Genomic DNA, 72,089 nt, shown 5'->3' on the forward strand with positions numbered 1-72,089 from the left:
CTTACTTGCTATCCAGATACGTGTGAGTTGTGCATTATACGCTGTGCCGAATATTTCCAATTTGTTGGCAGATCAATAATTTTCATGATATGTCATTTTCCTTTAGCGCAGGTGATCACAGAAAAGAATGTAACTTCACACAACTTCTTGCATATGATGAAGTGTGTTAGTGCCATAAAACACTACTGACATGGTTCCCCCGGTGGTTGAATCTCATGGAAAACCAGCAGATGTCCTATATGATATGTCTGTGTTGTACACGTCAACCTGGTATCGGCTGTCTCATGCGCACCGTAGTAAAGTAATTTTCAAAACTAACTAACACGTGACAGAAAGATCAAATTAAGATGGCAGCTTATGCTGGAGCTCTTATACACCCTCAGGGCGTATACCAGTAACTTAATTTGATGCAGGAGGGTCCATTATAGTACCTACCTCACATGACATAAAGGAAGCAGGCTAGGGCCTCATTTATCATGCACACTGCAGGAAGTAACTAAATAAATACACACATTTACTGAAAATAGCTTGCAACTCTTTTACTGCAATTTGTTTGTTTAGAAGGACATGTCTATCAATCCTCTGGATAATAAAAACACAATGAGTAGTTGAAGAATAACCTATACTTACAATGCAGCTATTAAGTAATATGTCACTAACTGAAAGACGTTTCCTCCTATGACACCACCCGTACACTGCACAATTAGAAGGAGATACGCCCTAGCAAAGATCATACGAAGTGCTTCACTTATGAAATTGTACAAGTATCACGAGATAAGTGACCGCAGCACTAATAATGGCTGTGAAGACACGAAGGTCGATGTCACAGAACCCCATGGCAGAAATTCGTAGTCTCTCCACTGGCAGTTGCAGAACATCAACTGCTGGCCCAGGGCGAAGGAGCGGCTGCAGCCTCGACAGCAACAGAGCTGCTCTGTCGGCGCGGTCAGCCGCAGAGGAACACACCCAGCACAGCGCCAGCTGGCGACACAATATGTTAGTAAGTCCAAATAGACTCACGAGTATTTCCGTACTCTTGTCTCTTTCTTGTGCCAAGACTATTAACCAATAGGCAGTGCAAGTCATAATGATGAAATCTGCCAAGACGGACAGCAACAGTGCGGGTCCGAAGTGGAGACTGCAAAGGCGGGAGCAGCGGTGGAGGGCCATCCTGGCGCGCTGCAGCCGCCGCACCTCCGCCTCCACCGCCCCCGCCGCCCCCGGCTGTCCTGCACGCGTCGCCAGCTCCTCCAGCTCAGCCTCGCTGCCCGCCGGCGGCCGGGTGCTCCTCAGCAGTTGCCCACAGACGACGCCCATCCTGTGTCGGAGTACCAGCACAACGGCGAAGAACTGAACTCTCCAGATCATGATCAAGACTTGTAGGCATATACAGATGAGGTTTATTGGATCATGTCTGAAGAAACAGGTTGCTAGAATGCTCTGTGGTATGACAATGCACACAAGCACTGTAATGAAAAGTAAAATTGCTCTTTGGCGCGTTTTGCGATATATTTCCATTTTGTAAGTGTGATCTCGCACAGCGAGCAACACATCTACCTGCTGCAACAGATCCATTATGCTACTAACGATATGATGTCCGGTAGACAGAGATCTGCATAGAATTGTAGCTGGTTCCGAAACAGTTAGTGAAACAAATGAGACAAATACAAAGCGCACTGTCATAGGGGACAGTGGATTCATTATGATTTGATGCATTACTAAATAACTGCAGTAAAGACCAGAGCCACTGATACAGATGAGCCACATCAAACATATGACGTAGCCTTTGACTCTCTTTACCGACATTCTGTAGAGAGAAGATGGAGAATGTTTGTTGGCACTGATGATGGGAACCAAACCAAAGATTTGAAATAAAAGATATAATGGTCTTACGGCACTTTCGAAGCTATGACCACTCATTTGAGAAACAGAGGTGTGTGGACTGTTCATTATTCTGCGAGCTACCTTCGTATAAGCGAACAGCTGTCACTACTGAGTTATGACCTAGTGCTCTGGCACAACGTGACAATTCCAATTTTGCTGATGGTATAACGATCGAAATGTAATTTCATGATCGCCAGTAATGAGTCATTAACGCTAATGGATCATTAACTTGAGAGGTTGAAGCCTGTATGAATCCTGTGCGAGTTGTTTATAGAACTATGTTTCAACCAATAATAATTTGAGAGCAAGTGTTAACGTGGTATACATATACCATAAGCGATATCAGAACCAAATTAAATAGAGCTTTATAAATTTCCAGTCTGATGAATCAATGTAACCCTTCAGATGTGGTTTGAACTAACAGCGAGAAAGGTTCACGAGAAAGAGATTTTTGTACTGTCTATTACCGCTTTGCCTGATAAGTTTTCTGGCTGTAGACACAAAGAGCTACCTGCGCAAAGCCAGGGCAGATCACTCGTGCTGTATAATAGGAGACAAGAAGTCTTTACAGACATCTGCAACTACGATACACTTATACGGAAAGTTTTTATACCTAGACACACTTTATTTCTTAGAATTGAAATTTATACGTTTATCTTGATGTCAGCTGGTATTTCGTCTGGGGAAGTACACCTCTCTGAGATATCTTGTGCAGTAGCTGGAATAGTCTGTCATGCCTGGTTCCCAAAGGATCTAAATAATTCTGAAAGCACGTCGTTTACTTACAGGGCTCGTTTCGACTGCGTCTATCACTTTTCTTTCTTCCTGCAGTATCAATTCTGTCGTCTTCACTCACTTGCACTTCTTTTTCTATAACATGGTTTTCAAGCTTGTTTTCCTCATGCTGGACCTCTATATATTTCTTCCGCCTTTCAGCTTTCGTGCATAAGGCATTCTAGTAGTATCCGTTAGAGAAAAGCTCATGCAATCTTCAAAGAAAGTAAAAAAAATTATGATGAAAACTGCTAAATGTACGAAGCTATATAAAACTACATTTTGGTACTTCATTTCCCAGTTCGCAGGCTGGTTCGACACAACTCTCGCTCTCCATCTTAACTTGCGCAACCCTTTTCATTACTGAATAACTACTACAACTCGCATTAATTTTAACCAACTTACTACGCTCATACACTGGTCCGTCTCTACGATTGTTACCCCCCACTTACCTACTTTACCAAACCGCCTGTTTCCTCAGGCCTTAGGATGTGTCGTATTAACCAATCCCTTCATCTAGCCAAGTTGTGCCACATATTTCTTTTCAGTCCGTTTCGATTGAATAACTCGTCATTTGTTTTCTGATCTATGCACCTAATCTGCAATATTCTTCTGTAGCACCACTTTTCAAAAGCTTCTATTTACTTTCAGTATGAACTACTGACACTTCACGTTTCATTTCCGTACAAGGCTACACCCCAAACAAATGCTTTCTAAAAAGCCATCCTACCGCTTAAATTTATATTACGTATTAATAAATTCCGCTTCAGCCCCACTTTCCCTGCTATTGCCTGTCTGCCTATTTATCCTTACTACTTTGGCCATCATTCTTGTCCCTCAACTTCAATTCCTTTTTCAAATTTATCCTCAGTTTTCTTTATTGCTTGGTCGTTGTACATACTGATTGACATCGCTTATAGTAAATAAACCTATCACACTCCCTTCTCATCCACTGACCCCCCTCTTCGACTCTTATAACTATAGTCTTAAATAACTTCCAGTTTTATAATCCTGCTGCCCTCAAAACTTCTGTGATAACAGTCCAGACCACACTGTTAAAAGATTTCAAAGGTGTGCTTGTATGTCTCTTGAAACGCTGTGCATCGACAGCTCGCGCCACATCTGTTGGAACAGAATCTTTGGCGTGATGTAGGCGTGGCACGTTTGCCGCCAGTGACGTTCTGGCCGTTTTTCGGGAGAGGCAGTCCGTGAACCAGAGTGGACAGGACAGTTCTGTGGGGCAGTATACTGGATGTTTGGTCCACCAGGCTAGCAGTGGGTGGTCGTCATCACCACATCTCCCAGCGACTCCATGGCCTTCCATTGTTTGCCATCACATAGTGGCTTTGTACGCCCAGTGAGCTAGTTTTAGTTCGTTCCTTCGGTGCCGAGATCACGTGGCGTTCTTATAAACTGATGGGTTTGTACCCAACTGCTTCTATAACGGACTCGGTTCAGCCTCCTGTTGTTGTTATTCCCTGTCCTGTGTCTGGTCAGGCGATTTGGGCAGCATGTCACTCTAGTGAAAACATGCTATAATAATTTCAACTGTGTAACTGCCCTAGAGTTATAACGTGATTCTGCGTTTTGAATTACAGGGGTTTTGCAAATTTCTTTATGTTCAGTGTCATTAATTATGACGTTCAAAATATTTTTCTTGTCTGGTACTTTGTGTACTAAATCGACAAATTGATTTATAGCTGTTTGTATTCCGCATGCATATGTGCCTCACCAGGGCAATTCTTGTTGGTTGTATTTTGATAGGTTATAATCCTAAGCCGAGCTTGTCTTTAGATAGGTGAGGTGCATCAGACAACCGTTTATGTTTTCCTTCCAGCTAATTTTTCCTTCCCGTGACACGGTTAAGTATTTACCGTTTACGGCTCGTGGTGTGCTTTGAAGCTGTATCTCAGTTGGCCACTCATCATCCTTACTATAAAGTGTAAGTATAGGTGGTTACCTTGGCCAGTTACCTAATTATCTTTAGCGACTTTGCACAAATGTGTAGTGTGTGCTGCCACTGTGTAATCTGATGACTTAAGTTTTACTTGTTTTACTTAATGATTACTTCTCTGTGCATCAGGCTATCATTCTATGTTCGTGCCTTGGGGCGTGTTAGAAAAGGAGGAGTGTGGTAAGCAGCTGATCATGCCTGCCCAAAGTAATTTTCGTCCATTCCTCCAGACCACATTGCCTGACAAGTGGTAGTTTCATATCAAGCATCACTCATTGTATTTTGTTTACTCTTAATGAATTTCGTTTAGGTAGACCCGAATTATTTGTTGTATTTTAGTGAAACACATTCTAGATATGGTTGTGGCCTAGCTATTGAATGACTTTTACTTGGATCCTTAAAAGAGATTGTTATGTATTGCTGTAGATATGCCAACAATAACGATTGGAACACAAGATTTGTATATTTTTGGAAAGAGAATAATGTTTTTCTAAATTATATTTTCGTACTTGTTGTCCTCATGAATGACTTTTGGAGATTTGAGAGCAAGTATTTGAATTTATACTACAAATTTCTGTTATTTGATCTCACTTATATATTTGGTAACATTGTTGATGTATTATAAGTAATTGTTCTTAAATAATTCTATGTAATATGTCAAGGTTCTTTTGGCATAATCCATAAAAGTCTTTTTCTGACGTTTGTTAATATAACCCTTGTTACGAATGATATCCATCCCTTATTTGGCCCTCGGTCATGGATGTGAGTGATGTCTTTAGCTTAGTTAGGTTTAAGTAGTTCTACGTTCTAGGGGACTGATGACCTCAGAAGTTAAGTCCCATAGTGCTCAGAGCCATTATTTGGCACAGTCCTTTCACTCCCAGGCAGCCATACGCCAGTAGTGTTTAAAGTTTCAAACATTATCATAATTCGTGATACGCAAAGTGAAATATGTTACATTTGTGAACAATTTTCTAACGCTCTCTCAGACTTCAATATATAGCTCTAAAGTAGCCATATAGCAGTTAAATATGTATAAATTAGCGAAAAGAGATGACAAGCGTCTGTATTCTTCTAAAGAACACAGAATACATGTGTGAATAGCTTTGTGAAACAACAAGTTGTGCTAACATGTGTTAACTTCTCACTTATAGAAACGAGCTGTGCTATGGGACACTTCCCCCTACCATGTATTCATCAGTTAAAAGAGACTACAGTAGTTATTTACATGACAAATCAATTAGTAGTGTTCTAAATGCCTCGAACATGACATGATGCTATTACAAATAACACAAGCGCAAAGCAGCATACAACATCCTACCTTATTCACTTCCTGAAAAATTAGCTAGCATGTAAAGACGTTGTATTTAATTCTCTAGTCAGCCTTCAATCATGGCTCAATGTGTACAAACTTAATCATCAGAATTAATCAGCCTTCACTTGTATCATGACCACAATAAGGTGGCTCGCTATCTGTAGCACTTTTAAGTAGAGCAGGAATGATCTTTCCGGTGAATCACTGTGCAATTCTTTCGGTTGATAATATGTGTATTATACCTTTTATGCATGGGCGCAAATTACAATCTCATAATTAAAATTCTCCCTACATCACTCTTTACAAAACAATGCTTCTATTAATGGAAATATAATCCATTTCATCCATACAAAACAAACCTTGTGCTTTTTGTATCCTTAACATGGTAGAACTGGAAATGTAACAGAAAGAAATGAAGTTGCAATAATGTAGCAACCAGTCTCCAAATACCTGGTGGTTCACAAGGTCTTCAAGGCTCCTCCACTGCATATGAATACGGCAAAGTATGTAGGTGTGCACACTGATAGTGATGAATACCCAGACTAATCTCAAACTGTAGAGCGTATTTCAGCACTGTGTATAAATTGGAATGATCTTACCAGTCGTTTTGCATGTCATGAGGACTGTTCAAGATGATGGCTCCGCATTAAACAAAAGTAATACCGTGAGAACAGCATTATTCCTGAACTATAACTATAGAAACACACATGTCTTACACTAAAAGGACCTGTACAATGAATCTAATGGTTGAATTCCTTCTAACAAGGAAGCACATCAGGGGGACCAGTCGTACTCTATTGGCTGGAGCCCCTGACATCAAGGTATGGCAGCAAATCGCAGAACGGCAGTGTGATTATACGGCTAACGTGTCGCACCATAGACGGCGTGACGTGATACTCATTCATTTATGTTCGGTTTCGTTCAGTACACAGCTGGACAAATCAAATCAAGTGGCATGACACATGTATTATACGTTAGGACTAAGTAAATGATAATTAAGATGAAAAATTGCCGAAGAAACTGGTTTAAGTGTAGCCTGTTCCGGATATCTATTATTGTTCACCAGCTGAAGATGCAATTCATAGCTGCTTCCTCCTTATGGCACATTTCTTCGTAGCTTACAACTTTACTTCTTCACTCAGATACCTAATCCTTATACACGTTCTTTTTGTTCCATAAAACGCAATAACTGTGTAATGAATTTCAGGAAACGTTTGTTTCCAAATAGAGGACAGAGCTATTACATTGCACAATCCATTTCCACCAAAAGCAACAAACTCTTCAATTCTTCTGCAAATACCTCCTTTCTTGCTGCTGGAAAATCCTACGATTAATCAATGTTTTAGTAGTTAAAGGCACTATAACATGCAATGTATTTCACCGCATCTGGAAGAACTTGGCACGTTGTTACAACAACCGTTAATAAATTTTCTTCGAGATTCACAGCTCCTGCGATTACTTTTACTGTACTGGCGATTAATCAACAACACAGAGCTCACTGGTAATGAAACTTAGGGGTGCAGCATCTGAGTCGACGTCACACTAAGATGATTCGGCATTTCATTCTTCTGTAACGGGGGTACTTCCAGAGAAAGAAATATCACTTGCGTTTTCCGTCAGTTTAAGGAGCCGCAACCTATTCCTTAGTTCAAATGGAGTAGGTTTATTATAAATTGTTCATAATCTTTCTAACGTAGAAAAATAAGTTCACCAAGCAATCTGGATTTTGAAGTTAATGGGCTGCTTACTTTCATAGTTTTCAGGCTTTCGAAAAGGTCAGAGACTGGATTTATTGACGTCATGAAAACTCTGAAAAGGTGAAAATTTGTCAGTATCACCATCTCGCACTGTCAAACAAATGTCTAGAAACCCCTTTAGCGTATTTTCCTTAATTATGAGATTCATTCCAAATTGGCACCAACATTCATCTTTTGGAACTCTAGAGTTGGATACATCAAAGACGTCGTTAACGAGTTCGCAAAACTTTACTTCAATGTCTTTGTGAAGACCTTACGCCAAATACTATGGTGTTCGTCGTGAAAATAGGCGTGTGCTGGTCCAGAAACATATAAATGTTCTTCTGTAATGCGGTGCGTTACCGTTAGATCACTTTTCTATTTTTTTCAAAATCGTATGTAGCTTCCTCAGTTATTTAGGACCCATTAGATAACGTAATGAAATTGTTCCTCAGTAACTTAACAGATGTGATACACTAAAGGAAACCCATGCATTTCTGGCATCGTCCGCTGGATTTACAATATATATTTTATTTGCATCGACACACAATTCCTTGCAAACTTTTATATTTTTCCATTCGTATCATATGCTACATTTACAATATTTATTCCGGATTTATCAAGTCCCTTAATGATACTATGAAGCAAAATACTGGTAACAATTGTACTGAAGTTATAATAAACTGTTTGCTTCCACAGTTACACAATCCACGGAATACGCAAACGTGGACGTTGGAATGTGGACCAACTACTACCAAGCCCTCCGACGAATCGTAACACACACGAAAATGAACATTCATTTCCTCAAATGTCAAAACTTCCAGTCTCCCTCGGGTAGTAAAATTGTTTGATTTAGCCTTCAATTCACATAAGATATATTTGAGAGTACCTGGTCTCTATTTAAATTCTTTCGTCCATTTTTGAAGTGCTGCGCTGCACAGCAAAGACATTTTTCGCTTTCACAAGTAAACATATGGTTTTGGCGGTTGAGCTTTCGAAGTCAGTGCATGCGCAATGTCCTCTGAATTCCAGTTCACCCTTTTGCTTTCGTTCAACAAACATCGTATTTGCTGCCATGTAAAACATTCTGGCAACACACTGCTCACACTTCTATGTAGTTTGGTTTCCTCTTTCATGTCAGATGACCTCCTTTTTGTCCGCTTTAACGAAAGAAGACGGTGAAGAACATTTGTTTTACTTCATAAGACTACATCACATCGCTTTGCTGCTGCTTTCTGTGCATGTAGTTTTATTAAAAGTTCAATCCAGCCCTCCGTTCCCTAATTTCTAAATCTTTGTGTATTATTTCAATGAGCTTATGAAGGAGATCATTAGCTATGGTCTGATTGTCTTTCTTTATTTTCGGTGACACGGTTTCTAAAGTCGTGAAAGCTCGTTTTTTTCGTAGTTATAGCTTCGTGATGTTGTGCACGACTTCCAGATCTCCAAGGAATGAATTTCCTTTTATTACAATATTAATTTCTCATTATCAATCAAATAAATAGTAAACAAAAGCTAGAAGAATGAGTGACAGAAATCGCTGCTACAACATTCTTCGACAAAATTTAAATATAACATTTGGAGTAGTCGACAAATTTCGATCTCTACCTGAACTTATCAAATCAACCGAGCTAGGCAGCCACTGTTAGATATATTTTTATCATTAAGGCCTTAGATAAGGACACGAAAGTTGCAGATAAAATAGCTCAGTAGCACTGAAACAGATAACTCATCCTGCGAATGACAAAAAATATCCGCTAATTCCACGAGCACTCAAGATATAGTATACAGCAGCAAATGCTAACAACCCTGAGCACTATAATTTATTTCTTCGCTACACAATACAGCAAGTCATTTACTGTCATAGAGGAACCCAGTACCACACGAAAAAACATTAATTTTATGTGTCTTACACTAGTTTAATGTAACTTTCGAGATATAACTATTCTGAGTGATATCCTTCTGCGTGCATCTCTGCCTCACAGTATATTTATACTCTCATGAAGTTTGTTGTGAATAATACACTGCAGTTGGAAAGGAACAATGACGTACATGATTACAACACCAGAAGCAGTTTAGAATGTTTATGTTGCGGATTGTTGAGCGTAGCAGCTTCTTTCTTGAAGGTAACCCTAGAAGTCCATATCTCAAATATTGTTCATAAACTTCAGACAGAAAATGAACTGAACACACACATGCAGTATTCATATTCACTTTGATCCCATGTCTGCATCAAACTCCCCATTCATGTTGCAAGTCTTATCTCTGGGAAAAATATTTCGAGCAATATCAGTGCATTGTACCACAGCACCCCGCTTTATCATAGACACGAAACGAGTTATTTGCCTTGGATGCACATCACGACTTCCGTGTTCTGTCACATGCATAGCCCTGAGAGTCATGACATTACAGTGATCAAGGGCATCTGGGAAATTTCTAATCACCAATAGCCTTAATGGCCTACCTTCTTTTCTTTATATATCTTGGCAGTACATAATGTTCTCAACCACCGGAACACAATATTGCCTGATGGCTAACTGTCTCACTGGAATCTAAATTCCAACGCATCAGTTAAGCAAACGGTATGCTTGAGTATCTTAATCGACACACATTAGAACTGGTTAAGCCAATGTCTCACAGACAGTTCTAAAATAAGTATTATATTACTTCAAAATGGTAATGTAAGTGGTAAGAAAATAAAAGAGCCAACAAACACCCACCTTTCATCACATCCCCTTTTATGAGTTTAGAAGAAGTGGAGCATGCTTTAGATTATACCATTAAAGGATATTCCAACTTCCATCACGATATCCTAATATACTGCCAAACAAGAAAAAAGTTGTGATAAAGGGGTAAACTTTAGCTCTACAACAAAGGACTCAATACTCGGGTCAGAAAGTAGTAATGCCTTACAGCTTACTGTGCACAGATCTTAGGGACCTGTTCAATTAAATGTTTCTTCAGCTACTTTTGCGGTGAATGAAGTGTAGATAATAAGGAGTAACAAACATTAATTTATATTCTGATTCAGTAACGCAGGTGGACACCTGTCTACCTGCTTAAAGTATAAGTTTCGTGCAAGCTACATCCATAATACATTAAAGTCCCTTATGATCTGGCTGAACATCACACTCTCAAGTGTTGAATATATATGTCACGACCATCGGGAATGTGCTTTCCATGTAAGCATATACACTTCAGCATGTCAGAGATTCTCTGTAATCTCTGGAAGAATACTGACTGCGGCTACTTTCTGGTCACTGTGTCTGTGGCTCTAATGGATCACCCGTGAGCCTGCATATTTCCTTAGCTGTCATCTTTGTTTCCAGACACCATCTCTCTCTTCCTCTAATCTCTCTCTGTTTCGCATTGCTACAGAAGCAGACACAATGATTAACTGTAACTTATATAAACACTTTAACACTGTTATCATTAGCCCTTACTTAGTCTCTGTGTAAGGCACACCTACTACATACACAGCTAAGTACCATATAGTTATCATTAAAAGCTTCCATGAGTTTACTACCTTATTTCAAATATTCCACATAACATGACATTGGCGTAGATAGTACACAATAAATATAAAGATTCATATAGTTATGTGCATTCATAACTTAAACAGGGCCTCTTTAATTCCTGTAACAGCATATCAAGCCATATTAGATATCAGTAAAATATTTACATAAACATTTTATATTTGTTCCACTAACTACTTTTATAACTATGTACAACAGCACTCCCATCCGCTTCAGGCCACTTACAATCATGCTACAGGGCAATAAAAAATGTCTATGCTAAGTTCTGTAGTGGCAATTACTGCCGCCAAATTTATCAGTCTGAACAAATGTATCGGAAAGAGGTTGAAGGCACCGTATAAAGACTCATCCTAGCTTTCCAAGTGATTTATTGCTTCCTACTACAGTGCCGTGTTCCCCTCAGTCTGCATCACTGGGTCCCACAATGCTGAAGACACCACTTCGCTGTCTGCAAGATGGCTTGGCGCGCGATGGCTGCCTCAGCGACCCACGCACGCACTGTGTGTCGGACTTTTACGCCAGTGGAATTGTGGCATTGTTAGGATGCCAGCAGTCAACTCACCCGTCTGCGTCCCTGCCAACTTAGCGCCCCTCGGTGTGAGCCACCGGCGGCCAGCTATGTGCTTCTCGCCGGCATGGCTAAGATCACGGCGACAACAAGCCCCCGTAATCAGGCAACCGAATCTGTGGCCCTCGCCTTAGGATGCCTCTAGCGTGTGTTGGAAGCTAGGACGGCTGCCTGCAGTAGCGTGCCATGGAGTTGCCCGCCACTGGCTGGCTATGGACCCCACATCGGCCTCAGAGGGTCGAACCAGCGACCCGCTGTGGACTGGAACGCTGGCGCCCCATCTGCTGCTGCATGTAGCTGGTGGTGTGACACGCCCCGTTGTCCAGGAGAGCTGCCACACTTGAATCAATATCGTTAGAAACCCGCACATATTTACACACGGCGGTGCCCCTCTGTTTTGCCATAAGTGCTGCTTCGTGTCACCTACTCATAACATGCTAAGGTAGGCCAGTGGGCTCCTTCTGCCGGTGATTTGCAACATCCAAAACAGCTATGTTTACTCTTTCAGCAATTTGATGGCCCTGTTGGCATGCATAACACACTGCAACCCAGTCTGCACCTGGCTGTAAGTTGTGCTCAGAATATTGCACTAGCTTTCCCTATCCTAAACGGTTATCCGTATATATATATATATATATATACAAAAGTTTACATTCCCTAAAACAGAAGACACAAATCACTGCTCTCAGAAATATAAACAATGAAAACTGAAACAGCAAATCTCTCCTCCTGTAAGTAAAGGACGGAAAATTAGCATGAACTTCTCTTATCATGTCCCAACAATTCCTAGAACGACAATGCATACTAAACAAAATACCTCAAAATAACTACACTTTAACATTTTTCCCTTAATCCTTCCTCCAACCGCTGTTGCACTTCCTCCTCCTCAGGACATACATCACCCAACTTATTCATTCAAAAATTGATTAGAATACATGTCCAATCCAACTGAAACAACAGTTTCAGAAACAAGGCCAAGAGGATGTGGAACAGCTAGGCAAGGCTCTGGGACAACAACTTTCACCCTTTAGTTTAAAACTTTAACGGAACAAGACTCAGAATATTTCAATAAAGAAACGTTTCAGGTTTTTTACGCAATAGAATAATGAAGTTTAAAAATTTAGGTGAGCAACACAGAGTGTAAACTACAAGCCTGGTCAGGAGCTTCTGAAAATATTACAATTGCCCATATCTTAAAAGACGTGTTGACAACTTAAGAGAACAAGAACAATTTAAGAGACTCTTCAAGAAAGTACATTAAAATTCTTTAAGATATTAAACTCAGAATGAGTCTAGAATGCTTAGCAATAAAAAAGCAACCAGAATAATTTTTTATAAAAGGTCTTAACCATTTAAGAAAAACAACCATTTAAGAGATATCCCCAAAATATGCTTTTAAGGCAAGCTTCCAACTATCTATAAATACTTTAAAACATTAAATGCAACGAAATGATATCAACAACTGGAGTGCATCCACATTGCTAAAGTTTGATCTTAGTCATATTGACTAGTGGACGATCTGGAAACCATTAAAGTTGTATGCAGAGCATAAATAGTGCTATCACGGTGGTCCCAACAAACTGCGAGCTTCTGAACCCTAAGAGATATAGAATTAATGAATAGTGCGCCTCCGTAGATGCTCGGTCATCACGGCGGAGCGCCAAGCCCGATCGGAGATTTTATCCGCTCGAGAAGTGGGTGCTCTATTGTCTTTACGTTCTTATCGTCATAACTGGCATTCCACTGTTGAAGTGGCTGTATGGGTTCCTCCCGAAAGCCAATAAACTGAAACAAAGAAATAACTTCACACTTTCATCTACATAAACTGACCTAAGTCAGGTGTAACATATGTAAAAAGAATATTAATTAAGGAGAGATGATTTGAAACAGAAGCATATTTTTTCTCTAGATGTCGATAAAATTAAATAGCACCAATTAGGACTGGAAAGTAAATGTGCAAAATGTGTTGTTTTTAGATATCTCTCACCTCTCATTTACGATAAAGAGGACAAGATTCCCTGTGCTAAATGATGAGTTCCATTTCCTTGAAGACCGGCGTGTTCAACAATTGTAATCCTAGTGGTACGGTTCTTCAGTTTTAACTACAACATTATGCTGAAACATTGCCTAGAAGTTGGTACACGGTCCAGCTCCTCACCCCATCACAGGTAATGAAGTTCAGTGATATTGCTCTTGATATTCTTTGTGGATTGTCTTCCTAATTCTTCAGTAAAATAAATACCAGAACAGCAAAGTACAGCTAATGTAATCCCGGATTTCACGCAACACCCAGAGTTTTCGCTCTATTCTTCTGAGAGCCATGAAACGACGTCAACATGTGAGTCTACGAGCGCAGTTAGGTTGAGAAACAAAAGATAATACAATTGTTCTATTGTTGGATTTTAAAACTTTTCCTCAAACTTCCGATGACGTAATTGCTTTCCAACACCAATATAAGAAAAATTCATAATTTTAAGTTTATCAGTTTAATGTTATTTGAGCACTTATATGTTTGTTAAATAAATCATTTTGATGTTCCAGCTACTGTCTTGCCGTGAACGCGGCAGCAAAAATCGATTTTCCATATATCATGTAATTACGGGCTGATTTTTAAAAATTTCGATATGTCATCATAATCTAATCATTAAGAGCTATAGTCATAAATTAAAAATTTAACTTAATAAGACAAGTAGTACAGTTAGAAACTGTGTCTTTGTCTTGAAGCAGTGTAAATGATGGCACACAAATACAAGCGCTTTTTTCAATCAGTATATGATGTGAGAGCACGTAACAACTCCCAACAAACTTTACACATAATTTAAAACCTTCACGAAACGTTTTCTCTCTGACATCCTTCACAAAGTAGTTAAAGGAGAAAAATTTATCACGTATAATTTCGCTGTTCATGCAGTAAAGCTTTGATTTCGGATATGACGTTCTTGTGTATTACTTCTTTACTACTCTATTTACAACCCATCTTGCAGACAGAATCTACATATGACACTGAGTGTACTAGCAAAATTACATCATTGTGTGACACATAATTCAGGACATATGACGCCATAAACACTAAGATACATCAAAAACGTGCTTTTGCTTAACATGGAGCACAAATTTCATACACTATATTCATCCAGTATTTCATAGTGAGAACACTTAGCGACTTTCAACAAATTTGAAGCATAATTACCAACTCCTTCTAAACGTTTTCGAACTTACATGATTACTGTTAAACATTAAATATATTAACTCATTTGTAAAGTAATCTGACACCTGAAGTTGTTTTACACATGGGTGATCGACTCTTTAAAGGACTGGTTGTTTACTGGTAAATACGGTTGGTAAACAATGTTTGAATTTGTTATTCAGTTAGACACAATGTAGCTGCAAACACCTGCTACAATATTATTTACTACCGTGTAAGACCATAGAATTGCCTGTAGAATATTTAGTGTAATGTGAAACGAATCTTTCACTGTCAGTGTGACTCATGTTAATTTTTGTTGTCCCACTTAGGTATTCAGTAAATGAAATAAAATTAACCACAAAAATATCTGTCTACGATTCCTGCTGTATCATTCTTCACTGACAGACTTCGTTTATGTTTCAACTGCTGATTGGGCATTGAATATGAAATGACTTCAGCAATAAGCCTTCATATGTTTCTTGTCGTCAGTGGGGGCAGCGCAGTAGCCATTTGAATGTTGCTTAATATTACAAAGATTTTATTGAGAAACTATTTTTCTCTTTATTGATGTATCTATTGAACCTATGAATATGATTCATAATTATGTCAGCCAATGCATTATATCGCTGGCTTGTGTCCGTATCTCCGCACTTGTTTTACAAGTTAGTCTGTCTTCTGTCATCTCTCCTCTGGGTGGCGATGATCTAATGAGTGGTACAAATTTTGGCTACTCCTTTGCTTGCTTTGTAGTGTACGAACAAAATACAGTGATTGTCGATTCAGGACTAGAGCTTTAAATGTATTTAAATGTTCAAAAAACGAAACGCCGAGTCGTTATAAACAAAAGCAGAAACTTAGTGGAAAAATTTTATTGTTTTTAGTTCACTACGATTCCCTTGTCAAACTAATCTATGTTTAACGAATTGTTGATGGCGAACAGCAGCCATCCACAAACTGGTTAGGTTAGGTTAGGTTACAGTACTTCACAAGGACCGTTACCGGCTTCGAACTTTTTACAATCAATCATCAGACGGTTTTTTCATGCATTCATAAAACAAATTGTACATTGTTTTTATCAAAGCACGAAAAAACCGTCTGATGATGAATTGTGAAAAATTCGAAACCAGTAACGTTCCCTTCTGAATAAAGTACCCTTAAAGCAATTTGTGGTTGGTTGCTGTACACCATCGGTAATTTATTTAGTGTAGCAGCTAAGGTCTCTAGCCATGCCTTTATTTGACAAAACTGGGAGGATCTATATTTGTAAGACTTCCTTTTGTGGTGTCGCGATAATAATAGAAAGACGGCTGCTGCTGCTGGGAGAGTTACATTGTTTAGTTATCCTTGTATGTCAACAGAATTAAAGTAAATACTCCTGATCATTGGTCATCCTGGAAGATTGAAGAAAGAAGTTTTTCTGAATATAACTTTGAAACAATTTCCCTTAGTTATAACCAATGAAATAAAAAATTAAAATGCCACACTATTCCGGAGAAACCCTCAATGCCATCTACTGTTTTTAATCGCAACAAGATTAAAGAGGCTGTAGCTCAATAGTGGAAGATTTTAAGAGGTTCCTGGTGGGAAATGGATAGGTTGAAGTTAGATATAGTGGGATATAGTGACGTTAGGCGCCAGGATGTACAGGAATTCTTGTCAGGTCAGTACAGGGTTTTAAATGCAACGTCTAATAGGGGTAATGCAGGAATAGGTCTAATACCGAATAACAAAATAGGACTGCAAGTAAGCTACTATGAAAAGCACAGTGAATTCATTGTTAGCCAAGATACACACAAACCCGAACATCAGCTAAAGCAGCACCGGTTTGTATGTCAAATAGCTCCATAGTTGATGAAAGGTGGAAAATATATATTGTGAGGTAAAAGTAATTATCCATATGCTAAGGGACATGAAAATTTAAATATGATGAAGAACTGAAATACGATAGCAGGAAAAGGAAGAGAAGGAAAACCTGTAGGCGAATATTAACTGATAAAAAGGAATGGAAGGGGAAACCGCTTAGTAGAATTTGAACCAGGATATAATTTAATCATGTCCAGAAATTTTCTTAAGAAACATTAAATGTGGTTTTATATGTAGAAGAGACCTGGAGTCACTGGAAGATTTCATATTAATGATATAATGCCAAGGCAGAGATTTGGAAACCAGATCTTAGACTGTAAGGGATTTCCAGGGCAAATTTTGACTCTCTCTATAATTTACTTTTTGTAAACTGTAGATTAAAGCTGACGAAATACCAAAAATTGTAGGAAATATGGGGTTTGGGACTTGGATGAGTTGATAGAACGATAGGTTATTAAAAGCTACACACAGAGACTATTAGGAAACGATTAAATGAATCCGTGGAAATGGATGTATTATAAAAGGTATGGGTAGATTTGAGAGGTGAAACAGTGAAGGCACGAGAGGATCTAACGGGTAAAATCCACGGATATCACAGGAGATATTCAAATAAATTTATGACGGGAGAAAATATAAAAAGGCAGCAAATGAAGCAGGCGAAAGGGAATGGAGACGTTTAAAATGAGACTGGCAGAAAGTGCGATATATGAAAGTAGAAAACGACAGAGGACAAATACAATTCGGCAGAAGCACGTGTAACCGCATGAAAGATATTTACAGCTAGTAGGAAAATTAAAGAGGTTTTTGGAGAAATGACAAGCAGCACTATGAATATCAAGAGGGATAACAGGCACTAACGAAAGAAGTGAAAGCTGAAAGTTGGAAGTAAAATGTATAAGGGCTACATAAGAGAAATTAACTTTATTGGGAAGCACATGAAGGTGAGAGGGGAGGTATGAAACTGAATTTGACAGAGCTCTAAAAGACCTAATACGTCTACTGGAGTACACGACATTTCCTCATAACTACTAATAAGCTAGGGAGAGCCAGCTATGTCAAGACTAGTGTGCCTGACGTGAAAGATGCATGAGAAAGGTGAAGTACCCCCAGTTGTCAAGAGCAGTATAATAAATCCAACTAAAAAGAAGAGAACGCAGACAGATATGGATATTGCCGGATTATCAGTCTAGAAGTCATGGTAGCAAAATAATTATTCGAATTATTTACAGACGAATGGGAAGTGCCAGGAGCCGATCTCGGGGATGATGAGTTTGAGTTCTAGAGGAATTTAGGAACAACTTTGGCAATGATGGCTCAACGGTTAATGTTAGAAAATTGGCTAAGGAAAGATAAATCAACGTTTGTGGCATTTATAGACTTAGAGAAACCTTTTGACAGTGTTGACTGGAATCCACTCTTAAGAATTCTGAATGCAGCAGGTGTAATATACATGGAACGAAGAGGTATATACAAGTTGTATAGAAACTAGACATCTGTTATAAAGAGTGTAACGGCCTGAAAGGCAAGCAGTGATGGAGATAGGGTAAGGAGGGACTGTAGCCAAACCACTGTGTTACTCAATCTGTACACTGAACAAACAGTAACGTAACGCAAAGAAAAATTTACAAACTGCATTAAAGTTCAGAGACAAGGAAACAAGAAGACTGAAGTTTTCCAGCGACATCGTAATTTTATTAGAGACCGCAAGTGACTTGCACGAGCAGTTGACTATTCGGACAGTGTCTTGATAGGAGGTTGTAAGATGAACATTGTCAGTTGCAATGTATTCGAATCAAATCAGGCGATGCTGACATAATTAGAGAAGAAGACGAGACAAAATGAGAATAGATACTTCTGAAATGTGGTGCAACAGAAGAATGTCGAAGATCAGATGGGTAGATCATGAAAATAATTTGCTCCAGACACACGAGATAATATATCCTTCACCAATTCTGAAATTAAATTTTTAAGCTCCATCACCTAATAATCTCGTCCTTCTAGCATTCGGTATCCAAAATGCTCAATGATCATCATGCAGCTGTCGTCAGCTGTTACGCTCAAACCTTGTACTCGCCGATAAACATTGAAGCGCCAAAGAAACTGGTATAGGCATGCGTATTCAAATACAGAGATATATAAACAGGCACAACACGGCGCTGGGGTCGGCAACACCTGTGTAAGATAACACGCGCCTGGGGAAGTTGTTAGATCGGTTACTGCTGCTACAATGGCAGGTTATCAAGATTTAAGTGTGTTTCAGCGTGGTGTTATAATCTGCACTCGAGCGATGGGACACAGCAACTCCGATGTAGCGATGGACTGGGGATTTTCCCGTACGACCGTTTCACGAGTGTACCGTGAATATCATAAATACGGTAAAACATCAAATCTCCGACTTCGCTACGGCCAGAAAAAGATCCTGCAAGAACGGGATCAACGACGACTGAAGAGAATCTTCCAACGTGACAGAAGTGCTACCCTCCGGAAAACTGCTGCAGATTTCAGTGCTGGGCCAATAAGAAGTGTCAGCGTGCGAACCATCAACGAAACATCATCGACATGGGGTTTCTGAGCCGAAGTTCCACTCCTGTAACATCGATAAATGCAGGACACTAAGGGTTACGACTCCCCTGGACCCGTCATCATCGACGTTGGACTGTTGATGCCTGGAAACATGTTGCCTGTTCGGACGAGTCTCGTTTCAATTTGTATGGAGCGGATGGGTGTGTACGGATATGGAGACAACCTCATGAATCCATGGACCCTGCTTGTCAGCGGGGACTGATCAAACTGGTGGAGCTGGAGGCTCTGTAACGGTGTGGGGCGTGTGCTGCTGAAATGATATGGAACTCCCGATAGGTCTAAACACGACTCTAACAGGTTACACGTAAGTAAGCATCGTGTCTGATCACTTGCATCCATTCATGTCCATTGTGCATTCCGACTTATTTGGGCAATTCTAGTGGGACAATGCAACAACCCAAAATTCCTGCATTGCTACAGAGTAGCTCCAGGAAGATTCTTCCGAGTTTAAACACTTCCGCTGACCACCGATATCCCCAGACAACATTATTGAGCATATCTGGCTGGCTTACAACATGCTGTTCAGAAGAGATTTCCACTGCCTTGTATCCTTACGGATATATGGACAGCCCTGCAGGCTTCATGATGTCAATTCCCTCCAACATTACTTCAGACTTTAGTCGAGTCCATGCCATGTCATCTTGTGGAACTTCTGTGGGCTGGAGGGGGCAATACGCTATATTAGGCAGATGTTTTTACTCAGTACTTCTGGTATCTGCATTCACACTCCGACCAGGTAGACAAATGCACACACACTCGAGTCCCATAGGCAGCCTACCCCCAGGCAGCATCCTCTATTAGCACAGATGTCTGCCAGAAACCTACGACGACGACACTCAAGTAGTAAGACAGCGACCATTATACAATTTCTAACCTCATGTACCATCTGGTTGCCACCCACTCCACATGCCCAATGCTGCTTCCTATTGTATCTGCACATTGCTGCCATGTTAAGCCCTCTTCTCAAGTGTGGCACTGCTTCAGCCAATGGTACTGGTGATAGGATCACATATGTTTCACTGGCTCCAGCGTTACATCTCCCTGTCTCGTCGCAATCAAGGTCTGCCGACGACATGCTGTATTTACACCCTCGGTTGTGCTACGTGAAGATTCTGTTTGCAAATTAGGCCTTTCAGTCTTTGACTCTACTGCTATCTTTTTCAGTTCTCTTTCTGTTATTGGCAAAATGCTCTCTGTTAGCATTGTGTTCCATGTCTCATTGTTTTTTGCCTCTGTCGAATCATCTCAATTTCCTACAATCTTCATGCCTTATGTTCTTGACGTTTACTAACTTCTGGGATATAGCTAGCTGCATCGAGTCCCATACACCATCCAGCCTTCCTCCTGAATTCCAATGTTGCCTCCTGTTGCATCTGCACATTGTAGCCATGACAGGACATCTTCTTGAGGATGGACTGTGTTATGACCAGCCGTTCGCCGAATGGCTCCAAATTAGCTCTGATGTTCCCGCCAATCTGCAACTGGTCTCCGTCTGTCTCTGGCATCATCCAACTCTGGGATTGTCAGTTGCTCGTGTCATCTGTCAACAGGGTCATCTGTTGCTGGTGACATCTGTGTACGAGGTCATACAGCTTCCAGGTCATCAGGCTCCCTCGGTCAACTGGCCTTGTCAGGCATGTGGCCAGAATGACCATCTCGCCTCCATGGTACTGTAGCCTCAGCAACAACAGCCTCCAGGGCTTCAAAGATGAAAAACCTCCAATGCTCCAATGGTCCATCGTCTCCAGGGCTCCAAGGTTCTATCGCCTTCACAGTTCCAAGGGTCCATTGTCTCAAAGACTCAGCCTGTGATGGTTGCCTATGCTACCTTGTAATGTTGGATTTTTCTGGGCTCAAAAGAAGAGCCATTTCTTATTCCTTAACTGAGGCTCGACTATGCAGACTCTGCTAGCATGTGTCAAACAGAGCACTTTCCTCTGGCGCTCTGACCTCCTCCTTTTCTTGCACTCACACACACCACAGCTGCTCGATGTAACTTCCTTTCGGGTAATCTGCCCTTATCTTACTGTTCTCCTTGACGTTGCATCTTTTGCCGGTTATTCACGTTGTGGATATCTATGGCGCTCTGGCCCCCTCTTCTCTTTTTGTATTCATTCCTTGCAGCACCTTCCCTCAGTTTACGCCTCTGCTCGTTTCATGATTACCTATTCTTCATTTGTCTGTTTTTCAATTAAGCCCATCTCGCCCACTTTGCTGTTGCTGTCGATGCTGTCTAAATGGCATTGTCTGTCAAGGTCGGGTACTGTTTCTAGGATATGGGCTGCAACCTCCTAAGAATTCGCAGACACAAATGGACACTCCATAATGTGATTTTCACTTTGCAGCGGAGAGAGCACCGATATGAAACTTCTTGGTAGATTAAAACTGTGTGAGAACTTGGGACCTTTGCCTTTCACGGGCACTCCGTGTCTCCCAGGGGAGGCAGCATTCCCATGCGGACACCAATCGACGCCACACCTTCCAGCATCAAATGGGAACCACTGTCTCTCTCTCTCTCTCTCTCTCTCTCTCTCCCTCCCCCCCTCTCTCCTCCTCTCTCTCTCTCTCTCTCTCTCCCTCTTCCCATGAGATGGAGGCAGAACAGGCTACACAGCACTGACTGAATGGCTTCACCATCTCTTTTCCCGAGGGAGAAACATGTACAGAAACTTCAAATACGAGCAAGATGGATTGGCCCTCTTCCCCACGAAGAAGTAGAGATAGGGCATCCACACCTACACTCTGAATAGACAACAACTGCACACACACACAAACACACAATCACACTCCCACACACACACAGGCATACATGTACACATACATTCCATGGGTGATCTAGTTTTAGGTATTATACTCACAGCTGAAAAATACTAACGCGTATTGTTTACAGACGAATGGAAAAACCGTTCGAAGCCAACATCGGGGAAGATCAGTTTGGATTCTGTAGAAATATTGGAACACGTGAGGCAATACTGACTCTAAGACTTATCTTAGAAGAAAGATTAAGAAAAGGCAAACCTACGTTTCTAGCATTTATAGACTTAGAGCAAGCTTTCGGCAATGTTGACTGCAAAACCCTCTTTCAAATTCTCAAGGTGGCAGGGGTAAAATACAGGGAGCGAAAAGCTATTTACAATTTGTACAGAAACCAGATGGCAGTTTTGAGAGTCGAGAAACATGAAAGGGAAGCAGTGGTTGGGAAGGGAGTGAGACGGGGTTGTAGCCTCTCCCCGATGTTATTCAATCTGTATATTGAGCAAGAAGTAAAGGAAACAAAAGAAAAGTTCGGAGTAGGTATTGAAATCCATGGAGAAGAAATAAAAGCTTTGAGGTTCGCCGATGACATTGTAGTTCTGTCAGAGACAGCAAAGGACCTGCAAGAGCAGCTGAACGGAATGGACAGTGTCTTGAAGGGAGGATATAAGATGAACATGAACAAAAGCAAAACGAGGATAATGGAATGTAGTCGAATTAAGTCGGGTGATGCTGAGGGAATTAGATTAGGAAATGAGACACTTACAGTAGTAAAGGAGTTTTGTTATTTAGGGAGCAAAATAACTGATGATGGTCGATGTAGAGAGGATATAAGATGTACACTGGCAATGGCAAGGAAAGCGTTTGTGAAGATGAGAAATTTGTTAACATCGAGTATAGATTTAAGTGTCAGGAAGTCGTTTCTGAAGGTATTTGTATGGATTGTAGCCATGTATGGAAGTGAAACGTGGACGATAAATAGTTTAGACCAGAAGAGAATAGAAGCTTTCGAAACGTGGTGCTACAGAAGAATGGTGAAGATTAGATGGGTAGGTCACATAAATAATGAGGAGGTGTTGAATAGAATTAGGGAGAAGAGGAGTTTGTGGCACAACTTGACTAGAAGAAGGGATCGGTTGGTAGGACGTGTTCCGAGGCATCAAGGGATGACCAATTTAGTATTGGAAGGAAGCGTGGGTGTAAAAATCGTAGAAGGAGACCAAGAGATGAATACACTAAGCAGATTCAGAAGGATGTAGGTTGCCGTAGGTACTGGGAGATGAAAAAGCTTTCACAGGATGGAGTATCATGGAGAGCTGCATCAAACCAGTCTCAGGACTGAAGACCACAACAACAACAACAACTCTGTTCGCATACGCAGCTGTAAGCTAGCTATGGCGACAGCAGTTGTGGGTAACAAGCCAGTACAACAAAAACAATAATAACATGGATTGCTAGCATTCTGAACTCAGTGTACCACCATGCTAGTGCTACATCGTCATACATCGCCATCTGGTGACAGTAGCTGCAGCAAGTGTGGGGCAGTTCTCCTCAGCATTTCACATGCCTGAAAACAGTTCATGGTGTATATCTCTGCCTCAGCAGTACTTAGGCCTGCACACAGCCTCTGAGAAGTCAGTCATAATTGGGAGTGACATAAGGAAACTGCACCGACCACTCCACAGTTCCTCATTTGGGGTAACTCGTGACCACCACCGACCTCCACGGATCTGATTAATCCTTTTCTCAGCAGACATCTCATTACAGATATAGGCCTTGGACTATGCGTTACTGTTAGGGCTTCATCATGCACCATCAACAGAGTTAATGACCTGTTGATATTTTCTCCAATAGCTCCCTGTGTGGTTACTTGCTGAATGCTGTGTCTTCCTGTAACCAAGAGAAGATCTACTGGCTTGGCCTTCTTGCATTCAGGATTACCATCTGGTGAGTCACCGGCTGCCAATTTTTTTCCACTGCTTCTCAGACGACTCGGGAACAGATTTCTGAGGACCTAAGATAACACCAGATAATTTGTTCTCTTTCCATTCGCTGTGGCTATTGGTGTGTTGTCAGCCATCAGCCATATGTCATCTCCACAGGCTACTCGAAGTTCTGAACACTCCACTGGCGTGCACTGCACCCCTTGATAGATTACTCGTCAACGCCCCCCCCCCCCCCCCCCACCCCATGCATCTCACGCCGCTTTGCTTGTTTTCAGCCTACAGGCGCTCATCGTCCGTGGTCTTGCCCCCAATGGTGACTCGTCCACTGCCCCACACAAGACTTCACAACCGTTGCCACGGTCACTCGCTCTTCGACACCGCGGTGCTGCCCACAGCTGCTTTGCACAGCTCTGTATAGGGAAAGTACGACCAACTTGTCAGTGGCCGCCATTTTGGGCCCATTGCGCAGCTGGTGATACATTGACTTCTGCAGAACATTTAGCTGTGTATATTAAAAAATTGTACTGAACCATCTAATGCACTGCTAAAGCTGATCAGTGGCTTCAAACAGAATATTTCGAATATGAGCAAAAAATATCAACAGATTTCAGTTAAATGGGTCGAAAAGCATTTGTTGTGACGAGCATGAAAGACAAATTTTCCCTGCTATCCTTTATTAATAGCGGAAACAGATTTCCAGTTCTTGTTGCGGTATCAAATTTGAACACCTGTTTCCGTAAACAGCGTTAAATTGGTCCTATCCAATAGTCAGCAGGACAAAAGGGAACCATTATTGTTTGCAAGTGCAAGGAAAAATTTGAAGCTGTGTATGGACCTACTTCTTATTCCTGCTACTCGGTACTAAGAAAATTCGCCCAATGTCTCTTCTGTTGTACGAAATAACGCAATGGATTCGAATCAATTATATATGCGTAGTAGCTGAATACATAGAATTCATAAACGTGCCTATAAAATTACACATGCTTTATATTTTTGTCGCATCTCTCTCATAAAATTTTGTCAGCAAGTTGTTCTATAACATTAGGAGAACGAATACGAAAGTGCAAGAGAATACAATATTCTTAAAATGTGTTCGAATAAAACTAGGTCTACGATCAAAAGTCGGCTGAAGGGAACAGTAACAACTGTACTTATATTAATATACTGTAGATTAGCAGCCAGGTTCTAACAATTTTAACAGTCTCCTGGTAACTTTAATGGTTACTGAATGAGAGGTGACATAGGCCAGGGTGTGGCTGCGCGCGACGCCAGCAACAACGACGCTCCCTGGGAACAGGGGAATCCTTCCCTGGAACAAGGAAGGCAAGAAAACTACAACAGGCAGATACAAAAAAATGGTTCAAATGGCTCTGAGCACTATGGGACATAACATCTGAGGTCATCAGTCCCCTAGAAGTTAGAACTAAACCTAACTAACCTAAGGACATCACACACATCCATGCCTGAGGCAGGATTCGAACCTGCGACCGCAGCGCTCGCGCGGTTCCAGACTGAAGCGCCTAGAACCGCTCGGCCACATCGGCTGGCAGGCAGGTGCAATCACAGCGAAAGTTCTCATGACTGTAGCAGACGTAGATTTGGTAGAAAGTGTAGCCTTTATTCATAGTAGAAATTGCTCTTTTAATTATTATTATTAATTGTGGAAATAGTTACAGTGATGAAAAGTAGTATTAGGAGGACAGAATTAAGTATTAGTGTCTATTGCATGACTGCTGTAAGAATCAGTGTACCCCACGTTCAAATTGTAGGTAACAGCGTACAACGGAATAGAGTAAATAAATAAATATAGACATCAGTATTGTTCAAGATTGAGTTATTAGTGCTCACAATGAAGGAAACGGTGGTGGTGACCTCATGGATTGTTACAGAGCTTCATCTGTTCTCAAAACTTAAAGAACACCTTCAAGGACTTCACTTTGATAGCGATGAAGCAGTTCAAACAAAGGTGAGATTGTGGCTCCATCAACCAAGTCAAACATTCTACACTGACAGTATCAACAGTGGTCTCCCGTCGGGAAAAATGTGTTCCTCGCCAGGCTAATTATGCTGAGAAGTGAATATGTGGATATGAGGAACAAAGGTGGTCAACTTTAATAAAAAAAAAAATTTAAAATACCTCGCGAGTTTTCATATAGAAAAGTCGAAGGCGTTACTTTGCCGCGGGTCCTCGTACGCTAGAGTGTCGTGGTTCAGCACGGCTCGAGCAGTGATAAACTCTTCGCCGAGCTCCCCGAAGCCACACATGCGAGACGGCACAAATGGGAAAAATTACAGACTATTGGAACTGGCGGTGTGAGCTTCCGCTCCAGATGGGTACGGCATTCGGTTGTTTGACCACGTCAAACCTTTTGATGCTCCGTTTGGGTAAATGCGACCATATAGGCAACGTCATTTTAAGAAGATTATTTACTGATTCCTTAGGTACTGGAGCCCTCAAACATGAAATACTTACTATCACTTTATAACTGCGAAACGAGGCTGATACGTCCAGCACGTTGGCTCACTTGCGCATACCTCTAACTCACCTTGTCTATTTAAGCTGTGCGTCTCTGGAACATTCTGCCTAGTAGCCTGTGTCTGTTCCAAATTAACGCAACATTCAGTAATCGATTAAATATTTTCCTACAATCATTAAGAAATTAAATATGACCCTATTATCTTCGACATAGCTTCGCTCAGCGTATATGCGAGATATTTTCCTTCTGCTGAACAGCAAACCAATGTTTCTGACATCCTGGAAACATTATTCTCAGTCCCGTCAACGTCTTCCCTAAACTGGTCTTTTCTGTACTGCTCTCATGCTTTTCTGTTAGTGAACCATCATTCTCATTCGACAGGTACGTTGAACTATGAGTAAATTACGAAATGCAATGTTACTGAAAATGTACACGACAATGATAAGTTTAAATTTGTTTTTTAAGAAGGTCTCCCTTGATAAAAACAGAAATTTTTCGTTTGTTATCGAAATACAAAAAGCCATAGTCGGAGGAAAACAAAAAATAAATGACTACACAGCTCTCTACAATGGAACTCTTTACTCTGCCCTCAGAGAAATATTAGTAACACCAACCCACAAATGCACACTACTAAATAATTAAATAAAACCCACACCTGTTCACCTACTCCCTCTTTTTATCTCTCTCTCTCTCTCTCTCTCTCTCTCTCTCTCTCTCTCTCTCTCTCTCTCACACACACACACACACACACACACAGATTTGCAAATGCACCTCAATAAACTTCAAAATTCTCGCCCAGAACATATTCAACTTTCCACCATCTTGTCTCCATTGTTCGTAAACAGTGACAGTGAAAGTTAAACAGTGCAGTCTTTCACAGTGAAGATCATGGGGAAACCAGAAAATGTGAGTTAAACACATTTCAAACAAGAAGGAAGCACACACGCACAAACCCTTTATCTCTTAAAAATAGAATTAACTAGTGTTGGGACTAACAACAACATTCCCAGTCGTAAAATTTCCAGGAAAGTAACTGTTCTATATTAACTTCTATGTGGTTGCCGATAACAGACTGTGGAAGGAAAACACCTGTAATGCGAAGATATAAAAAACCTCGAAAGATCACAGCATGTTGTAACAAGGTATACATACAAATCTTCGTCTGTTTTTAAAATTTTTAAATACTTTCTTAACAACTCAAATTTATTTGTGCACAAGAAGTAATGAGCATTTTTCCAGTCAAACAGTAACACGATAGAAGCCTAATGGTGATGCCGAAACTAAGCGATACGTTTCTATGCAGTACAGGGCCAGCCAAATCCTGCACACTGTGCAAATGTGCGGAAGTGCGCCACAGATGCGCACATCTCAGCCAGTGGGCAAAGCGGAACAGCGAGATCTGAGACCAGATACGTATACCAAATGAGCGGCGACGGTTCCTCTTCCTTGTTTACGCGGTACCAGGAGAACCGAACCAAACCCAGCCTTGCTTCCGTCTGTCCACTGTACACTTATTTGATACGAACTGAAAAATGGCAGGTATCGCAAAAAACAGAGACCGGGAGATCTGTGTTCTCCGTCATTTAAACACGCCTTGGAACTGCAGTTCTTCTTTACAACACTAGGTGAAAACTCCAATACAACTCATTTCATAGAGACAAGTGTCGTGTACTGAACAGTGAAGGACGGCAACCCTAATTCAATGGACTTAAGAACATGTATCACGCACATTTGCCGTTTTTAATGTAAGTCATAATAATTGATGCCTCTTGAACTCTTCGTTTCTTGTGCTATATTGGTGTCTTTTTTTACTGTTTTCAGTTTTCCAGAATGACTATAACATAATATTTACACAGGGAGCAAGTTTCAAAATTACATTAAATATAGCAAGAGCCGGAAAACCAGGAAACCATTTTCCGAAGGAATCTTTGTAAAAGACTCTCTCAATCATGCTGCAGAACTGTTGTGTCCCAATAACGTTAATAAGTTTCAAGAAATCGGCCTTTACAAACAAACTGTTACACGACATATAGATGTTATGTCCAGCGACGTGCGCAGGCAGTTAATAAATATGGCTAAGGACGTCATTGTTTCCGCTGTTGCGCTGGATCAAGCGACAGATCTTACAGATACAGCTATAATAGTGATATATATGTATGAGATATCGACAACGCTCTGCATATAACAGAGGATTTTTTTGACTTATTGCCTTTGAAAGGGACTACAACAGGCGCAGACTTACTCCAAGCATTCGAGTAAGTCATTGGTAGTGTCGGCATGGGCTGCACTCGGTTAATCTCAGTGACCACGGATGGTGCACTAGCAATGCAAGTCCATCGGAAAGGACACGTAACACTGATGCGCAAAAACCTAGGAAGCACAGAAGAGACGTTTAATGGAATTCACTGCATTCTACATCGAAAGGTGTTTTGAGCAAAATGAGTAACGTTAGAAAACGTCATGCAAATTGTTGTCCGTCCTGTAAACTGTCTCAAAACACCTGGGCTTACGCATCGCCAGTTTCGACAGTTCTTAGAAGAATTAGGAGAGGAGGACGGCGACATATACTATGTGATGAAACGTATCCGGACACCTCCCTGAAAATGATATACAAGTTCGTGGTGCCCATCATCGGTAGTGCTTGATGATAGCTTTCACTATCGCAGGCATACGTTCAATCAGGTGCTGGAAGGTTTCTCGGGGAATGGCAACCCATTCTTCACGAAGTGCTGCACTGAGGAGACGTATCGATATCAGTCGGTGAGGCCTGGTACGAAACATCTCAAAGGTGTTCTATAGGATTCAGGTCAGGAATCTGTGCAGGCCAGTCCATTACAGGGATTTTACTGTCGTGTAACCACTCCGCCATGGGACTTGCATTATGAACAGGTGATTTATCGTGTTGTAAGTTGCAGTCGCCATCCCCGTATTGCTCTTCAACTGTGGGAAGCAAGAAGGTGCTTAAAACATAAACGTAGGCCTGTGCTGTGATAGTCCCACGGAAGAAACAAGGGGTGCAAGCCCCCTCCATGAATAACACGAGCACATCCTAACACCACCGCCTCCGAATTTTACTCTTGGCACTACACACACTGGCAGACAACGTTCACCAGGCATTCGACATACCCACACCTTGCCATCGGATCGCCACATTGTGTACCGTGACTCATCACTCTACGCAACTTTTTTCCATTGTTCAATCGTGCAATGTTTACGCTCCTTACACCAAGAGAGGCGACATTTGGCATTTACCGGCGTGGTGTGTGGCTTATAAGCAACCGCTCGACCATGGAATCCAAGTCTTCTCATCCCCTGCCTAACTGTCATAGTACCTGCAGTGGATCCTGATGCAGTTTGCAATTCCTGTGTGATGGTCTGGATAGATATCTGCCTATTACACACTACGATCCTCTTCAGCTGTCAGCGGTCTCTGTCAGTCAACAGACGAGGTCGGCCTGTACGTTTCGGCCTTCACGTTTCCACTTCCCTGTCACATCGGAAAGAGTGGTCCTAGGGATGTTTCGGAGTGTGGAAATCTCGCATACACACGTATGACACAAGTGACACCCAATCACCTGACTACGTTCGAAGTCGGTGAGTTCCGCGGAGCGCCTCATTCTGCTCTCTCACGATGTCTAATGACTACTGAGGTCACTGATACGGAGTTCCTGGCACTAGGTGGCAGCACAATGCACCTAATATGAAAAACGTAGGTTTTTGGGTGGGGTGGGGGGGTGTCCGGATATTTGTCTCATTCGACGAAATATGCTGAAAAGAATTTTTGACTTACGTTTGATGATAGTACGTTTCTTACTTTATAATGGAAAGAGTGAACCAAAATTACAAGACCTTTGTGCGATATCAGACCTTGCATTTCTCTTGCACATTACGTCTCACATGAACAGCCTGAACGTCAGTTTGCATAGTGAAAATAATATAATTTCTAATCTTCTGGGAAAAATAAATCAATTTGAAAGCAAGCTTCATCTATGGGAGAGCCAACTATTAACTGAAAACACTGCACATCCCCCTATCCCTGGTTTGGTCGGCGAAAATGCTAGGTTTCGCGAATACGTGGGTCACTATCTGTTGAAGATGTTCCTAATCATCTACAGATGGAACTGATTCGAACTGCATTGGAATGCAGTTCCGAAGGAGAAGTTCTTTGCAGTACGAAGTCAAAAAAATTCCACGAAAACTTTCCAGAGCAAGAATTCCCACGCCTGCATAACGGAGCTGCGAGAGTTATGTCCTTGTTCGGATCTACTCATGTGTGTGAAACGTTTATCTCTATATGAATAAATTAATAAATTAAGGTTTCGAACGAGTATTAGTGACGAAAATCTTCACAATTACTTGCGTTTATCAATGTGCAGTACTTTTGTGGCCGACATTTACTTTATCGTTTCTTATCACCAGTGACAAACATGTTTGCATTTCTCTATTTTCCTAATTTAAAATTGTTGTATACTAACTGTGCCTCATCCTGCTCCATGTTACGTAAGCGACATCATTATCTAAAAAATTTGGTATTAAACCGCTTATCCAAGGTATGCTTAAAATTCTTTCACGTGTGCCTTTCCCCGAAGTGAGGCAAGGTCGGAAATGCTTAATCGGATTTGGCAATGTTAGTTTATAAGGGGTGGCCGGATGACCTTCCTGCCGCCACCCCGTACTCCCCGGGACAGAATTAGTGTACCTCAACTGTCTGTGACTAGTGTAATCCATGGAAGAGTGCGACAGTGTTCAAATGTCGGCGAGCTGTGTAGCTGAGGTGGGATGTGGGAACCAGTCCGGTATTCACCTAGGGGGATGTGGGAAACCAGCTAAAAACCACATCCAGGCTGGCCGGCACACCGGCCGCCGTCGTTAATCCGTCTAGCGGATTCGATTTGGGCCGGCGCGCCTACCCGAGTCCAGGAAGCTGCGCATTAGCGCTTTCGATTAACGCGGCGGGCCCCAAGGTATGCTTAAAATTATATTTTATTATTGACAGACATGTTTGATATCCTTGCCATGAGGATTATTTAGGTCCTTAACGTGGGCCTGAAACCAATCTGGAATATATATGCACCATTTGTTTTTATATTTTGTTTTAGAATCGTGATGTTTGTTGCTAGAGCGATGAGATAACACGATACCTTCCCCTCATTACACTGCACACTGTGAACAGAGCACGAGAGTGTCCCAGGTACAGCGTAACCCAGCTAGAGGGTAAAGCGAAGCGACGACATCTGCGCTGAGGGACAAACACTAAATGAGCTGTGACGGTTCCGTCTCCATGTTTACACTTCTGGTAAGTGAGCACACTGCGACCTGGAAGATGCACATGCTCAGCAGCTCCGAACATGTGCGGGATTTCTGATTGGCCCATGTCTAACAGAGAAGGAAAAAAGTTGTGTTTTGGTCTAGGCGGACTCACTCCCAAAACAAATTTATTTTTGCGGAAAATTTGCAGAAGGGCTTCAGCCTCAAGTGATATCTTTATTCACTGTTTTTCGTGTTAGGTGCAGCTCGTTTGCTAGGTATATTGCGATGTTAATTCTGCTAGAATGGCTGGTTATATGTGAGAAAGGACCTAAAGGGCTAAATCATTCTACGTAAAAGAAATGCATCAATAAACTGACACAAGCATGATAAATTTTAATTGAATTACGAAAACCGCCTGGCTTTCATTTGTAGGTCAGAAACTCTTGTCGGGGGATGTTTCGAAAAATGGCACACTTCAGGACACGAAACTGAGATCTGATTTTGAAAACATAGCCTACAAGTTCCCCGACTATGGAAGCAATGCTTCCTGCGAGTGACGCGGCTGAATGTGGAAAGGCGACCTGATATCATCCGCACTCGCACGATTCGGAAATAACACTTCTGCTGCAGCTGCGACAGACTGATTTTGTGAAAGCACTCCTTGAATCGAAATCCGTATTACATAATTCACGGCTACATAAAGTAGATATTGTAAGTCCCTGACACTACAGATAAGAAATGATCAACTCCCTCGTATGAACACAGAAAATTAATTCCTAAAAAGGACAAAGTCAATAATATTAAGCGTTTGTTTGTAATCTGTTTCAAAGGAGGCGCATTACAAATCATTTTTACACACCACGAATCATCATTGTAATCCTAGATATCACTGTAAAAAAGTTATCGGAATATACATAAAAATTGGAGGAGACCAGACGTGTAATAAATTAATATCTGTTGCTGCAGAACAAGACAGTTCCATTTCACAGCTCCAGCATACAGAATGAACCAGAGCTCCACCGACAAACATTCAGAGGTGGCAGTATGGACCAAGAGCAGAGAAAAATATCTGATGGTACGCGTGGGCTATAAACTGCCTACCTGAAGGGATATGGGTCCTTCGTTCAGCTCCGCTATTGTGAAACACATCTCTTTTACTGAACGAGAGCTCATACCCCACAGGGTAATCATTTTAGAGTCCATGTACGCTGGTCTTTTTTCTGGTTCTGGTTCACACTACTTTCTCCCAAAATATCGAAATCAAAGAGTTTATAGTGGAAAAGGTGTGTTTCAGAGTATCGAAAAGGAAAAAGTGTTCAATGCTCTGAAAAGATTTTAATGTTCTTTTTAAAAGATTTGTGTTTTTGTTTGCCAACGGATATGCAATGCGTGATGCTTTTCTCACGCAAATTTACTGTGTGACGTGTTGTTGAGCAAATGACTTAATCTGCAAAACCAATACGCAGTTTTCATAATGAAATCAGTCCCTCTGAAATTTACCCAGTCTCGTGAGAACCGATTTCTATGGCCCTGTGCAATACCCTATGCAAATAAACAATGAAATAAATTTTCCTTAGCTCTAGAGTCGCTGCGCATGTTTTCTTGGTATTCTGTTCTCTCCACAGTAGGCATTGAAAATATTCAATTTTGTCGCAGCTAAATTCAATGCCGGCCGTAAAATAGCTTCATACAAATAATATCAGTAGACTGGTTGATAAATGAATAACCTTGCAAATGTTCAGTGAAAATACTGAATATTGGTTCAGCGCCGTGCAATGCTGCCCGCATTGAATACTTTTCTGATTCTAGCACATTAATATGTACCTGAATCTGATAGAAAAATCATTTCTTTTAAAAAATATTCATTCGATTTAAATAAACCCGACAAGGAAGAGGATGAGGCACTGATAACTTTATATGCTAAGACCGAATGCTTCACTTTGAGAACTGTATTTAAAATAATGTTTCACCTTCACAAAATCTGATGTGAAACATTTAACATTAACTTCACAATCAGTGAACTTCTCAACTTACTGTCATAATTAAAAATCACTTGCCTTGATACATGAGAAAGAGTCTGACATCGTTTGACAAAACAGATTCCAAAATTTAACTTCTTTGTATCTATCTTCGTTGATCCATTATGGACCATTATAGCATCAAGAAATTCTTTGTATCAGGATTACAAGACACACAATATATTACAAATCAGGTATACCCAATCAACCTATACATTAAATCTGACGGAAGGTACTTGATTCCTACATTCAAGGATTAGCACTGTAAAAATTAGCGGAAGCCACGTTTCGCGGCTGCATATTTAAAACTAAATATACATAAATTTATTACCTTACGAATTTGTTCCAATTGCTTTCCCTTTGAGTTAAAATATAAATTCATTACTCTTCTATTACTACTATCGGCAATGCTCAGTATTTGTTAACGATAAGTATCAGTTCATTTCCTGATAATCTCACAGCGTCACAAAAAAATAACACACTTTACACTTTTATAGGAATAACTACGACCTAACATTTACTGGCTCTGTGTGAGTATAAACAACATCATTCGTCTATAGGCCGACAGCTAAATTCTCCCAGCTAGCCACTAGCTTTAAGTCTCACGTCCTACCTGTGACAGAGTGCAGCGGCAACTGCTGCTGCACTCCGCGCACTCATACTCACAATCAGGCAACATCTTTGGTTCAGTGGCGTACAAAAATACGATCTCTTCTACATATGACAATCGTTCCAGGTCATTTTTCATGAATTATATTACAAAATCGGGCTCCACGTACAAGTGAATCCCTCACAACATTCATTTCACAGCCGATCTTCACTAGACATTTTTTCTTATTTTGGTACACACCACCCCCTCTGTAATTTTGTCGGTTGAGTTTTGATTCACCCTGTACATCATAGTATCCACTGTGGAACTTTGAAAGTCGCAGACCTACTGCGTGAGTTTCAGCGTAGAAGACAAACTGAAGTTGTACATATTTTCTGGCATGATTATGAAGCAGAAGGAAAAGAGGCACTACTTATGTATTCCACTAGGCTTACATTCGATCACTATGTCATTATTTTGTCTCAAGGTCACTCTGTGATATCAGAAGTGCAGGTCGTAAAAGTTAAAACACTAAACTTATATTTAGGAGTAAAGAGGGAGTCTGTCGTGCAATGTAGGAGTCATTGTTTCCTAAATACTAGCAAACCTAAAGATAAAATAGTGGCTAAAATAACTTGACGAATACTTCGGTTTAGTCGACAGGTGGTAAAGAACTACTAGTGTATACATCGGCTCGCAGAAACCTTAGGAAAAAATTTTCCTCGCAGAAACCTTAAGAAAAATATTTTCCTCGGAGAAACATAGGGACACTCTACAGTCCAGTTATCACCATGAACTAACGGTGACCTTAAATCGAAGTATTGCAATAACAAATATATCATCAATGAGATTTCCAGAATGAGTTTCTATGGCTCTGTTTCTGAGAATGAACAAATAACCATATGAGTTTGATCACACAGAAGCCGCAGGGGTAGCTGACCGGTCTGATGGCGCCTTCCCACGGTTCGCGTGATTCCCCCCCCCCTACCTCGACGGAGGTTCGAGTCATCTCTCGGGCCTGGGTGTGTGTGTTGCCTTAGGTTGGTTAGGTTTAAGTAGTTCTAAGTTCTAGGGAACTGCTGACCTCAGCAGCTAGGTCCCATAGTGCTCAGAGCCATTTGAACCATTTGAACCTGTGTGGATGTGACAGTGGCCCAATGTTAGGATTGCTTGGGAATGTAAGGGCAGGTTCTGGTCGCCGACGTTTGATCTCCACAAGGTAGGATCATTGTACTGTACGTCAAGCACATCGTAACCTCTTCATGCCTGCTCCTGGCATCCAAGAACAAGTAGTGGATTCCCTGCAACACTGTGTGTCATTCAGAACCACTGTTTGGAGACTAGCAGTAGCCCATCACGTGCATTGGCTGCTATTAGCGACATAAAACAGGGCACTGGGTTCTGATTCTCGTAGTACATCGATGCCATTTTTCAACCGGATAACTTTCGTCTGCACACTGCACGTCTCTCTGGGAACTGTCTGAGTAATGATGAGGTACTCTCCAGAACCACTGGTTGGAGACAAGCAGTAGCCCTTCTACCCATCACATGCGTTGGCTGCTATTAGCGCCATAAAACAGGGCACTGAGCTCTGATTGACGCCGTGACCAGAAAATATTGGCTGCTGATGAACGGCATCGCGTTGTGTTCAGCAATGAATTACAGTTCTGCCATATCTCGTGTGAGCATTCTTCCAATGTAAAAGGAGAGTGACGTTTCCCCTGGCGGCATGATGTGGGGAGCCACCGGGTACGACTTCAGATCGTGGCTGGTAGTGACTGAGGGAGCTCTGATGCCACAACGGTACGTCACAAGCATCCTGATTCCACGTGTCTTACTTCTCATGTCGTAGTATTTCCATGCCATTTTTCAACAAGATGATGTTCGTCTGCACAAGGCACGTGTCTCTGTGAACTGTCTGAGTAACGATGCAGTACTTTCATGGCCAGCAAAACCCGCTGTTATCTCCTCGGTAGAACATGTGTAGGACCAGGTCGGATGTTCAATACTGTTCCAGTGCCGGTATCCAGGACATGAAGGACCTGTTACTACAGTTGTGGGCCAGATTGCCCCAGGGTAGTATACAACAGCTTTATGACACCCTTCCCAACCGAATCGGAACCTGCATCTGCGCCAGAAGTGGTGCAACGTCATACTGGTAAGTGGACTCATACAGCCATGTTCTTTGTACAGTGGATTCGGTTTCGTAATCACTGAAATAACTTGGCACACCATCTCAACCTGTGAAGTTCCATTTCGTTTCTTCCTCCCCTTCTGGAAGATTTAGGTTTCTTCTCAGGTAGGGTATATTCCAGGCTCGAATTTCCCCATGTACCGTGTTATAGTTAATAGGTCTGCTCGATGCACAGGTCCCGCCGCTGCGCATACAATCCACAGCAGTTTACCTGCAAACTTCAATACACACTCTGTGGTATGGCCTGAAGAACGAAGTACTTTGACAAAGATGGCAATGTTGTGTTTGAGTCGGAACAAAAAAATGGTTCAAAGGCTCGGAGCACTTTGGGACTTAAAATCTGAGGTCATCAGTCCCCTAGAACTTAGAACTACTTAAACCTAACTAACCTAAGGACACAACACACATCCATGCCCGTGGCAGGTTTCGAACCTGCGAACGTAGCGGTCACGCTGTTCCCGACTGAAGCACCTAGAACCGCTCGGCCACACTGGTCGGCTGAGACGGAAGTATGAGCCACATGGAAAAAGTGTGACCCGGCTGAGTCAAGCAGTTTCACTCTTATTTTGATCACGAGGTGTGGCCATTAATTGCACACTTTGATCACGTAGGCTGACGTGAGGCTCAATGAACTATCCTTGACGGGATGATTAGAAAGTTAGTAGACAGGAATAGCATTAAATACTTAGCTTTAATTCAGCATCAGCGGTGAACGTCGATCTTGAATTTGTACAATAATATTTACAAGTGCAGTTATAGGCTGAACTGCGAATACTTCTTTAGAATTCTGATTGCTTCACACACATAGATCTATTATCAATGCATAAACTGTATGTGGCGCCTGGCTAGGTCGTAGCTACTGACTTAGCTGAAGACTATGCTAACTAGCGTCTCTGCAAATGAGATCCCTGAAGCTATAACAAGTGAACCATTCCTATTAAAGTCGGCTCTAGAACTGGCCAGTGCGATAGCTTGTCTCGTAAGATCAGCTGCGTGGCGGCGCTCGGTGTGCCAGCATCGACGGTGGCGACTCGCTGGTCCGATGTGTACTGACGGACCGCGGCCGATTTGAAGCCTACAACCTAGCAAGTGTGGTGCCTTGCGGTGACACCACAGGCAACTCACGACGGATCTACAAGTAAGCACGGTGACAGCCGTCAGCACAGACACGCAGGAGTGTCCATACGCCGCCACTTCTGAAGACTTACTTACATCAGAGCAGACTGCCGCTCAGTCTGCAGTCATCGCCGAAGACGACAGCATCGTCTCACTGCAGAGCCCAGAGCGCATGAGCTGTAGTAGACAGAACTAGTAGCGAAGTTTTATAGTGAACTGTACTGTGGGAGAAGAGACTATTCAAGTGTGCTTCTCCAAATGATACGTAAGTGTACAGAGACAGTGGCAAATATACAGAGAAGGTCCTGTGGGCAAAGATTTTTTAAAAAGTTAAGTATTCCATCTTGTTCAAGATATAATAAAGTGATGAAGTCTTCTCGGGCAGTCAGCCGAGTGAAGGCGTCGTCATGTGGTAACGTTTCCTACAAGCCATATGCAGGCGAAGTGTCGGTTTCACGTCCAGTCCGCATCTTTATAGAGGCTGGACCGCGTATTCCTGTGCTACGTTTGCAGAGACTGGGCCAACCACGCGGCGCCAGATGGTGTGTCGCAGAAGATGTTCGGAGACGTGCAATTGGCCAATCCCTTGCAGACAACGCTGAGGAATGTATGGTCAAGCGTCTATAAACGAAATGCGGCCTCTCACGATGACTGGAAAATTCGGGTTCGAGTCCCGGTTCACCACAACATTTTCTCTGTCGTCATTCCATTCTACAGCTGATGGTTGTCCATATTCGTAAATGCGACTACATTTAGTCTATACACATACGAACTGATTATGACCCTGACCTGAAGATGACGAACAGGAAACTTGTCGAAACGTTTCCGCAGAACAACGTCTTTACTCGGCTGATTACCCGAGAAGACTTCTCCATCGAAATTCTCCTAGAAATCCCATATAACAAAGTTCCGCAGAACAACGTCTTTACTCGGCTGATTACCCGAGAAGACTTCTCCATCGAAATTCTCCTAGAAATCCCATATAACAAAGTAATCTAATGGTATGTGTATGCTGAAGTACACACTCAGTCTCCCCCAGAAGTAAATCCAAGAACCGACGACTGTGCTGAAAGAGGTTTTTTTTTTTTCTTCGTGTAGCACGACACAATCCATCAGAGTAGGGCTGTATGAGAGCATCGCCACCGTCTCCACGTACTTCGTTCCCTCCGCTGTCTCTCTGTGTTCTTCCGTCTCTCTGCTGGCCACGTGAGAACTTCACTGGCACTGCCATATTCAGTATGAATTACTGAGACCATCGACCGCACTGAAAAACCGTCTCAAGAGGGCTGATTGTTTGGAAGCCATGTGGTCATGTTGTTGATGACTGCAGACGCATTACATGGTGTGACGGATCTGGGAGATGTGTTATTTTCTACAGGAGTTGTCGATACCAAATCTAATGAGGCAGGTTGTAAATGTTTTCTTATTATTTTTGTCAAATACTTTTTGTGAATTGTAATTTGCCTTATTTTAGGCTTATTTGCTTATATGTTCGAGAGTGACAGCATATTGATTAATATTAGTAGATGTGACGAATAATATCAAAGAGACTGGTTACAAGTGGAAGCTTGTGTGTTGTGTGAAATGTCTTTGACGCTGGAGTCGTCTTTGACCGTAGTCAGTCGGCAGTGAACACTCGGTGTGTGACGGTGTAACAATGTACAGGTCCCCGTTATAATAATTTGCAAGTGACCAGCAAAAATGAGTTATTCTATTACTTTTTTATATAAACATCAAGAAGGAAGCACATTCGGAAAAATGGTATTTGAAGCACCAAAAATGAGGCAAACGCATTGAACCAGGATATCTCCGCAGCCGACGAAACAGCATTATGGAATCATACTTTCACTAGACGACTGAAGCCAACACAAAAAAGTCAAATATCATCTTAGAAACATCCACGGAAAAGTGAGTACTGTCACGAAATATGCTAAATTCAAGTATATGAAAATAGTGAGCATATTTCAACGGCTGGAATATCTCTGACCTTCAGCCCACTGATCTTTTACTTTCCATGTTTTACACTCAAACCGCTTCTTATAAAGAATGAATAAATATTTGATCTAATGCAATATAGCAAACCTTTTCGTTAACCTGAATGGCAAAGGATGAGTTCACGTGATACGTAGTTAACGTTTCCGATTAAGTTGAAAAGTGTATACAGGATATTTGCTTTCAAATGGTTCAAATGGCTCTGATCACTATGGGACTTAACATCTATGGTCATCAGTCCCCTAGAACTGAGAACTACTAAAACCTAACTAACCTAAGGACATCACATAACACCCAGTCATCACGAGGCAGAGAAAATCCCTGACCCCGCCGGGAATCGAACCCGGGAACTCGGGCGTGGGAGATATTTGCTTTAATCTGAGACCACTGCATATCTCAAAAACGTTAAAGGGAACTATGTTACCACACAAGTAGTTTATTTGCCAGAAATGTGAATGTCTAGCCACAACATTTGTACTTTGCCATCACAGTTGGAATACTCAAGCAACGTTTGAACATAGATATCAACCATTAGAACGCAAAGGTTTACATTTACATCGGAAATGAAATGTAGGATCAATTGCGTGGATTCTTAATTGCAAAAAATTGGCCTAATTTATATTTGCCGATTACAGTGCACACATACAACGAACCAGAAACAATGGTTTTCAGTTAACCGTGTGTTTATTTACGGGTAGAATCCGAATATGCAATAAAAATGGGGAATTCCCATTCGAAAAATACAAAGTTGACGACAACCTACGCAGGAGGGGTGGTCAGGAAGGGGCCTCTTGTAGCACAAACACATGTCCCCTGTGTCGTTTATGAGTTGAAATAAACACTCTGTATATCACGAAAAATGGCAGTTTGCTTAAAATGTTTGCCAGTATGAGCCTCGTTGAATGCCTGAACACATGAGTGATACGTCTACTTTGACTGTCAGATGCTGTATTGTTACTGGAGCACGACCGAGTGACTCTGTTGGATGTGTACCTGAGGAGCTTCGACGGCGGACGTGCCGTGTAGGGAATGAATTTTATTTGGAATGCACCCTGGTACGACTGAATGAAAAGCATTGAAGCATTGATTTTTGAGATGGTTTCATAAAGATACAATATTTTTGGAAAAACGTACAGGGTGATTGATAAGCAACTCCTTTTTTTAAAACAGTTACAATTTCTTTATTTATGAATCCATTTTTTTAACTACTTATGTTAGAAACAAGTCTCCTTGCAGTTGTGTTTAACATTATTTTTTCTTTTTTTTTCACTTGGAAAATTTCCTCTGTGTTGACTGTGGAAGAGTGGAGCAAAGTAGCAGCTTGTCATGAGGTCTGTGGATCTGTAGTGCGAGAACAGAAGTGGTGGAGGGCTGAATGAGGGATCCATGCAACACTGCATGCAAAAAGAGTTCAAAAATTTCCACTCCAAATAACTAGCAACAGGGAGCGTCGCCGAATCAGGAAGATCAGGAAGAACATCAACGTCGGGGGACACTGGAGTATGTTGACAGAGTTTGTGAAACTTTCACAAGGAGACCTATGAAATCACTCCGTCCATGATCGCGTGAAAGTGGTTTCACGTTACACACTTGCAACGATTCTTAACAGAGATCACTCTTTCACGTCTAGGAAGCTACGTTATGTGTAACAATTGTTTCCTGACGACTGTGACAGAAGAATGAAGTTTGGAGGAATTTTCTTGGGTTGGATTGATGATAGACCTGAATTTTTTGAGAACTTTCTATTGATTGACGAGGCAATTTCGACATTGGACGATTTGTAAACAAGCCTAACTGCCATTATTGGGCAACCGGAAACTCACACGTATGTGATGAAAATGCACAGGGGCATCCGAAGGTGACAGTATGGTGTGGTATCACGTCATCCGAAGTTGCTGGTCATTCCTTTCTGCGGAGCACAATGGATGGTGAAAGGTATCTGGACATCATTTACGGCCAGTAATTTCACAATGGAAGAACCCGCAGCTGCACTTCGTGCAGGACGCAGCTCTTGCCTATTTTGCATCTGATGTCCGCGAATGGCTGCATCGTCATTTCCCAGGTCGTTGGACTGGCAGAAGTGGTGCACGTGCATGGCCTGCCAGCAGCCCTGATCTAACGCCTTGCTATTTCTTTATCTGTGGGTGGACTGAGGATGAGGTTTACAAGAGAAAACTGAGGAACTTGGATGAATTGCAATCAGTAACATCTGATGTGTTAGCCAATGTTCCACCTAACATGTTGCAGGCAGCAGTATCGTACGCACCAGTTCGCTTAAGAAAATACGGAGAGAATGCTGGAGCTTATGTGGAGGTCTAAGATGATGTTAAATCCCAAGAAGTGCTAGTTCTAGCTAAAGAAGTTCCAAGGAAATTGGTTCATAAATAAAGAAATTATAACCGTTTAAAACTAGGGAGTAGCTTATCAGACACTTTGTAAAAAAAGAAAAAAAAGGTTCGTTTCCTGTATGCCACGCCCGCCATCAACACTCCTCACTCTACCGCCAACACAGTCACTCGCTCGTGCTCCACAAACAATACAATCTCTGGTAGCCAAAGTAGGCGTATTGCTCATGTGTTCAGGCATCCAACGAGGCTCATACTGGCAAACATTTTAAACAAACTGCCATTTTCCGTGATACACAGCGCCTTTGTTTTAACCCTGTAGAATGCAACAGGTGCTAGCACAGTAAAGTGAAGTTTACAGTGTCGTTGAATATGTCTTTGTTTTCGGATCGAAGGCTAGTTATCTGTCATATCTTAAAAATTTTAATTATTATTCTTCATCCTCCGCCTTAGGTTACAAGTATGTAACTATGAAAGCAAAGAGTAAACTCTACGCAATTTAAATGTTTCTTGGTTGAGTTAATTTTTATGTGTACGACAATGCTAACAAAAAATCATAATTCATGTTAATAGGATTCACTGCTGTTTCATTACAAGGACTTTAATATAATCCCATAATATAACTTCAAAGTATCCTATTATCCGTTTACAAATATTTCGCTAAGACTCATCCTCACAGTTTCAGAGCAGTTGTAACATCACTTCACTGTCACGGCTTGCACTATTACGTGGACAGCCAGCTGCTTTTTGGGAAGATAACAATATTCTCTTTTCGCAAAGCAGCCTAAAGCATATGATAATTCAGTTTACTGCCCAGCGATTTATTTTAAGTACATGTAGTTCACTTCATCGTATTCTTACAATTCAGAGTTGGAAGCCCTGACGCCGAATACGAGCGCTTTTCGCTTGCTGTGTTACGAGACAAGTAATTTAGATAGTAATTACGTATTATTGCTCTATATTGTATAGTATTTTCGTGCATTAGTTTCAGACAGACTTGATAGATTGAAGGTTCCAGTTTTTTTTGCGTCTGAATAGGGAAAGCGAAGTTTCTGTTTAGGACTGTTTCGCGTGTACATATTCGTTTGTTTACATTCTAAACTGACGTTAAATACGCGGGATTATCAATTACGTCAGTGGAGAATACTCAGTATTTACGTTTATTAGTGTCATTTAGACTCGATACATTGAAGTTAGCAATTTTTATACGTTTTATTAGGTCATTTTTCGCGTGTTCGTAAACGTTTGCTTGCATTATAAATACGAGGGATAATCAGTAGGTGTAACTTACCGTAGATTACTGCTTAATTAAAAATATTCACTACACATACCATAGCAGTTTACTGTAGGTCACTGGTTTTTTCTTTTTTTTTCTCTGCTGTTCACTAGATAGTTCCTAGCAGGAAATTAAGGACCAGATATAGCTTCTACCATACATTTTTATTGTTTCTCATTGTTGAGTGTCCTTTCTGACAACTAGTGTGGAGCTGTTAACCTTGTGTGGCAGTAGGTTTCTTTAAGTTTCTCATAGTAGATAGCATATTAGCTAATTGGATAGGGACTGTGTCTGTTGTGTGCGGATGCAGGAGGAGTTGAAAACAGTCCAAATGCAGCTGGAAGCTTTGTTGGCCACAGTCAACAGGCTCCAGAGTGCCATCTTGAAGTCAATGCGATGGGGATGGGGTGCTGGGGCAGCCTCCACTGTACTAGATGCGCAGGACGAGGGGAGGGGGTGGAGAGGGGGGAGGGGATGTCACAGCTCTCTGAGCTGACCTCAGGTGCGACTGAACCGGCAGGCCACTCTCAGCTCAGTGTGGGTGGCGCACTGTGTCGAGGTCTCGAGCCTCAAGGCGAAGCCTGGATGGGGGATGCAGGCTCCTGCCACATCCCATGCACTTTGCTATTAGGTTCAGTATGCTCTCTATGCTGGCTTCAGGAGGCTCTGAGGGGGGTCGGGGGGGTGGGGGGGGGCTGAACCGGATCAGAATGCACCTTCTGCTTGGATAGTGGCCACTCCTTCAGCATGCTCCGGAGAGGCACGTGGGGATAGAGGTTTGTTAGTTATTGGGAGCTCTAATGTTAGGTGGGTCATGGAGCCCATTAGGAACATAGCGGCTATGGCGGGAAAGAAGTCCAACGTTCACTCTGTGTGGTTTCTGGGGGGGCCCTTGTCCGGGTTGTGGAAGTGGATATTCCGGCGGCTATCGAGCGTGTGGGGTGTAGCCAGCTGCAGATTGTTGCACATGTCGGCACCAACGATGCCAGTCGTTGGGGCTCCGAGGAAATCCTTGGGTCCTTTCGACGGTTGGTTAAATTGCGGAAGGCGGCCTCCGTCTCTCGAGGAGTGGAAGCCAAGCTGACGATATGTAGCATCGTACCCAGGGTGGAGCAGGGTCCTCTGGTTTGGAGTCGAGTGGAGAATCTCTACCAGAAGCTACGTCGACTCTGTGAAGAAAATGGTTGTAGATTACGCGATCTACGCTGTGGGGAGGAAGGTTGTAGGACGCCTCTCGACAGATCAGGGGTGGAGTACACACAGGAAGCAGCTACATGCGTAGCACAGTACTTGCGGAGTGCACATTGGGGGTTTTTATATTAGGTTCCTCCCCACGAGAAACAAACCTCTGGCCTTAAAAATTATCAGTTGATGACACTGATGTGGGTGTACCAACTGTAAAAATTGTTAGTTCACTTAAACAGATCATTCAGAAGGATTTAAATATGATAAATCTCATGCTGTGTCTGTAGAAAGATCCCCGAGTCACTCTCCGAAATAAACAGTAGTAATTCCAATAGTGTATTAGGTACCGAAAGGTGGGTGAAACCAGACATAAATAGCAGTACAATTTTGAAATCGTATTGAACACTGTTTAGTTAGGATAGGACCGATGGTATGGGCTGTGGTGTGTTCATTGCAGTTAAAAGCTATTTAAACGCAGTTGAGATAGAAGGGTCAGACTGTGAAATAGTCTGGATAAACTTGTCAATCAGACAAAGACTGACAATTGTATTATGATGGTTTTATAGGTCACCAGCATCCGCAACAAATGTCGCAGAACGTTTCAGGGAAAGTCTTGATTACATAGAAAATAAATATCCCAATTCTCCATTAGTTACAGGTGGAGACTTTAATGTTGCGTCCATTGACTGGGAAAATTACACGTTTATCACAGGGGGCAGAAGCTAAGACTCGTGTGAAGTTATTCTAGGAGCGGTCTAAACATACAACCTTGAGGAATCTGTTAGAAAACCAACTCGAAATAGGAACATATTAGATATCTTGGCGACAAACCGACTTGATCTTTTCGAGGAAGCTAATCTAGTGTAAGGTATTAGCGACAATAATGTCGCTGGGGTTTCAGTGGAAATTGCAAAAAACCAAAGAAACTGTGTAGAATTTTCTTGTTTGGGAAAGCAAATAAAAGCGGCATTAATGAGTATCTTCACAGTCAGCTCCAAGCATTCACCGCGGGACACAAAGATATTGAGCATCTTTGGTCGGAATTTAAGGGTATTGCCCACGACGTGCTAGAAAAATAGGTGCCTAGCAAAAATATAGGGGAGGGAAAGGATCCACCTTGGTTCAGAAACTATATTAGGAAATTGCTGAGGAACCAGAGAATTTTGCACAGTCGTTTTATACGTAGTCACTGCCCCACTGACAAACAGAAGATATGGGAAATGAAAGCAGCTGTCAAAAAGTCAATGACAAATTCTTGTAACGAATTTTAAAGCAAAATTTTATATGCAGATTCTAAAAATAACCCCAAAAAATTTCGGTCGTACGTAAATTCTATGAGCGCTACAATTAATTCAATACTTTCTCTTGCTGACAGTACAGGTAATGTAACGGACGATGCTAAATAGAAGGCCGAAATTCTAAACCTAGCTTTCAGAAACTCGTTTCCAGCAGAGGACTGCAGCACCATTCCCCCCTTTGAATTATGGAACAAACGCAAGGATGGCTGACATAGTGTTAGGTACATCTGGGATTGTAAAACAGTTAAGATCCTTAGGCGCCAGAAAGGCATCTGGCCTAGCGGTATACCTGTAAGATTTTGTGTTGACTATGCTACAAAGGTACCACCATTCTAATCCATCATCTATCAGAAATCATTGGAACAGTGCAAAGTTCACGGGACTGAATGAAGACCCAGGTCATAGAAACCTATAAAAATGGTAGAATACCGGGTGCACAAAATTACCGGCGAATTTCACTGACATCGATTTGTTGTAGAATCGTGGAACATATTTTGAGTTCAGACATAATGACCTTTCTACACTCTGAGAAACTCATCTGCAGAAAAGAGCACAGTTTTAGGAAACAGCAGTCATGCGAGACACAGCTGGTCCTCTTTGTGCATGATATACAACAGGCCCTAAATACCGGCTCCCAGGCTGACTTTCGAAAGGCGTTCGACTCAGTTCCGCACTGCCGCTTGCTCCAAAAAGTCCGCCTTACGATCTATCCGATGACATATCCGGTTGGACAGAAAGTTTTCTAACAGAGAGCTGTATGTCGTCGTGAATGGGGAGACTTCAACAGGAACAAGCGTAACATCAGGTGTGCCCCAGGGCATCGTAATAGGTCCAATGCCTTTTACGATTCACATAAACGATCTGGTTGACAGTATTGACAGCGGCATTAGACTGTTTGCCGATGATGCTGTAGTCTACAGGGAACTAGTATCACACGAAAGTTGTGAACAAAACAATGAGGATTTGCAGAAAATAAATGCGTGGTGTAATTACTGGCAGTTATCTCTCAATATTAGAAAGTATAACCTACTGCGTATAGCAAATCGGAAATCCCCATTAATGTACGAGTACAAAATAAATGCCCAGTCTTTGGAAGCGGTAACATCCGTCAAGTATGTGGATGGGACTTTTAGAAATGATGCCAAATGGAACGATCAGATTACACAAGCAACGGGTAAAGCGAACTGTAGATTGAGATTTATTGGTAGAATCCTGAAGCGATGCAGTCCTTCAACAAAGGAAATAGCTTACAATACGTAAGTTCGTACAGTCTTATAGTATTGTTCGTCTGTATGGGACCCTTACCAGTTGTTTCTGATTCTAGAGATTGAGAAGGTCCGAAGAAGAGCAGCAAGATTCATGACTGGTACATTTAGCCATCGCGAGAGGGTTGCAAATCTCACAGACATTTTGAAGTGGGACACACTTGCAGATAAACGAAGCACCAAACGGAAGGGTCTGCTCACTAAATTCCTAAATCCGATCTTCGCGGGGAATGTACAGCATATGTTATTACCACCAACTTTCAAATCGCGCATCGATAACCATTCAAATCTAAGGGAAATTAGAGGTCGTACTGAGGCGTTCACACAGTCGTTTCTCCCTCTCGCGATCTGCAAGTGAAAAGAGGGGGCGGGGATATGACTTTGGCGCGAATAGTGCCCTCCGCCACATACCACTTGGTGGCTAGCGGAGTATATATGTAGATGTAGACAACTGAACAAGACAGAGCAGATATGAGTTATACGTTGTCTAGGTAAGAAACAATTGTTGGGCCTAAACGAAACTTTTCATATGAAATTTCGAACTGTATTCATTTCTAAAATTTCATATAATTTAGTAAACAGTTTTTTTTTTCTAACAGGGCACAATATAATATACAGTGCTTAGTCATAATGTGTGATTGACGTGGATGCCGCTAGTCGTGTGACTGATAACCATTATTTGCACTTAATTTCATTTACAAATAGTCTGATTCGGTTTAGGTTAATTACATTACACACGTTAAAAGTTATTTACAAACCTAATGTTCATAGTCAAAAGTAGGGTAACACTTTAACTGGAATTTAAAAGTACTTGCTTTCACATTGCTAGCGAGAAATTTTGGTACAAACAGCTTGAAATTACCAAGTTTAGGATTAAAAGTTTCAGTGTGACAATTCTGTTATGTTCTTACGTGCTCCAAAGTTTCAGCCTCTGTTGCAAGCGGTTTACTTATTAATTTTAGTTCCCATACAGTGTGGGCTAGACGTTGTTAACGGTAACTGTTTACAACGTACAGCAAAAGCGCAAGGGACGTCGAAACGAATAATTTGATTTGGGACACTTCTGGTCTATCAAGCAGGGAAACAACCTCAAATTGCCACCTAAGATGCAGCGCATCCTGACCGAACGATATTTTCTATGTCCTCTAGATCCTCTTCAGCACCAGTTTAGTCAGTATTGACATTTTGAAGCTCATCTCATTTTGTCGGTAAAATCGGAATTGTGCATTTAACTCACCTTCTTGTACCGCCTACACGTTGTACAATTGCGCTTACATGTTGCAGAAATAACGTTTATGCAAAATTTGTCAGGAAGACCTGTGAATTTTAAGAACGTGAGTATAACAATTAAATCGTGTTATTCTGGGCTTCTTACTACGAGACGATTGGGCTTGTGGAGGTTGTAGACGTAATTAGTTTTTCATAATTTTTACGAAAGTACATTTCCTTTCGTTACTCTCATGGACAACTACGTATCACTGCTGTTAACGTAAGCGATCTCAAACATTTTTATTGATACTGGATGAATTTTTTCTCGAGACAACGAAAAATTGCAAATACTACGCACTGGATTAAAAAACGGAAAAATACATGTTCAATATTTCCAAAAATGCTGTCCGGCGATACCAATATTGATCGTGTCCCATTCTCCGGAGAAGGAGCAGGGGGAACTTAGAAATTTTAAGTAGAAACATTCCATTCCTATTGTAGACTGGGATTCTGTAGGAAAAATACATAACTTTTGTATGTAATACTTTCGTCATTTACTCGGTAGGTCGTCTGCAATCGACAAATGACACAACTGAGTCGCCAAACGGCATTATAAAGAGAAAAATGCACTGGATCAGAAAAAGAAATCTAGACGTATTCAGTAATTGTGGAAAAAGTATGTTAGGGGTGTGCCCTCTCACCAATGGAGCGTTTGTTTATAAGGATTATTTAATAGTACTTGATGAAAAATGTAGCCGCCCACTTCGAAGCACTTTTTTTTGAGCAAATGGAATGATCGACACAGCTGAGAAGTGTTTCCGTTGTAACCTGCTGACATACATTGGTTATACGCTTAATCTTGTTACCGCGCCTTATTATCACTTCATTATAAACTTCATTCTTCAGGCATACCCGGAAACAATAGTCAAGAAAGGAAGACCTGGTGGTCTTACTGGCCATGACTCTGGACTGCCTCTTCCGATCTACCGACGTTAGTACGTGCATTCTGATACTTTCCGCGCTATGACAGAGTTGTGTGTCCGACAACCATCATGCTGAAGGTACAGTGGTTGTCACAAGTCCAAGGGAATGTCCGTCAGTAGTACTGGAATATGGTCCTCACAGAATGTTCGAAATTTATCATCATTTAAGGTGCCATCGATAAAGAATGGACGAATGAGTTTCTCACCAACCATTCACATTCCACGGAACCTGATATTAACCTTCGCGTAACAGTTGTCGACGTTCCACTTTCTAGTAATGAATGTTGTGTCTATTAGTCGTACCGCGGTTTGCGAAGGTTCACTCGTCGGAGAACATACTCGAGCAAACTCGAGGTCTCTGTGTTTGTTGAAGCGACAGCTGGTAAGATGTTATTTGTTTCTGGAAACCCTTGTTTCCAAGGTTATGAATAGGAGGGTAGGGCAGAGGGTGTGTTACTGTGAACAGTTCAGTGACCGGGTTGTTCTAATCAGAATCGACAGCAGACCAACACCGACAACGATAGTTCAGGTATACATGCCGACGTCGCAAGCTGGAGATGAACAGATAGAGAAAGTGTATGAGGATATTGAAAGGGTAATGCCGTATGTAAAGGGGGACGAAAATCTAATAGTCATGGGCGACTGGAGTGCAGTTGTAGGGGAATTAGTAGAAGAAAAGGTTACAGGGGAATATGGGCTTGGGACAAGGAATGAAAGAGGAGAAAGACTAATTGAGTTCTGTAACAAGTTTCAGCTAGTAATAGCGAATACCCTGTTCAAGAATCACAAGAGGAGGAGGTATACTTGGAAAAGGCCGGGAGATACAGGAAGATTTCAATTAGATTACATCATGGTCAGACAGAGATTCCGAAATCGGATACTGGATTGTAAGGCGTGCCCAGGAGCAGATATAGACTGAGATCACAATATAGTAGTGATGAAGAGTAGGCTGAAGTTCAAGACATTAGTCAGGAAGAATCAATATGCAAAGAAGTGAGATACAGAAGTACCAAGGAATGACGAGATACGTTTGAAGTTCTCTAACGCTATAGATACAGCAATAAGGAATAACGCAGTAGGCAGTACAGTTGAATGGACATCTCTAAAAAGGGCCATCACAGAAGTTGGGAAGAAAAACATAGGTACAAAGAAGGTAGCTGCGAAGAAACCATGGGTAACAGAAGAAATACTTCAGTTGATTGATGAAAGGAGGAAGTACAAACATGTGCCGCGAAAATCAGGAATACAGAAATACAAGTCGCTGAAGAATGAAATAAATAGGAAGTGCAGGGAAGCTAAGACGAAAAGGCTACAGGAAAAATGTGAAGACATCGAAAAAGATTTATTGTCGGAAGGACAGACTCAGCATACAGGAAAGTCAAAACAACCTTTGGTGACATTAAAAGCAACGGTGGTAACATTAAGAGTGCAACGGGAATTCCACTGTTAAATGCAGAGGAGGGAGCAGATAGGTGGAAAGAATACATTGAAAGCCTCTATGAGGGTGAAGATTTGTCTGATGTGATAGAAAAGAAACAGGAGTCGATTTAGAAGAGATAGGGGATCCAGTATTAGAATCGGAATTTAAAAGAGCTTTGGAGGACTTACGGTCAAATAAGGCAGAAGGGATGGATAACATTCCATCAGAATTTCTAAAATCATTGGGGGAAGTGGCAACAAAACGACTATTCACGTTGGTGTGTAGAATATATGAGTCTGGCGATATACCATCTGACTTTCGGAAAAGCATCATCCACACAATTCCGAAGTGCGAGAATTATCGCACAATCAGCTTAACAGCTCATGCATCGAAGCTGCTTACAAGAATAATATACAGAAGAATGGAAAAGAAAATTGAGAATGCGCTAGGTGACGATCAGTTTGGCTATAGGAAAAGTAAAGGGACGAGAGAGGCAATGCTGACGTTACGGCTAATAATGGAAGCAAGGCAAAAGAAAAATCAAGACACTTTTATGGGATTTGTCGACGTGGAAAAAGCGTTCGACAATATAAAATGGTGCAAGCTGTTCGAGATTCTGAAAAAAGTAGGGGTAACCTATAGGGAGACATGGGTCATATACAATATGTACAACAACCAAGAGGGAATAATAAGAGTGGACGATCAAGAAGGAAGTGCTCGTATTAAGAAGGGTGTAAGACAAGGCTGTAGCCTTTCGACCCTACTCTTCAATCTGTACATCGAGGAAGCAATGATGGAAATAAAAGAAAGGTTCAGGAGTGGAATTAAAATACACGGTGAAAGGATATCAATGATATGATTCGCTGATGACATTGCTATCCTGAGTGAAAGTGAAGAAGAATTAAGTGATCTACTGAAGAGAATGAACAGTCTAATGAGTACACAGTATGGTTTGAGAGTAAATCGGAGAAAGACGAAGGTAATGAGAAGTAGTAGAAATGAGAACAGCGAGAAACTTAACATCAGGATTGATGGTCACAAAGTCAATGAAGATAAGGAATTCTGCTACCTAGGCAGTAAAACAACCAATGACGGACGGAGCAAGGAGGACATCAAAAGCAGACTCGCTATGGCAAAAAAGGCATTTCTGGCCAAGAGAAGTCTACTAATATCAAATACCGGCCTTAATTTGAGGAAGAAATTTCTGAGGGTGTACGTCTGGAGTACAGCATCGTATGGTAGTGAAACATGGACTGTGGGAAAACCGGAACAGAAGAGAATCGAAGCATTTGAGATGTGGTGCTATAAACGAATGTTGAAAATTAGGTGGACTGATAAGGTAAGGAATGAGGAGGTTCTATGCAGAATCGGAGAGGAAAGGAATATGTGGAAAACACTGATAAGGAGAAGGGACAGGATGATAGGACATCTGCTAAGACATGAGGGAATGACTTCCATGGTACTAGAGGGAGCTGTAGAGGGCAAAAACTGTAGAGAAAGACAGAGATTGGAATACATCAAGCAAATAATTGAGGACATAGGTTGCAAGTGCTACTCTGAGATGAAGAGGTTAGTACAGGAAAGGAATTCGTGACGGGCCGCATCAAACCAGTCAGTAGACTGATGACCAAAAAAAAAAAAAAAATGAAAAGACTGTCCACACTTTGCCCTACCTCCTTCACCTCTCCGATAATCCCATCCCATCCCGAATGCACGTGGCGGAGTTGCAATTGGTCACCACCACCAGATCGCAGTTCGGCTCCAACCTCTTCTTCCCGGCCCCACCGAACACCTGATCCTTAGTCTCTTCTTCCGCGGCCTTACCGTCACCTGCGCCACCATCTATGTCCGCCCTAACGCCCCCTTCGACTTCCTCTCCCACATTGGCCGTACCTTCTCCTCCTATGTGATCGCCGCAGACCTCAACATCCATAGTCGTTCCGCCGCCCAGATACGGCGGTGGCATCGGTTCCTCTCCTCCCTTCACGGCGACCTCATCTCCATTCCCCAGCACACCCGTCCTGAATCCAACTCCACTCCCGATGTTATCCTTTCCTCCCCTAACCTCCTTGGCCGCATAACAGTGGTTGTCCTGAGGCCTATTGGTAGCGACCATCTCCCTGTCCTCCTCACCGTTTCAGACGGTCGTCGCCCCCGCCCCGAACCTCGTAATGACTCTTCCCCAAACTATGTCCATGACTATTCCCGTGCCAACCGGAATGCCTACCGGGATAACCTCTCCACCCAGGTCGATAGCAACCCCTTCACCTACCACCACCCTGACGATGTAACCCATGCCGCCTCCTTTCTCCAGCAGACCTTGCCTGTGGCCATGGAGGCCCACGTCCCTACTGTCGCCATCCACCCCCACCCTCCTACGTTACCCCCACAAGCCGTCCTCCTCCTCTGTGCCTTCCTCCACACGCATGACCCAGACACACTACGATGCCAGCGGCAACTCCAGTGACACATTCGTAATTTGCTCGTGGCTAAGAAACGACGGGACTGGCGACGGACATGCACCCGTTTAAATGCTTCCCTACCTATCAATTCGTCCAAGTTCTGGTCAGCCTTCCATCGCCTTACCCTCCCCCTACTATCCTCTTTTCCATGATGATCACCCCTCCCATGACACCCTCAGTAAGGCCAATCACTTTGCCTCCTACCTCTTCAATGTCTTTTCCATCCCCGATGATCCCCAGTTCGATTACTCCCTCTTCCCAGATGTCCGCGATCGAACTGACACCTCTGTCCCTCCCCTCGCACCTTGTTTCCAGTACTTGGACAACGTTGCACACACGGAACTCAATGCCCCTATCACTACACAGGATCTCATTCCATACTCCGCACAAATCGCAACACTGCTTCTGGTCACGATCGTGTCACCTACCGTTACTTTCGTGAAGCTCCTGTCTCTTTCTTCTCCACCCTGGCCAGGCTCTACAATGTAGTCCTGTCCACCGGTTACTATCCGGACCTGTGGAAAACCTCCCGTATCCTGATGTTCCTTAAACCTGGTAAACCGCCGTCCGCCGTCTCCTCCTACCGTCCCATCAGCCTTACATCAGTTTTCAGCAAGGTCCTGGAATCTATCCTCACCCAACGCATCCACCAGCATCTCCGCCAGCACCGCCTCCTTCCCGTTACCCATTGTGGCTTTCGGCCGTCCTTCTCTTCCGACGAACTTCTCCATCACCTCGCACATCTCCTTTCCGAACAGCTTAATTCCCGTCGCTCCACTATCTTCCTCTCCCTGGACCTCGAACGTGCTTATGACCGTGTATGGCATTCCGGTCTCCTCTTCAAGCTTCCCCTTCGCCCTTCCCATTAACTATGTCCGTCTGATCGGCTCCTTTCTCTCCCACCGTCCTTCCTACGTCACCATCCATAACACGGATTCCTACACCTTTTTTCCCTCCACCGGTGTGCCCCAAGGCTCCATCCTCTCCCCCCTTCTGTACCTTTTGTATACGACGGACATGCCGGCGCCGTCACCCCCCATCCACCTTCTCCAGTTTGCTGATGACACCGCCTTCCTTGCCCTTGCCCCCACCCTGCAGCGCTCCCAACATCTTCTCCAGTTCCATCTTGACCGGTTCACTGCTTGGCGCAACCAGTGGTTGCTCAAGGTCAATCCCTCCAAAACCCAGGTGACCATTGTAGGCAAAACCACTCCTTCCTTCCGCTTCCTTGATTTCTTATAATGTTACTTAAAATCCGTCTTGATTGTAATTTTTTTTATTATTCATATGACCGGTTTCGCTTCATTCAGAACCATCTTCAGATCTGTAAAAATAATTATATTAATTTACTGTTTCACGAAAGCAAATCTGTTTCATCCTATCTAATCAACATCAAATGTACCAGAACGTACCTGATATTTCAGTTACAGGAGTAACTCGTCCAAATCCAGCAACTTTCACATGCTACGTCACATAAAATTGGTTGGCAGAGTGCACGTCATTTATATTAATTATAACACTATTACCGACAGGTGGCGTCTGGTACATTTGTTACATTCCATTTGCACATACTGTATTCAGTAGATCTTTTTTATATTAAAAATATTTAATTAAAATATGTAGATGTCAAAGCTAAAATTTGTACTTGTCAGGATTAAAGAACAGTAAAATTATCATTTTTCTACGATCTAATAGGCATAGGGCGATTTATATATCTATGGTGCTGGTGTGAACTTGTTTTCTTCTACGGTCTGCTTCCGTGGTTCCCGCCACTTTGGTGTTGTGCCGCGGTCCGCTCAGTCGTCTGCTGTCCATCGCCGCGTGCAAGAGGGCCGCACAGGAGGGCCCCGTCAACGACGCCAGGCGTTGCACGCGTCTTCCGGCTTCTCCACCGCGCACCATCTCTCATCCCTCGGCCTGGATCTCCATACGCAACAGTTGTCATCTTAGTAGGTCGTCATAAATGCTAAAATAGGCGTTATGATTGAATTCGCTTTGTTCGTTGAGGATTAAATCCGGATCTTTATTTTTGTGGGTGTATATTTCGATCTCTTCTAAAATGTTAAGAAACCGTCCCTTGTGAGCTCTACTCTGAAAGTAATGAATCCGTCAATCCCCGAATTACGATCACAAATAAGGCTCCATAAAGTTGAAAAATCGATTCGCCCAATCGTTAATAACACCAGCAGCCCAAGTTATAAATTTAAATAAAGAGCTAAATAACAGATTGAAGGCGGCATATACATATCGTCGGACTTTCAACATTAGCAACAGCTACGGATTTGCCGAGCAAATTAAAGACGTACTTATACCTCAGAATGCGTCACTAGCTTCATTGAATGTCACCAATCTGTACACAAACATTCCCGTAAAAGAAACGATTGAGATCATTAAGAACAATCTCCTCACTCATGGTAAATTGGCACTGGGGGAAGTGATTGAGCTAGTGGAAATGTTGGAACAAGTCTTGTCGTTCAATTACTTTACTTTCAATGGTAAAATTTATCAACAGGAAGACGGGCTGGCAATGGGGAACAGTTTATCTGGGACGCTAGCTGACATTTTTGTAAATCACTTAGAAAACAAATTCTTTGATGAAAATCCTAATATCGCTGAGAAAATTGTATATTACAGGAGATATGTGGACGACTCCATTTCATTATACAAAGGAGATAAACATGATATCGAAAACTTAGCACAAAAAATGAGCTCTCAACACCCGAAAATTAGATTCACCATGGAATTTGAAGAAAACAACCGTATAGATTACTTAGATTTAACACTAATAAAGAAAAATGGAAAGCATGAATTTAGCATATTCAGAAAACCTACGTGTACAGATCTAGTTATCAATGAGCGCTCTTGTCACCCACCGCGATACAAATGGGCATATTTTACTTCGATGGTATACAGGCTACTAAGATTACCACTAAGCCAACACGAAGTAGAAAAGGAGTTAAGTATTTTAAAACAAGTGGCCGTAGCGAACGGATATACGTGTAAGCAGGTGATGAATATTTATAGGAAGGTAAAGAAGAGGCAAATGGAACAAACAGAAGGAAGCCAAGTAGCAGTTAAGAGGAACAACAAGAAAAAACATCTGGCTCTCACTTACATTGGAAGAATTGCAGACAAAATTGAAAGATGCTTTCGTAAATCCGACGTTAAAATAGGATTCCGAACAAATAACACGTTAAAATTGAAGCTCCGGCATAGAATATGTAATAGTAGGAATAAATTTCAGGATTCAGGTGTATATAAAATCAAATGTAATGACTGCTGTAAACAATATATAGGGCAGACTGGTAGGAACTTTGAAACCAGATTCAGGGAGCACACCTACTCTCAAAACAAAACAGCTTTTGGGGCGCATATGGCTGCGACAAAGCACTCAGTCACGAATATTGAAAACAACTTAGACATCCTGCATAGAGCTCACAAGGGACGGTTTCTTAACATTTTAGAAGAGATCGAAATATACACCCACAAAAAGAAAGATCCGAATTTAATCCTCAATGAACAAAGCGAATTCAATCATAACGCCTATTTTAGCATTTTTGACGACCTACTAAGATGACAACTGTTGCGTATGGAGATCCAGGCCGAGGGATGAGAGATGGTGCGCGGTGGAGAAGCCGGAAGACGCGTGCAACGCCTGGCGTCGTTGACGGGCCCCCCCTGTGCGGCCCTCTTGCCCGCGGCGATGGACAGCAGACGACTGAGCGGACCGCGGCACAACACCAAAGTGGCCGGAACCACGGAAGCAGACCGTAGAAGAAAACAAGTTCACACCAGCACCATAGATATATAAATCGCCCTATGCCTATTAGATCGTAGAAAAATGATAATTTTACTGTTCTTTAATCCTGACAAGTACAGATTTTAGCTTTGACATCTACATATTTTAATTAAATATTTTTAATATAAAAAAGATCTACTGAATACAGTATGTGCAAATGGAATGTAACAAATGTACCAGACGCCACCTGTCGGTAATAGTGTTATAATTAATATAAATGACGTGCACTCTGCCAACCAATTTTATGTGACGTGGCATGTGAAAGTTGCTGGATTTGGACGAGTTACTCCTGTAACTGAAATATCAGGTACGTTCTGGTACATTTGATGTTGATTAGATAGGATGAAACAGATTTGCTTTCGTGAAACAGTAAATTAATATAATTATTTTTACAGATCTGAAGATGGTTCTGAATGAAGCGAAACCGGTCATGTGAATAATAAAAAAATTTGCAATCAAGACGGATTTTAAGTAACATTATAAAATCACTGATTGCTGTTATCCCATAAGACATTATGTCTGTTTTTGCAAAATCCTTGATTTCTATCTCATCATCTCTGGCCGTCCTATCGCCCTCACCCCCACCATTAAGTAACTTGGCGTCACCCTCGACCATCGCCTCTCCTGGGCCTCCCATCTCCGGACAATCCAAGCCAAGGCATGCTCCCGACTCTGTCTCCTCAAGCTCATTTCTGGCCGTACGTGGGATCTAGACCCCTCCACCATCCTCCACCCATATAAATCCCTCATCCGCCCTGTCCTTTGTTACGCCCATTCGGTCTTGATCTCCGCCCCCCCTACCTTTTATAAATCCCTTCAAATCCTTGAACGCCATGCTCTCTGCCTCGCCTATCGCATCCGTCTCCCCTCCCCCGCACGGATCCTGTATGATCTCATTCCATTGCCCCACCTCCTCCTTTTCCTTGAAAGGATACGGATCCTGTACACCTCTCGTAAACTCGATCCTCCTCACCTGCTTGTCTCGGCCATCCTCTCCCACCCCCGCCCGCTGCCGCGCCTGTATTCCCATGTCCCACCCGGTCTCCATCTCTCCACCCTCTTTACCCTCTACCAAGGTGGCTTCCGCCAGCTCCCCCTCCCTGATGATGTCCTCCTCCCCTCCATCTACCCCTCCTATCAACTTTGATCCTCACCCCCCCCCACTTCCTGTGTCTTTTCCTTTAGGCACCCTCCCTCCCTTCTCTCTTTTTTTCCCCCCATCCCCCTTCCTCCACCCCTCTTCCCCCAGGCTTCCCCACCCCCTTGCTACCTTCCCCCCTATCTCCCCTGCCCATGGCATCTCTGCTCTCCCCTCTCCCACCTCCCCCCCTCCTCCTCTCTTGGCAGGTCCCCAGACTTGCACACGCTCAGTTAACATTCGCGTGCCGGAGATCATCACCATCAGTGTCTCGTGTGTGTGCCTTCGTTTTGTGTTTAGTGTTCTTTCGCCGTCACGCCATCACTGTTCACGTGTGCCGTCGCAGTCATCCGTGTTATGTGCACCGTGTCAACTAGTGTTAGCGTGAACGGCTCCATGTTTGTTTTTCGTGTCTACAGTTTTGCCCGCCGTTTTTATTGTATTATCTGTGCCACCTCTATGTAATACTTATTATACCACTAAAGGCTGAAGAGCGGCGTGATATGCTGCTGACAGCCCGCCTTTGTATAAGGTGATCAAAATAACAATAAAGAAAAAAAGAAAACCTGCCTTAGCAGTGTGTTCGTCGCACCTGAAGATGTCGGCCAGTTGCGCTGACGAAATATTGTGGAGAATGCACTATGACATCCGACGTCTCGCCCGAGAACCATATATACAATATGTCCATCGTGAAAGCCTCAAGCAACACATCTGAATGAGTCTTGTTTCGCACTGTTTATAACCTCTCGCTGAGCTTACAACCAAAATTTAAAAGATGGCGGAGGTTCGGTCTTGATTTGGGTACGTATATTCGTGGCATTTTATAGGCTCCATGAGTACTTTACGAGGTCTCATTACTGTGACCAATTCGTCTGAACAGATCCATCTCTCGTCTGTTGCCCATTGGCGATCGTGAGTTCACACAGCTCGCAGGACCGGTTTTGTGAGCACGAGGATATATTCTCGCAATGTCCTTTGACCACCACGGTCTTTCTCAATTTATTGAGATTTTGCTGCCTACTTCGAAGTTACAGGTGCATTTTGGTATCCGTGTCCATCATTGTTACCTGAACGTGCCACTATTTTGGTGTAAGACTGCTATAAGATTCCACTGAGAACCAAACAGGACACGTATTCCTCCATTCTGAGACGACTGGAAGCTGTTTCGAATTCCAACGGTTTTCCTACACCGTATTAGACATGGCAATGTGTCGTGTTTATGGCTTTTTCGTATTTTCCTCCAGTCTCTCTTTCTTCTTTTTTGAACGAAATGCAATCCGAAAACAAAGGAAGTAGGTTACAGGACGCTTGTTCGCCCACTGCTTGAATACTGCTCAGCAGTGTGGGATCCGTACCAGATAGGGTTGATAGAAGAGATAGAGGAGACCCAACGGAGAGAAGCACGCTTCGTTACAAGATCATTAGTAATCGCGAAAGTGTTACGGAGATGATAGATAAACTCCAGTGGAAGACTCTGCTGGAGAGACGCTCAGTAGCTCGGTACGGGCTTTTGTTGAAGTTTCTAGAACGTACCTTCACCGAGGAGTCAAGCAGTATATTGCTCCCTCCTACGTATATCTCGCGAAGAGACCATCAGGATAAAATAAGAGAGATTAGAGTCCACGCAGAGGCATACCGACAATCCTTCTTTCCACGAACAATACGAGACTGGAATAGAAGGGAGAACCGATAGAGGTACTCAAGGTATCCTCCGCCACCGTCAGGTGGCTTGAGGAGTATGGACGTAGATGTAGAAAGTGGTTGGCCAATGAAATGATTTTTAATTTCAAATGTGAAACTTACTCCATCCTCCTCCTGTTTACTTATCAGAAGTCTACGTTCGGCTCTGTTGATTTACTGAAGACTTTAATTTGCAGTGCCAGCCTTCGACAGCATTCGTGGTCGTGTGCTACTGGTGAAAAGCATTCCAAATTTAAATTCGTCTGCATCAATTCTTTTTGGTAGGAGATGTACCACTGTGACACACTTGCGGCAGAGCAGTCGGACTTTTCTGTATCCCTGCATTCTCAGTTCATCCCAGTTCTTGTATTTTCTTGCACAGGTAATGGTTGTAATGAAAATTACAACTGGAAAGGAATGTTTCTGGGAACATTGTTTTCATAGCTTCAATTACAGCCATTTCAAAGTATAGCAACGCAGTTTTCTGTGACGATAAATGCATCTTATTTTTCAATCGAGAAAGAAGTCTTCCATGTGTATTTTGACTTTTGTTTGGTAGAAAAGCAAAGAAATGAGGTAATACCCGTCTCACTTCTTCTGTGTTTCTGATGTCAGTGTGTTGGTGTGCATTTGTTTGAACCGTTTCGAACAACTCTTCTATATTTCGCCCATAAGAACTGTTCCATTATCACGCGGGGTTTTCTTTGCTTCTTCACAACCGAACTTCAAGATTCTTTTATAAGGATCAGACCTATCGTCAGTTTTCGGAAAAGCGATACCGTAAGTAAATTTCAAAATGTTTTCAACCTGTTGAAGCTTGGAACTGATACCAGCGTTATGGTTCGTCTCAATAGTTTCAACTGTTCAATTGTGTGTGAAACTTATGGGACTTAACTGCTAAGGCCATCAGTCCCTAAGCTTACACACTACTTGACCTAAATTATCCTAAGGACAAACACTCACAAACACCAATGCCCGAGGGAGGACTCGAACCTCCGCCGGGACCAGCCGCACAGTCCATGACTGCAGAGTCTGAGACCGCTCGGCTAATCCCACGCGGCTCAATAGTTCCCTTCTTGTTTTACACAATACAGTTTTGTAATTCTCATAGTTTGGATCATTTGCGAAAAAATCTAAACTTTTATTTTCAAATCTGGAAACTGCTCTTTAAAAATTTGGAACACAGGCACTATATTTTTTTCGTGACTCTTTTCCTGCAGCTACGCAATCGTTTCCTAATCTGCACATCTGCTTCGTCAGGTGGGCAAGAATGCTGCTCTTCAGTAATGATTCTGCCATTTACAACTCTAAACGGCCTTGACACTCCGTTCGGAATTTACCAACAGATAGCTCGTATACTAATGACATTAGCTGTTTGTAAATTCTACTGATGGATTTATCCGCTATTACAATATGAACATGAATCATGTCCTTGTTCTCACGATATACAGGGTGAGTCACCTAAGATTACCGCTGGATATATTTCGTGAACCACATCAAATACTGACGAATCGATTCCACAGACCGAACGTGAGGAGACGGGCTAGTGTAATTGGTTAATACAAACCATAAAAAAATGCACGGAAGTATGTTTTTTAACACAAACCTACGTTTTTTTAAATGGAACCCCGTTAGTTTTGTTAGCACATCTGAACATATAAACAAATATGTAATCAGTGCCGTTTGTTGCATTATAAAATGTTAATTACATAACGTTAATAACCATAATGTTAATAACCTAACGGTAACGTTAGGTGACTCACCCTCTATATATATATATATATATATATATATATATATATATATATATATATATATATATATATACTCCCTCTCTCGTCTCCTCTTCCCCATTTCGTGTAACATTCCACTTTTCCACTTTGCTGTATTATTTCGTTTTGTTGACAATATAAACGCGGCTCATAGAGAATAGGTTAGTATTAATTTATATTTTAGCTTCATTAGCATTAATGACAGTCGCAAGACAGAGTAGTGGACATACCTGTCATTAAGTTTATTTAAGTATGAGGTCTTTGTGACCGATGTCACGTGTATGGTAATTCGGAAAGGCAGCTGTGACAATGCCCACTCCTTTCCTGTTACGTTAATTTCCCCTCCTTATCTGGATTGGTGATATTCTACATTTGTAACACTGATATGCGCTTAATAGTGCTATTAGATGTATATGCAATTCATGTGATATTGTTCAACACTGATTATACAAATCACGTTTTATTGTGCTAGCTCTATCTAATCTACATTTCACATTCCTGTTATTAGGTTTAGTTAGCTATGACATCATAATTAATGTTATGTATGCTGTATTTTGAAAATTGAGCATCTAATTATCCTGTTGCTTAAACCATAGGCAGAGAACAATTTTAATGCATGCATATTCGTTATAATGTGCCATTTCCAACCCCTCTATTAAAAAAGGTGACAGGAGAGATTTCTGTAACAGCCGACCTGTTTCTCTGTGGAAATCATTTTCCAAAAATTATGAAATGAAGATGTATTTTATAGTATTATTTAACCTGAGAAATAAAAATATCACTCGCAAGTCACAGTTTTTATTTCATTATTCTTGCTCCACCGGTAATGCTATTTATATGTTCATTCGCCAAATTTTACAAACATTAAATAAGAAAATAGCACCAGATACTATTTTCTGCGGCCCATCTGACGCATTTGACTGCGGAATCACAATATTCTCCAGGATAAAATGAATGTTTATTGGATTGATGGTATTGCCAAACAATGAATAATATCATAACTTGAAACGTCCCCTTAGAAAAATTATACATGACTGTGCTTAAACTGACACACAATATTTTTTGGCACAACGCAATCTGACTTTCAGTAATCCCTACAAAAGAATGGCCCTGACTAACATTAACCTATACCTTTCACAAATGACTTACCTCACAAAAATCTTCCTTACTCGAACTACTGCAATACAGCGAGCGCCACTACTTCCAGCTAAATAAAAGATTCAAACTACGGAAGGCACTAACTACTGATAGGCATAGTTATCAAACGAAAGATTTTAATAGAGAACAAACAATGTATTTAACTTAATAGTCATAATATATATAGCAGTTCATGACATCCATTCTTACAAATGTACTGTTTCTGACGGACACACCCCCAGATTATCCATTCTCAAAAATCCGCCATCTCACTTCCCCACATCCACCACCGCTGGCGGCTCACCTCCAACTGCGAAACGCTACACGCTGTTAACATCCAGCTGCCCAACACTACAATAGCAGACAACAATGCAAAATAGCCACAGACTGCACACAGCACAGCCAGCGATTTTCATACAGAGCGCTACGTGGCGTTACCCCTATAAAAACCTAAACAGCCTACTTACAAACTAACCAAAATAATGCTGAAAATTGTACTAAGTAATTCAAACGTGTAATCTGTGAACGCTATTTTGAGAGGGGAGAACTCACATATAGGGCTGCCCAAGGCTCAAATTTAGGTACGCTATGGTTTTTCATAAGTGTAAACGATCTCCCGTCTAATATATAAGAAGTAGAGTTTGCAGGCGACAGTGGTATTGTAATGAATCCAAGCTTATGTACAGAAACAGAAGAAACGGTAAACAATGTTCTTAAAAGTATGCATGTCATTGACTGCCTTACAGCGAACTGTCAAACCCTCAGTGTTAAGATTCCTAAGTGTCCATATTGATGAGAATTTAAATTGGAGTAAGCTAACTTTGGAAATCTTAAAATAACTTCGTTCAGCCACTCTTGCACATAGAACCATTGCAAACCTTGGGTAGCAACAAATCTGTAAGCTGACATATTTGCCATATTTTCATTTTGTAATGTCCTATGGATTAATCTTCTGAGGTAACTCAGGTTTAAGAAAGAAACTCCTCGTTGCCCAAAACCGGGCAGTAAGAATAATATGTGGTGCTCACTTGCGATCACCTAGTAAATATCTATTTAAGAAGTTGGGCATTCTGACTTCCGCTCACAATATATTTAGTTCCTTGTGAAGTTTGTTGTAAATAATGCACTACAGTTCAAAAGTAACAATGATGTACATAATTACGGTACCAGAAGGAAAAATGATTTCATTACTCCACACTCAGTTGGTCTTTAGCACAAAATGGGGTACACAATGTTGCAACTAAAATTTTTGATAGCTTATATAACACACACAGCAACATAAAATGTCAAAACACACCGAAACTGTTCATTCATGATAACTTCTTTTATTCTATAGAAGAGCTTATATGACTGAAATGTGTAGAAGGTGATGGATATGAATTAGTAACTCACATCCACGTATTTTTTAAAACACTTTTATGAAAGTTCGTCATGTAGCCATATATACAAATTAATCTGTGATGTGAATGTAAACTAACTCATTCCACATCATTACGATTTATCATGCACATGATCCATAGAACATGAAAGAAACAAACCAGTTATTGATATAAACAGTGATCTCTATATAAAGCGGTAGTGTCTTTCGTAATATCTTGGATAAACGTTGGAACAGCTGTTTTGGACTTCAGTCTGCATGTGAACATGTCGAGAGAATAAGCTGATGTATATTTTGGAAATTATGTGTATTCCCACTGGTTGGACATTAAGTACCTTCTTCATTTGTTTTGTACATGAATCTACAACATTTATTATAAACATTCTGTTCCTGTTAATACAGATTATGATATTATTTACAAATGGTTCTACATGTGGACTACTGGATTGATATGTGTATCACACCTGTTGCAACACATTGCAAAGTGGTTATCTGAATGAAAATACTATAGGCTATATCATATTGATAAATCTGTCATTTGGTGTGTTTTTATACAGATTTTATACATGCCCCAGTTAATCGAATTTTTCAACTGTCTTGAACTGATGTGTCTGTGAGATGTAGGGTGCTGTGAAGTGGGAACGTTGCTGTTGGTCAGCTGTCACAGTGATATGTGGCCAGTGAACAGTATTTTGCTGGATAAGGCGCACTCAATATAACAGACATGAACCACAGTAAACTATAGCTCACAATGTATAGGACAGTTAAAAGCATCACTAAATTATTTAAACCTTCGTTCGCCATGTAGTACATATGGAAATTAATTTCCATGTCATGGATCTACTGATTCAGTAAGCTTTATGTAATTTTAACCATTCTGCCACAATCCTTTTATTGACAGTTTTAGAAAATGGGTTCCTTTCTTTCATCATTCACTTTTATGCACCCTTACTTGATATCTGCGCAAAGTCATTAACAAGTGATTCAGGAAACAGAAATGCATCTACTCTTAGCAGCCTCAGGACCCATATCTCAGTCGAGACTGACACGTTCTGGAACCTGTTCTCTTCAGAACACACCTGACAATTAGTTGCTTCGGAAGTTCTCAGTCCACTACCTCGTGCCAAATACTTTGATCTTCTTCAGTGATATCACGTATAGGTAATTTGTTTTTCCAATTTAGACACTAAATATCGTCAAGTAATCGTCTGCTCCTTTGCGAATCTTCGTGTGTAATTTACTTAACTGACGAAAAAGAGATTGACGAAAAAGAAGTGGAGTGTGAAAGTAGCAATCTGAAAATAGTTATTACATATACTTACAAATCTGTCAATAATGTCTTATTATACGTGTCCCATAGTGCCGCTAATTACCATTCTGCTCCTCGGTTACATGGCGTTGTAATAGAGATCTGCATTCATTTATTGCTTATAATTTTTTACAGTTTCGATATCCAGCATCAAAACCCCCCTTAAAATGTTGCTACATTGTCAGGTGAGAAATTCTAGCATTCGTTATTTGTTTTTGTAATTGAATTTCTATGTTATATATTTATATTTATATGTTATATATTTATGTTATATATGTCATGTCTATCTACCGAGAAATAATACTTATCTCCCGCCATCATTGCAAGCACATGGTTATTGACACTAATTTGATCACTACAAACTGAGACTAATTTCATCGGTATAACGAAACAAAAACTGACTACTGATAGTTACTTCACAGCGCAAGTTCAGCTGATTTAGTTCTTCAGTCTACATATTTCATTTAATTCAACATTTTTTTTCCAATCGTTGAAGTTTAAAATAACATAAATACCAGGACGTGAATAGCTTTCTCTTAACGTCATCAATCATTTTGTATAACTCCCAACACGTGGTTATCAGAGTGCTGATTCCACTTACTACTATATTACAGCTCACCAGCAAACATCATTCACTGTACATCAACTAGACTGGCAATACCTTACCAAGAGAACAGTATTTCATTTTCTTTCCAAACAAACCTGGTATATCACGTCCTTCCACAACATGGATAGGAATCCATAAGAGTATTCCGCCACCTTTTTTTCACAACCTTAATGTTTACTGAATGGGTAATTTACTAATGTGACTGATTTACAAATGATTTATTAGTAACACATCATTCGTTATTGTATCATTTGCTAGTACAGAAACAAACTTCAATTGTGGACTACTGAGTTAAGAAATAGGGTATTTCCCAGACGTGGTAACCATAGGATAGAGATGAGGAAAAGAGGCATCCAAAATAACAAACTTCAATACTTTTATAGCTGAACTATTTTAATAGATCCAAGAGTGTACAAAGGTACAAGCAAATATTTTGAAACACACATACACATATGTCCACACATCCACTTATCATCTGCACTGCCCCTTCCCACGTCTACACACATCGGCGCCTACATAATTAGCAACAGACTTTTCATTTCGCTCCAGGAAGGAGATCGTTGGCAACGCTGAAGTTCTTGTCTCTGTATATGCAGGACAAGGTACCCAAGCGCTGATCGATGGTGACTGTAACCAGAATTTAAATCTTCAGTAGATGCTCTAAGAACGACGCGCCAATGAGGCGCAAGTCTTCCTCAGACCGTAGATGACCAGGAAAATGAGCACTGCGACGAGGGTAGGCAGGTACGGCCTCCTCAGCAGACCGTCCAGCAGCGGGTCCCTTTTGGAAGCCGCGTCGCCGCCCTCACCTGCCGCCCGCCGCCTCCACGCCTCCGCCACCCTGGGGTGGTTGCGGAGCTCCGCCCTCAGCATCGACATGTGCCTGGCCTGCCAGCTCCGCCTCCGCCGCCGGCGTGGACGCCACATACGCGCCGGCTGCTCCTCCCACCTGTGGGGCAGAAACACGCAGCTCAGCGAAGGCTCTCACAAAAATAGCCTGCAGTTTTTTTTAAACCCTATCGGAAAGTGTCCCCACTCGCCACACAGACGCCCAGGAGTCAACAGTTAACAGTTCTCCGAACCCAGAACCTGTAGCACTTTACTGCCGCTTTTTCCAGGAGGCCTTGCGATTTTCTAAGCCCTTCGGGTGGGTGTTGCTTTAATTTCATCGAGAAGCTTCTACAACAATTTTGTAAGAACTGCTCGGAGTTGGTCAGTAGTTTCATGTCTAGAAAGAGTGGGAGGAAATCAGGTTGGATGAGTCGAGAGCTCAAATCAGTGCACCGAGGTTTGCTAATATTGAGGCAGAAGGTGTCAAGGACCCTCTGGTTGGTGTCCAGCCTCACCCATTGCTGGAGAGTGTACTATTTCTTCGAGACATTGCTGGCAAAGCGTCCAGTGATGATTTGCAAACATAGTCTGGGACAGTGCCGATTGTGCAACATGGAGGAGAATCATTTTGTTTCTCTGTAAGCAGATGGACAAATCTGTGCTTCTCTGTGGAGCTTTAGGCATTCTGAGGTGCTTACTTATGACTGCATACTTGCGCCTAGCGTCTATTCTTGGCAAGTGTGTAAACAGATTGTCCTGATTCGTGAACGGACCCTGTACTTGATTCAATTGGAATACAGGAGTTTTCGGATGCGACTAGGTGTCCTACGTTTAGTTAAGTTCACATCTGCAGATGACACATCGTTTTCACAGCATTATGAAGATCTATGTGGATGAAGTGCGCTCCACTCGACTGTTTATGATGATATTCACAGTACGGCTTGAGAAATAAGAAACTGTAAGAATACATTTATTATTCAGTTCCACGACATTCTTCTCTGAGCTCTCTTTTTGTCAGTGTCAGTGAGGTCGGAGGATTTTACTAGCTAAGTGACCAGATAGTATGAAACTTTTAAGTGTTCCTGTCGTCCAAATGGGGTACGGGGAAGCGCATTTTCTGTATAGAAGATATATCTTGTGTTTAGCCCTAAACTTAGGCTAGGGAGTGGGCATAATTGAATGTAAAAAAATGTTCGAATGTGTGTGAAATCTTATGGGACTTAACTGCTAAGGTCATCAGTCCCTAAGCTTACACACTGCTTAACTTAAATTATCCTAAGGACAAACACACACACCCATGCCCGAGGGAGGATTCGAACCTCCGCCGGGACCAGCCGCACAGTCCATGACTGCAATGCCCTACACCGCTCGGCTAATCCCGCGCGGCTGAATGTTATAATTGTGCAGATTTAAGAGATGACCAGGAAGAGCGATCATACCCAACCTATAGAGCACATATAACAACTTAGGCACAACTGCTAAGTAAAGACGTTAAATATAGCCAACACTATGCATATCTCTGGAACTAATGGAAATACGAGATGGAAGAAAAGAAGAGAAGAAAAGGCAATAAATAAAGTATGAGACAGAAATGAGAATGCTGCTGTAGCTGTTTCTCTCTGGGCGGCTGCTGCTCTTAGCTTCCTCTAGTTTTAGCCCTTGATACTGTATGCAAAGACATGACGGATGGAAAAACAGATGAAGCACATGAGGTGGACGACGTAGCTACGGGTGGCCGTTTTCATAAATTTTTTAGCATGCCCTCTGGCACTGCTAGGTTCCTAACAGCCCTTCACTGAAATTCTCAAACATTATATTCTGAATCGAGTAAAACCAGGAGAGGCTGCTAATGAAGAAACTGAAGACACGAACACAGCAGCGAAATAGAGCAACCTGTTTTTAATAGGAGCAACACCCTGTCATGCTGCCAGAAGTGGTGCCAATGTCTGCTGTGTTTGTGGCGTCCATTGGAATGTAAATAACTAGGCAAAATTTTGTATACGCTGTCAACGTGAAGCTTCCACTTCAACATAACGCTAATTGTATAGCTAGTGTCCACTTCCAGTTATTCACCTACATTCTTATATCGATGACTTCTTTCGTGACAAATTCCTAGCAACTTGATATATGGAACAAAATTTAGGTTTCGCCTATGAGTTTCATACGATTTTTCGTGGGGCTGTATTCAGTAACCACTGGTATTTATTTCAGTCTTTATTTTTTTCGTACCGCTGATTTTCTACACAACGTGAGGAAACTGTGCAGCTTGAATGAGCAGTCTGGTTGTTTTCAGGAATCTACATCTTCATATATACGCCGCTAACCACCTAGCAGTGTGTGGCTGAGGGCACAATTCGCGCCAAAGTCATATTCTCCCCCACCGCCACTGTTCCACTGGCGGATCGCGGGAGGGAAAAACGACTGTGTGAACGCCTCAGTACGAGCTCTAAATTCCCTTGTATGTGAATGGTGATCATTGCACGATTTTAAAGTTCTTGGTAATATAATATGCTCTACATCCTCCGTAAAGATAGGATTTCGGAATTTAGTGAGCAGCCCCTTCCGTTTAGCGCGCCGTCTATCTGCCAGTGTGTCCCACTTCAAACTTTCTGTGAGATTTGTAACGCTCTCGCGATGGCTAAATGTACTAGTCACGAATCTTGCCGCTCTTCTTTGGAGCTTCTCAATCTCCTGAATCACAAAAAACTGTTAAGGCTCCCATACAGACGAACAATACTCTAAGACTGGACGAAATGACGTGTTGTAAGCTATTTCCTCTGTTGAAGGACTGCATCGCTTCAGCATTCTACCAATAAAGCACAATCTAGAGTTCGCCTTACCCTTTGCTTGTGTAATCGGATCGTTCCATTGGAGATCATTTCGAATCGTCTCACCCAGACACATGACGGATGTTACCGCTTCCAAAGACTGGACATTTATTTTGTACTTGTACATTAATGGGGATTTTCCCTTTGCTATACGGAGTAGGTTACACTTACTAATTCTGAGAGATAACTGCCAGTCATTACGCCACGCATTTAATTTCTGCAAATCCTCATTGATTTGTTCACAACTTTCGTGTGATACTACTTTCCTGTAGACTACAGCATCATCGGTATGCATTGTAATGTCGCGGTCAATACTATCAACCAGATCGTTTATGTAAGATCGTAAGTCGTAAAAAGCAGCGGACCTATTACGCTGCCCCGGGACTCATCTGAGGTTACGCTTGTTTCTGTTGAAGTCACCCCGTTCAGGACGACATACTGCGCCCTGTGTGATAGAAAACTTTCTATCCAACCGCATATGTCATCGGATAGACCGTAAGCGCGCACTTTTTGGAGCAAGCGACACTGCGGAACTGAGTCGAACACCTTTCGAAAGTCGAGAAATATGCCATCAACCTGGGAGCCGGTATCTGGAGCGTGTTATACATCATGCATAAACAGGGCCAGCTGTGTGTCGCATCACCGCTGTTTCCTAAATCCGTGCTGGTTTCTTCAAATGAGCTTTCCTGAGTCTATAATGGTCATTATGTCTGAACACAAAATATGTTCCATGTTTTTACAACAAATCGGTGTCAGTGAGACTGGCCGGTAATTATGTGCATCCGATTCTCTACCCTTTTTATAGATTGCTATGGCCTGGAAATGAGACACTTAAAGTAGTAAAGGAGTTTTGCTATTTGGGGAGCAAAATAACTGATGATGGTGGAAGTAGAGAGGATATAAAATGTAGACTGGCAATGGCAAGGAAAGCGTTTCTGAAGAAGAGAAATTTGTTAACATCGAGTATAGATTTAAGTGCCAGGAAGTCATTTCTGAAAGTATTTGTATGGAGTGTAGCCATGTATGGAAGTGAAACATGGACGATAAATAGTTTGGACAAGAAGAGAATAGAAACTTTCGAAATGCGGTGCTACAGAAGAATGATGAAGATTAGATGGGTAGATCACGTAACTAATGAGGAAGTATTGAATAGGATTGGGGAGAAGAGACGTTTGTGGCACAACTTGACCAGAAGAAGGGATCGGTTGGTAGGACATGTTCTGAGGCATCAAGGCATCACCAATTTAGTATTGGAGGGCAGCGTGGAGGGTAAAAATCGTAGAGGGAGACCAAGAGAAGAATACACTAAGCAGATTCAGAAGGATGTAGGTTGCAGTAGGTACTGGGAGATGAAGAAGCTTGCACAGGATAGAGTAGCATGGAGAGCTGCATCAAACCAGTCTCAGGACTGAAGACCACAACAACAACATGGCCTGGGCCTTCTTCCAGACCCGTGGAACTTTCCGCTGTTCCAATGATCTCTGATAGATGATGGATTAGAATGGTTGCTACATTTGTAGCATAGTGAACATAAAATCTTAAGGGGATTCTGTCAGGGCCAGATGCCTTCCAAGCGTCTGGGATCTTAGGTTTTACAGTACCAGACACACTAAACACTATGTCAGCCATCCTTGCTTTTATTCGATGATCTGAAGTGCGAATGGTGCTGCAGTCCTCTATCTTAAATGATCTAGATTCCATGCATCTGCTGCCGAGACTGCACTTAACCAGGCGCAGGATGTTCTACCTTCTGGTTAATCGGAAGATAGTCCATGTTTCTACCTGACAATAACGATTGTAAAAAGAAAACAGAAGTCCCGCGCATCAACATACTGGGACTGGGTTATCAAAGAACCGGCAGGCACCATCGGAATGTGCAACAATAACATTAAATCGAGAGCGGCTACTCTCTTAGTGGTGAATGGATGCGGGTTCTCTATTTTGAGAGACTGCGGAGAAATTCGCCAATTTACTTTCGTACGGCTGGTCTCGGCGGAGGTTCGAGTCCTCCCTCGCGCATGGGTGTGCGTGTTTGTCCTTAGGATAGATTTGGTTAAGTAGTGTGTAAGCTTAGGGACTGATGACCTTAGCAGGTAAGCCCCATAAGATTTCACACACTTTTTTTTTACTTTCGTTCCAGCGGGCACCATTGGCGTTAAGGACATCGTCACAATCTCTGGCAGCATGACACGGAATTGCTCTTGGCCAAGAGGAAAGAGGGCCTCGCCCAAAGTTCGAGTTTTTATTCAAATCTAACTCTACAAGAATACGGAAATTGTTTTAAATTGAGCTTGCTGAAAAGTGTTTCCTCCGCATTTATTTTTCTGTTCTCAATATCGATTCAGATATTGTATGTCATACATATTATTGGGTCGACTTTCCGTTGTGCCGTTAGAGGGCTCCAAATTTAACGTTGTAACACGGCGGCGTG

At 41.9% G+C, this 72,089-nt stretch overlaps 1 protein-coding gene across 1 annotated transcript; it reads right to left on the bottom strand.

The window, feature by feature from the left end:
- Positions 1 to 744: 744 nt before the first annotated feature.
- LOC124789196 (gustatory receptor 23a-like) lies at positions 745 to 1,317 on the bottom strand. Its single transcript, XM_047256525.1, has one exon. The coding sequence runs from the start codon at positions 1,315 to 1,317 to the stop codon at positions 745 to 747; it is 573 nt and encodes a 190-aa protein (XP_047112481.1).
- Positions 1,318 to 72,089: the final 70,772 nt, after the last annotated feature.

Source organism: Schistocerca piceifrons, chromosome 1, assembly GCF_021461385.2.
Source record: "Schistocerca piceifrons isolate TAMUIC-IGC-003096 chromosome 1, iqSchPice1.1, whole genome shotgun sequence".
Classification (NCBI taxonomy): domain Eukaryota; kingdom Metazoa; phylum Arthropoda; class Insecta; order Orthoptera; family Acrididae; genus Schistocerca; species Schistocerca piceifrons.

What these genes read in the sequence shown, in the direction of transcription:
- LOC124789196 (XM_047256525.1), bottom strand. Translation starts at nt 1,317, where the DNA reads ATGGGCGTCGTCTGTGGGCAACTGCTGAGGAGCACCCGGCCGCCGGCG.